General features: G+C 44.7%; 4 protein-coding genes, 1 long non-coding RNA gene, 1 other non-coding gene and 1 pseudogene across 8 annotated transcripts; 3 read left to right on the top strand and 4 right to left on the bottom strand.

Annotated features, from left to right (window-relative positions):
* Window positions 1–632: 632 nt before the first annotated feature.
* Window positions 633–703, bottom strand: Trnag-ccc1 (transfer RNA glycine (anticodon CCC) 1). Its single transcript has one exon. It is a non-coding gene; the product is annotated as a tRNA-Gly (tRNA).
* Window positions 704–8,841: 8,138 nt separating this feature from the next.
* LOC134485655 (mitochondrial import inner membrane translocase subunit TIM14-like) lies at window positions 8,842–17,054 on the top strand (annotated as a pseudogene).
* Window positions 17,055–23,831: 6,777 nt separating this feature from the next.
* On the top strand, window positions 23,832–32,832 carry Fcgr1a (Fc gamma receptor 1A). 3 transcript variants are annotated; one of them, XR_005500264.2, is made up of 6 exons: window positions 23,832–23,961; window positions 24,329–24,349; window positions 25,418–25,672; window positions 28,701–28,949; window positions 31,114–31,253; window positions 32,434–32,572. XR_005500264.2 is itself a non-coding variant. In NM_001100836.1 (6 exons), the coding sequence occupies exons 1-6, from the start codon at window positions 23,931–23,933 to the stop codon at window positions 32,658–32,660; spliced, it is 1,062 nt and encodes a 353-aa protein (NP_001094306.1). In that variant the 5' UTR covers window positions 23,916–23,930; the 3' UTR covers window positions 32,661–32,832. The 3 variants fall into 3 exon arrangements, 2 of the variants coding, with proteins under 2 accessions (NP_001094306.1, XP_038957976.1); NM_001100836.1 differs by having other exon boundaries at window positions 23,916–23,961; window positions 30,975–31,253; window positions 32,434–32,832; XM_039102048.2 differs by lacking the exons at window positions 23,832–23,961; window positions 24,329–24,349 and adding an exon at window positions 24,372–24,485 and having other exon boundaries at window positions 30,975–31,253; window positions 32,434–32,832.
* LOC134485653 (uncharacterized) lies at window positions 30,430–32,475 on the bottom strand. The gene is made up of 2 exons (XR_010063881.1): window positions 32,337–32,475; window positions 30,430–30,896 (listed from the first exon to the last, which is right to left on the bottom strand). It is a non-coding gene; the product is annotated as an uncharacterized LOC134485653 (long non-coding RNA).
* An 8,306-nt stretch (window positions 32,833–41,138) lies between the features above and the next one.
* Window positions 41,139–45,576, bottom strand: H2bc18 (H2B clustered histone 18). Its single transcript, NM_001416314.1, is given in 1 exon segment — window positions 41,139–45,576. A coding segment is annotated over 1 exon segment (381 nt). The 5' UTR covers window positions 45,525–45,576; the 3' UTR covers window positions 41,139–45,143.
* A 609-nt stretch (window positions 45,577–46,185) lies between these two features.
* Hist2h3c2 (histone cluster 2 H3 family member C2) lies at window positions 46,186–46,611 on the bottom strand. Its single transcript, NM_001107698.2, has one exon. It carries the CDS (start codon window positions 46,594–46,596, stop codon window positions 46,186–46,188), a length of 411 nt encoding a protein of 136 aa, NP_001101168.1. The 5' UTR covers window positions 46,597–46,611.
* A 5,298-nt stretch (window positions 46,612–51,909) lies between these two features.
* Window positions 51,910–52,305, top strand: H4c14 (H4 clustered histone 14). Its single transcript, NM_001123469.1, has one exon. The coding sequence runs from the start codon at window positions 51,939–51,941 to the stop codon at window positions 52,248–52,250; it is 312 nt and encodes a 103-aa protein (NP_001116941.1). The 5' UTR covers window positions 51,910–51,938; the 3' UTR covers window positions 52,251–52,305.
* Window positions 52,306–60,948: the final 8,643 nt, after the last annotated feature.

Genomic DNA, 60,948 nt, shown 5'->3' with positions numbered 1-60,948 from the left:
AGTTGGTGGCAAGCTCCTCCTCCCTACTGAGCCGTTTTGCCCATAACCTTATTTCTGTTGTTCACTTTCCTCGAAGCCTCCCCAAATGCTAAGAAATATAAACAAAACTCAAATTCTGTTTTTGTTGTTGTTGCTTTTTTTGTTTTTGTTTGTTTTGCTTATGAAAGGTATAGTTTTTGCGTCGACTCTGTTAGCAAGTATTGCTTGGGATATAGAGTCTTCGAACTCTAAAAGGCTGGTGGAAAATGCAGAGAACACAGAGTGGCTTCATCTGTCCAGGGTACACAGGTCCTTTGGCTCCTGTGCCTCCTAGTCTGGGTTTCTAGGGCTCTGGATCTGCCCAGGACATTCCTCCTGCAGCCGCTTCCTCTTTTCCGTAGGGAATCGCAACCAGTGATCAGCTCAAGGTCCAGCTGGAAGCATGAACCTTCTAGCTTTTGGGATTTCCAAGGTTCTGTTGGAAGAAAACAATCACTTTCGGTGTCTACATTAAGTACCACACAGAGGCCTGCCATTTTAAAGTTGAACTCTTTGGTCTGGTCTGGGAACAGCAGTATTTCAAATCTAACTGTTGCAGACATCATGCCCTCTTTACTAAATAGAAATTTGAGAAAATTTGAAAACAGAGACTCTGCATTGGCCGGGAATCGAACCCGGGTCTCCCGCGTGGGAGGCGAGAATTCTACCACTGAACCACCAATGCTCCCTGTAGAAGCATTCTTGAAGGATAGAAAGATCTAATTTCTTTAACAAGATGTGTGCTTTGCTTTGATCTTATTATTGGCTAAAAGCTCACTCATTCAAAACAAATGCTTTTATACAAGAATTAATGCTAAAGAAAACTGTGAGCGTCTGATTCCCCTGACCCCGTTCTATCCGGAAATCAATTCTTTCAGGCTGCACGCGCCTCTTATTTCTGATCCCCCATTTTCAAATTTTAACTTCAAATGGATGCTTCGGTGTTTGTCTCCGTGTTTATAAGGTGGTCAGTCTGTGGGTGACAGAAGTAAAAGTCTAATCAAAGAAGAAATAAGAGGAATTAAAATTAAAGACAATATAGGGGCAGAATCAAGACAGACATAATCGAATTTTGGTTTGAAGACTTAGTTTTCATATGTTTCCTTAGATAAAAACTCCAATCTCAATACTACAATTTGTGTCTGGTTTAGTTATTTAGATTTATTGGACTCTCTACAGACTCTCTGCCCCATCATCAACGGCACTCCTCCACACATTATTTCTTATATCAGTTCAAAAACTGGCTTCCCTGAATCCTTGCAACATTGTATCTCAAGTGACCATTTTTCACTATAAACCTGGATACTACAGTCAAAAGAAGACAAAACCTGGTCTATTGTTACAGGCATGTGTTACTCTGCTTCAAACCCTATGACAGACACTGAAGGAAAAAAATGAACAGAAAAAAAATTATTTTAACTCATAGAAGTTTTAGAAGTTGTCTTAGGATTCTCTGACTGTGACACACACCCTAACCAAAAGGCAATCCCATCTTTATCACAGACAAAATAAGAATCTCGTATTACTTTTCTCCTAAGTAGTCTCACTCTGCATATATGCTGTTATTATTTAGCATAGGTCTAATTTTTTTTTTTTTTTCCGGAGCTGGGGACCGAACCCAGGGCCTTGAGCTTCCTAGGCAAGCGCTCTACCACTGAGTTAAATCCCCAACCCCGGTCTAAATATTTTTAACCCTTCATAGTTTTTATCTTGAATATCTTCCCAAAGCCCATGTGTTAAGGACTTGATCCCCAGCCTGTGGCATTATTGGTGGGTGGACCCTTTAAGAGGTAGGAAGTTAAACATGGGTGTGCCATTGATGGGGGCACTAGGACCCTGGCCTCTCTGTTTCTTTGCTCCTCTGACACCATGAGGTAGAGAGGCTTCCTCCACCTGCCCACTCAGCATAGCGCACAGGGCCGCTGCAGGACTGAGGCAGCAAGGCCAAGTGACTAAAGAGAAAAGCCTGAGATAAACAACTTGTAAGGAAGAAAATTTGTTTTGGCTCATAGCATTTTGTCACAGTGACGAAAAGCTAACGTACGCAAGAAAATCATCCACATGATTCTATATAGTTAATATGTGCTGGACATTTTGTGTCAAGTTGACACAAGCTAAAGTCGTCTGAGAGGAGGGATCCCCAATTAAGAAAATGCCTCCATAAATTCAGGCTGTCGGCAAGCCTGTAGGATATTTTCTTAATTAGTGACTGATGGTAGAGAGCCCAGCCCATTGTGGGTGGTGCCATCCCTGGGCAGGTAGTTCTGGGGTCTATAAGAAAGTAAGCTGAGCAAGCCAGTAAACAGCGCCCCTCCATGACCTCTGCATCAGCTCCTGCCTCCATGTTCCTGCCATGTTTGAGTTCCTGTCCTGACTTCCTTCGGTGATGAACAGTGCGGTAGAGCGTAAGTCAAATAAACCCTTCCTTCCTCAACTTGCCTTGGTCATGGTGTCTCATCGCAGCAGTGGTGACTCTGAGACACAATAGCAATTTAGGTTTATCCACATGGATTCACTTCTGCCTTGCCCCACACTTCATTTTGTATCTCTCTCTTCATGAGACCATTTTTCCCTTCTGTCAGAAGCAGTATTACGTTTTTTTTTTTTTCTTCATGTTGGTCTGTTGTCTGCCTATGATGAATTGTTTCTGGTCTCCTTCCTCCCTGTAAACATCATTATTTTGCTTTGATTATTTTTTTTTTCCTTTTCTTTTTTTCGGAGCTGGGGACTGAACCCAGGGCCTTGCCCTTGCTAGGCAAGCGCTCTACCTCTGAGCTAAATCCCCAACCCTGCTTTGATTATTGAAAGCTATATATATTCTCTCCTTCAGGGTTCTAGGGATTTACTATACACAGAATTCTAAGAGACAATTACTTTCCACATACTGAAGCACTTGCACTTGCTTTCTGCATCCAGAAGTCAATAGTTCTTTACCTGCTGATTTTGGGGGGTGGGGCAGAGTTCTGAATTTCGATTTACCTCGTTTGATGGGTTAGCCTTATAAAATCTGTTGATTAATATTTTCATTAATTTTAAACTTATTTTTTTAAGATTTATTTTATTTATATGAGGACACTGTAGCTGTCTTCAGACATACCAGAAGAGGGTCCTGGATCCCACCATGAGCCACCACGTGGTTGCTGGGATTTGAACTCAGGACCTCTGGAAGAGCAGTCAGTGCTCTTAATCACTGAGCCATCTCTCAACCCTTAAACTTATTATTATAACATGTGCATATGTATGTGTGTGTGTGTGTGTGTGTGTGTGTGTGTGTGTGTGTGTGTGTGTGTGTAGAGGTGAAAGGGCAGACAATTTTGTGGAGTCAGTCCTCCTTCAACCTTTACATGAGTTCTAAAGATTAAATTCAGATCCTCCTGCTTGCGGCAAGCATCTTGACTCACTGAGCTATCTTGCCAGTCCAACATGTACTTTCATATTGTTTAAGAACTGAGAAACGTCTTCAATGCACCTTCAGTCTCTTGCTTCATTCTTCCCCTATTTGGTCCTTGTTAGGTACTGTCTAGGGTTGTTTTCTGTCTTGGAGTGGTTCCTCTTTTGTTAAACTCTTCCACTTGTTGCTGTAAAATTATATAAAAAAATGCTGTCTTTTATCCCCCTAGGTCTGGCACCGCGGTGCCCCAAGATATCTGGTAGATATCTTCATCTCAATCAGCAAAGCATCTCACCTGCTTTGCTCTATCCCACATCACACTGTTGATGGCTTCTGAGTCTGGCAGCAATCTCCCTGCCCATCTAGTTCCCAAGGCAGGTTGCCACCATGCCAGACATACACGTGTCTCCAGTCACCACACATTCTCTTGAACTTAAATCGCCACATGAAAGAACACACAACACAATAACCTCTGATCCAATTGATAAGATATAATTTGCTCTTCTAGACATACAAAGCCATGTACACATCCATCCCTTAAGAATATCCATAACAACCTGTAAATGTACTGAGAGGAATCTTGAGCCTCCATGTTTTCTCGGCTACTTTTCTCCTCACTCCTTCCAGTCTCTTCCCCTCTCTAAAACTTTTCTCCCACCCTTCCTTCCTTCTCATCCTACACCCACTGAGTTGTTGATTTTGTTACTTTTATTTCATTTAATAGTTTCTATGTACCCTATAAATGTTTTTATAGTTTCCAGTAATTTGTGTGTACAGTGTTAACAAAACCCTTTGACTTTCACAGTGTTAATCCCAAAGATTCAAGAAAGATGACATTGTCTTTCTGCCATCTTCTCTCACTGGTGAGTGAGTGTTTGTAAAGCTCTGTGTTCATCCATCCGATATATGTGCCATCCCTTTACTCTAGTCACCGTGTGAGAATGAATGTTCTGTCAGAAGCTCTCAAAGGCATCACAACACTGAGAAGACAGGCAAACTCCAGGTCCTCATCAGGCCGAGGTCTAGAGTCATCATCGTTTGGTTCTTAACTGTGATGACAAAGCATGGCTACATCGGTGAATTCGAGATCATTGACGATCACAGAGCTGGGAAGACATGGTTGCAAGGTGATTGGAACATGGTAGTCATAGCAACCTTCTGAAACAAAGGAGGGAGCGCAAGATGGTTGTAATAACCTGGTTTGACACACAGGTATAACTGCTGTTTTCTAGTACAAGGTGAGGCAAAGTCCAATCCTTGAGAAACAGACTTAATTATAAACAGTAAGAACCTAGTTTGTCTTTACTATAAGATGGCTTTCAAGCCCGCGATGGAGGCAGCTGGCTCATCTTGTTGGAACCTTACCTCTTGACGATGGATTGCACCTGGCTCAGGGAAAAAGGAGCAGCCTCTGGTGAGAAGACATGATTAGAGTTTCTGAGTCTGAGCTTCAGGTAACCTGTATACACCAGTGTGGACATGGTAAGCTACTTTGCTGTTAAGACCATCAAGAGATTAAGGCTCCCATGAGACCAGAGTGCCCCCTCAACCCCCAGCAGCTCCCGATGCTGCCCCTCCCCCCTTTACAGTAAGCCGTGGTTCTTACCCTGGGTCTTTCTAATAGACTGGTGTCATGTTTGATCCCTAAGACTCATTTAATCCCGAGTGCTTAGTGGACACGTAGGAAAATCTCCTTCATACTAGTGCGGTGGCACACATCTTTGATCCCAGCGCTTGGGAGGCAGAGGCAGGTGGATCTTTAGGAGTTTGAGGCCAATCTGGTCTACAAAGTGAGTCCAGGATAGCCAGAGCTTGTAACACACACACACACAAGGAAACCAACTCAAAAAGCCAAAAAGGAAACAAACCTCTTTCTAGGCAAACTCCCCCAGATCTGTACTGTTTCATTAGCAATTTTAGGTGGTGTATTTTACGGCTTTTCTGAAATTTTCAATATTGCTGACATATTGAGAATTGATTTCTAGTACCTTCTGCTTGCTTTTATCTTTGAGTGTGCACTACAGAAAATACGTAAGTGGAGGCGCAGCTTTTCAGCAGGTACTTGTCTTCCTCAGAGGTTTCAGGAGCTGGGCGAGCACAGGAAATTGCTGTGCTGTCAGATAACTGCAGCTTGTAGAAAAGTACGGGATGGGAGCTTATGGACTCACTTGACTTAGTGAGCTGACAGGTTAATTCTCTGCCATCATATCCTCCAGAGGCTGTGCGGATAGGACTGGGCCATGTCACAATCCTGGAATTATTCCCAACTGTGAGGAATACGTTACACTATGACATCAAGAGGCCTGCGCTTGGGCACCCCAGCCATCATGGCGCTTACACCACAGGTTCAGGCATAATTTACTGTTGGGTCTGGCAATGGTCATTGTGATTGTTTTCTGCCTGTTTTATTGGGTCACTATGTGGTCTGAGATGACCTTGAACTTGCTCTGTAGCCCACACACTTGACCCTTTTGTGCTTCTGTTTTAGCCTGTTGAGCACTGAGATAACACGATTGTACTGCCATGCTCAGTCATTGTTTCCTAGTTTAATGGTTTACACATTTCCTATCTCAAAATGACATTTATGTGACATAAATGTGTTTGTGGACACTGCCATTTTAAAGAATTAATTGTATTTTTAATTCTGTGTTTGTATGTGTGGGCATGTGCACGTGAGTGTAGATGCCCAGAGTGGACAGGCACTGAATCCTTCTGAAGCTACAGGTGGCTGTGAGCTGCCCAGTGTAGGTTCTGGGATCTGAGCCTTGGCCCTCTGCAAGAGCATGAAGCACTGTTAACCCTGAGCCGTCTCTCCAGCCCCCTGCATTCTCATCTTTTAAGAAGCAGGTTGTCTTCAAAGACACCAGATATTAAAGACTACTTGGACACTGTTTTTGTAGAGGCCATAATGTTTTAAGGTGAGCAGAGTCTATGAACTTTTAGGCTAAGGAAGAGGCCTGGGTGGTGAATTGCATCAACTGGAAACCAAATTGGGAAGATGTTTTCTTTGGGCTTAGAAAAATAGAAGTAAAGAGTCCCTGAAATGACTGGACCCACCCCTCACATCCGAAGTGCGAGGACAGTTTTCAATTTATTTAACCAGTAATAACAGAGAGCCCCCTAGCAATGGAGTTCATCAAAACGAAAAAAATGGATTATAGTCTGTCTCAATTCCTTTCTGACCTATAGGCTCTTGAAACTAAAAGCAATTAGCCCTTTTTTTAATTCTAGTGTGGATAATATTTTTGAAATATCAAAATCTAATGGCATTTTCTAGAGAAATGGTTCTTACCTTGTGGGTTGTGACATCAGATATTTAATTATGATCCACAGTAGTAGCAACATTAAAGTTATGAAGCAGCTACAAAGATAGTTTTATGGCTGGGGGTCACCACACCTTGAGGTACTGTGTTAAAGGGTCACGCCATTGGCAAGGTTGAGAACTACTCACCTAGAGGCTAGGCAAAAAGCCCGAGATGAAATGCCAACAGTTTTACGGAGAAGGCAGGGTGAATGTATACTAAACCCTTTTTGGCTCCACACTGGTTTGAGCCAGGGTTTTTGCTGCATCCTGCACAACTACAGCAATTTGGCCTGACTGGACCCACAGGGGAGCAAAGAAAAGGCACACACAGAAGAGCTGGGCTCAGGAGGAAGGGACTCTCTGAACGGGAAACCACAGCAGCCCGGAAGCTCCGTGTGTTTATTACGTAGAGTTGAACATGAGGAAGGGGTTATTACAGGCAGATAAAGGAGGAGGCAGCGTTTGTGGCGTACAGTTGGATCAAGGGGACATTAAGCTAATCTCTGTAGGTGCAGTCTCTGCAGGGAGCAACCTTTAGGGCATGAACATGGGGGCAAAAGCTGTGGGGACATTTCTTCACACATTTTCTGGTCCACATTCAGACCAGAAACAGGCTTCACCAGCCCTCTCTGAGCCTCTGAGCCTCCAGGGAGGTCTTTCACGTCTTATGAGTCTGAGGCTTTGGGGTTCTTTTTATGGTCATGCTTGTATCAACAGGGCATTCAGTCAGGACTCCACACCCTCAAGGCTTCCTCTGTTCCCTGTAGGTCTTACCAAGTAGCTCAGGCTGGCCTCAAACTTATAACAGCCCTGTATCCGTTTCCTGAGTGCTGGGATTACAGGAGTGGGCCACCACACTGGCCTAACTTAAAGAGATGTGTTTTATTTTACATGTATGGGTGTTTTGCCTGCATGACTGTAAGTGTACCGTGTGTGGGCAGTGCCCATAAAGGTCAGAAGAGTCCAGGACCCTCTGAACTGAAGCTACACGGGCTGTGAGCTGTGTGGGTGCTGGGAATTGAAGGAGTGAAAGACCCCAGCTTAGCAGCAGTAACGCCATTTTGCAAGGCTATATTTAAGATGACTGGTTCAGAGAAAGGTTAGAACACTGAGTACACAGCGGCTGCCAAACAAGATGTGTTTGGTTGAAGGCCTGGCAACAGGAGGACTGCCGTTGAGCACCTGACAATGAGAAAAGCCCCGGGAGAGGTCCCACACCCTGGTGGGGGGCCGAGTCAGCCGTTATGTTCCAAGAAGGTAGCTAAGAAACTTGCCCCCGGGCTGAACCCTTGGGGGGCCGAGTCAGTCCTTATGTTTCAGGAAGGTAGCTAGGAAACTTGCCCCCGGGCTAAACCCTTGCCATATTAGAATCCACCAATTATATCCCTGTAACCATGCATCTGCTTCTGTATGCTTGCTTCTGCTCCCCAAAATCCTATAAAAAGCCCATCCTTGGTTCCGTGGGGCGCGCCAGTCCCCCGAGTGACTGAAGCGCCCGCAGGTGCCTGTGCCTGTGTATCCCGACAATAAACCAAATCCTCTTGCTGATTGCATCCTGTGGTGTCTCGGTCTGGTCTTTGGAATTAGAGGGTCTCCATCCCGAGGGAAAGTTCTCCCTGAGAGCTTTTCAGGAGTCCTCTGGAAGAGAAGCCAATACTCTTGACCACTAAGCCATTTCTCCAGTCCTTGCTGCCCTAACCTTTAAGGAGAGATGTTTTTCAAGATCTACACCTTGGCTGACAGAAACTTTATATGTTCCCATCTTTGTCCCATGCCTTTTGCCACATTTGAACCTAAAGTCAAAATATGAAACCATAGTTCACCAAGCAAGCCATATGCTATACTGGCACCTTTTCTGTCTGTTCACAGTCCACATGTCACCAAGAAAGGGCGGTTATAAGGGAGGGTCTTTGGACATGTCATAATCATCTTGACTCTCACCAGCCTTGGCTTGGTAGGAGCCCAGGAAGCTGGCTAGTATTCATTTTCTTCCAAATAATACATCCTTGTTATGGGGACAAGCAGCTGGAGGGAAAGGTGTAGTCAATTTGCACCAACTTGTCAGTTCCATTCTGGTGGGGGAAGGAGGGAGGGAGGGAGGAAGAGAGGGAGAGAGAGAGAGAGAGAGAGAGAGAGAGAGAGAGCGCACACGTGCACATGCTTGCACTCCACTCCCTAAACATGTAAAAATATGAGCCTATGGGGGCCATTCTTATTCAGACCATCACAGTATCTTTAAACTTTATATGTTTACGTGTTTATGTATTAATTATTTTAATGTCCCATTAAAGGCAAATTTCACAAAAGTACAAAGCATAAATCTCATCTGCCTTGTTGGAGGAAGTGTGTCACTGTGGGGGTAGGCTTTAAGACCCTCCTCCTAGCCATATGGGAGTCAGTCTTCTGTCTTTGGATCAAGATGTAGAACTCTTAGCTCCTCCAGCCCCATGTCTGCCTGGACTCTGCCATGCTCCCACCTTGATGATAATGGACTGAACCTCTGAACCTGTAAGCCACCTCCAATTAAATGTCCTTTATAAGAGTTGCCTTGGGAGTGCTGGCTCGGGCCCCATCGTTCTACACAGGCATCGTGTGGCTGTGGGCTCCTCTGGGATGAGCACACGGTGGGAGTCGAGAAGTGGAGTCATGGCCAGTACAGTGGTAGCAGTCAGATTGACCATTGCTGCTGCAGGATTCGCAGGCCATTATGTTTTTTACAAGGCACTGAAGCATGTGGATTCTCAAGTAAAACAAGTTTTCCAGAGTCACCAAAATCTGCCTTCGGTGGTGGGTACTATAGAGGTGGGTTTGAACCCAAAATGACAAAACAGGAAGCAGCATTAATACTAGGTGTAAGCCCTACTTTCCTTTTTCTTTAAAGGAAAGAACCCGGATGCTCATCGACAGATTATGCTCTTAAACCACCCAGACAAGGGATGATCTCCTTACATAGTAGCCAAAATCAATGAAGCTAAAGACTTACTAGAAGGACAAGCTAAAAAAATAATCTGATGAATTTTAAGTCCATTAGTCTACTTATGAGCATGTTTTTTTTTTTAATAAAATGACTCAGAGCTATAAGTCGAAAAAAAGTGAAAAAAAAAAAAAAAGAGTTGCCTTGGTCATGGTGTCTTTTCGCAGCAATGAAAACCCTTAGACAATCAAGGACTTCCTGTGAAATATCTCTAGCATGTTCAAGGCTGACCTTGAACTCCTACTCTTCCTGCCTCCACCTCCCAAGTGCTGGGATTACAGTCCTGAGCTTAGATGAGGTTCTGAACAATGTGCTTTGCATGCATGGGCAAGTAAAGGAATGTCAGAACAACTATGTCTGTGGGCCTCAATCCACCATGCACGAACATCACCTCAGCGTTCTGGAAAGTCTTCTGTGTTTAGTTTTTATTTGAGACAAGTCTTAGGGAAAAGGAAATGTTAATCACATTTAAATGTGATATCAAACACATGTATGACACAGTCCCCCTATCTCTGCCTCATGGTCCGTTGTCTACACAAAAAGTCTTTCTTTCTCCTTGGTAAATATAAAGAATCTTTATAACAGCCATACTTATTTAATTTTTGATTATTGCTTATATGAAGTTAGTCTAGTCTTTATGCTTTATGTGGTTTTGAGTTGTTTTTATTAAAATAACAGAATCAAAAGTACACTTAGTGTAATTGAATCCAGAGGCAGTGTTTTCAATTACAAATCATAATCATGGGTTGGAGAGATGGCTCAGCGGTTAAGAGCACTGCCTGCTCTTCCAGAGGTCCTGAGTTCAAATCCCAGCAACCACATGGTGGCTCACAACCAGCTGTAATGAGATCTGATGCTCTCTTCTGTTGTCTGAAGACAGCTACAGCGTACTCATATATAATAAATACATCTTTAAAAAAACAAATCATAATCATTAGTAAATATTTGTGCACAAGTTACACTAACCAGAAACTGCCAAGAACCCCATATTTCTAATTTTGTCTCCAAAATGTCCTCCTGTGCTAAGGACTGAAGGCTGCACTGCTGACCAGCTCCATGCTCACTCTTGGGGTCATCACCAAGCTTTTTGCTGATACTATCTGAGTGTCTGACCCAAATGACAATGACTCTTCCTCCTCTAATGCTTAGACTCCAGCACAGACGTGAAACATGTTGGGTGTGTATCAGATAGATGCATGGCTCACACACTCATGACTGGGAGGGGCCCAGGCTGTGTGCAAACACAGCAAAGGGGCAAGTGATCTTCATACACTGAAAAAGATGTCTTCTGGAACCACACTGTGAAGAAACCTATGGAAATGAGCTGGCGGGGAGGGAGGTGAGGTGGCGTGGGTAGGGAATCATGGGATTGGATTGAGCAACGGAAGCAAATGCCCTTTTCTGAAGTCTTCACTGTTTGTCTAGAAAACCCCCAGACAGCATTGCTAGGTTTTTTACTCAAATCTGCAGGGGAATAAAGAGGTTCACAATGGTTGGTCTCTCAGGACTCTTCTCAGAAGCCTGGACCAAATGACAATCATTCAGCCACAGAAAGGAGAGGAGAGAAGGGCTGGGGAAAAGGGAGAGAGAAAAATCTCCCTTAAGTCCAGGGGCTTGAAGGATAGGGATGGGGAAAGTCTTACATTAGGAAATAGCTTCTCCAGGGAGGTTTCCGAGCCGAACCATTTGCCATAACCAAGTGGGGAGTGCAAGGATCCAGGCAGCCCTGGCTCTCACAGACCTCCAGTCTGTCTAACGTGGCAGCTGCTGTTGACTCAGAAGAGACAGGACAGATGTCTGGGGTGTGTGACAGCAATGCCTCTAGGGCAGGAAGACTTGGTCTAACAGTGACTAGGGCCATGGGAAAGAGTATGATCACAACCTAGGAACCACATCAGCTCTCCCTATCCCTTCACACACGCTCCTGCTAGGGAGAAAGGGCTCCACACAAGCCTTGTGTCTCAGCAATGGGCGCGGACACAGTTACCCCCTCGCTCCCGGGCCAAGCTTTGCTTTAGTTTGCCTTGTGCTGCTGCAATCAAATGGTGACCAAAAGCAACTTGTGTATATCTCACTTTACAGTTAAAGTCCTTCACCAAGAGAAGCCAGGGCAGGGACGGGGAGGCAGGAACAGAAGCAGAAGCCCTGGAGGAATGCTACGCACTGGCTTGGTCCTCATGGCTTGCTCTGTCTGCTTTCTTATACCACCCAGGACCACATGCCTAGGGGTGGCACTGCCCCCCTCCCCAAGTGAGCTGGGCCTTCCCACATCAGTCAATTCATCAATCAACCAATCAATCAATCAATAAATCAATCAAATGCCTTAAAGGCTTCCTTACAGGCAATCCAATGGAGGTATTTTCTCAACTGAGGTTCCTCTTCTCAGTAACTCTGGCTTGTGTCAAACTGAGAAAACACTAATCAGAGCGTGGTATTTCCCTTCAACATAAGCTTACATTATAATGGTATTACATTGGTATTACATTATACCAATATTATACCATTTTCCTGGAAGCAAGTGAGAGAAAAGCCTGGAACCCTAAATGTATCTCCGTCTCTAATGAGTTTCACCATATTGTCTTAAATTATTACTATGAAGAGGAGAGTCCCTATCGGAGTACAAGAAGGCCTACTCAGTTCCTGAAAGAGCAGAAGACATACATCTACTGTCTTTAAAAGTGCTGAGCCAGGGGTTGGGGATTTAGCTCAGTGGTAGAGCACTTGCCTAGCAAGCGGAAGGCCCTGGGTTCGGTCCCCAGCTCCGGAAAAGAAGAAAAAGTGCTGAGCCAGCAAGAAGATAGAAGTGAGTTATTTCTTGATCCTCTTCCCATCCCTACTGCAGAGTGCCCAGCTCTGACTGAATTCAGCACCCCCCCCAGCCCCCCCAGTAATAAAGCTGCTGGTTGCCTGGCCACCTTGTTGAACCTCTATGTAGAAAGAGGCACCCTCAGGGTTAAGCAGGGATAGCAGGGGTGTCCCTAGCGTCTCCAGCGCATTGACCTTGGACCGTGAGGAAACTGCTTAACTTCTATTAGTTTTATTTATGTCATATGCAACACCAGCACAATGATAGTATGTAGTAAGATGGAAATGTTAGCGTTCCACTTCCTTTCGATGGATTTATTTACTTTCGTTTCTGTAACTCTGACTCCCCGTTGAGATTCACGTTCACTTCCTGCTAAGAACCAGTCCAGATTAGGGGAAGAGAAACTGAGCTGTGGCGGTAAGGAACAACTCAGACCGTGAGGAAGAGTGGATAAAACCCTTACAAAGTAAAGCCACCGTGGGGACCGGACCGCAAGGGCAGTGTCCCGCTGTGTGCATTCCTTTTGGTGCTCCCCGAAAACAACTATTTCGTTGCAATGTTTTGCTGAATTCATTAGCCATGCTAGTTCCGTGAGCTGAGAGCTCTCTGAAGTTCAGAGACTTTGGCCACAGGATGAAGGGTGCTTATTTCTTGGATTGTTTGCTGGAGGAACTGTGACTGGGCTATCAGCCAGCTCACTAAGGGAAGCTTTGAACTAGTAGTGCAGGGGTAAAATGCGCTTCAAACAGTTGATTTCATTTAGGGAAGTTTCCTCGATTCCTCCAGTGTGTCTCCTCCCACAGGTCGCTCTACAGAGAACATCTTCAGCTTTACCCACTCACGAAATCCTACAAACATTATGAAGGACAGAACTCTATTGCCGGCAGAAAATGTCTTAGAGGTTTTGGGTTATGGTGTCTTAAAGCAGGTTGTTTTTCTTGTAAATACCACCCAGTGTTGGACAGTTTACTCATACGCACCAATCCCCACACATACACATAATTAAAATAAAGGATCAAACACCAAGCACTGAATGAGGTGGTGCTCACCTGCGATCCCTGGACTCAGAAGTTTGACACAGGAGGACTAGAAGTTCAGGGCGAGCCTCAGCTACATATGGAGGTTGAAGCCAGATTGGACTTCATGAGACTCTGTTTCAAAAACAACAAAAACCTACACCATACATAATAACACAACCTACCACAGTCAACACTTCACAACTCTGTTTACTTAGCAGCTCAACTTACCCCAACGTCGGCATTTCGCATTTTAAAAAATTCTGGGGCTGGAGAGATGGCTCAGTGGTTAAGAGCACTACCTGTTCTTCCAGAGGTCCTGAGTTCAATTCCCAGCAACCATGTGGTAGCTCACAACCATCTGTAATCTGATCTGATGCCCTCTTCTGGTGTCTGAAGACTGCTACAGTGTGCTCATATACATAAAATAAATACATCTTTAAAAAAAAAGATGGTAGCCCTTATATCATTTACAAAAAATTCTTACGCTAAGCAAAGTGATATTTAATGGGCCTCCTAATTTCATAGAAATTGAATGTGTAATAAAGATGAACTTGCAAGTAGGAAAATAAAACAGAAAAGCCAAGGTATTAAAAAACAGGACCTATTAAGTCTAATGTTGATTCTTTGAAAAGATATCATGAACAACCTAGAGTAAATGTTTTCACTTATCTGATTTTATTTTATTTATTATTGTGCACACACAAATATGTGGGTGGGTGATGATATATCTCGTGCAGAGATTAGAGATAACTTTGTGCCGTTGGTCCCTCCTTACAGCTCAATCTTATCGTCAGGTTTTCTTTATATATATGAGAATCTTGGTACAAAACCATAATTACGTTAGAGTGACCTTTGAACTCCAGTTTTAAGAGTTTTTAATACCCGATGATGGAGAGATGGTTGTATTCCGTTTTCTGGGAAATACATTCTTAGTTTTTCCACCCTGTTGACAGGTCTCCTGTAGCCCAAGTTGTCCTCAAACTTATTGTGTAGCCAAGGATGACCTTGACACTTGATCCTCCTGCCTCTGCCTCCCAAGTGCTAGGATTATAGCCTTGTGCCACCATGACTACTTGTATTTAGTGCAGTGGGTCCCAACTTTCCTAGTGCTGGGACCCTTTAACACCCCCAATCATGAAATTACTTTCATTGGTACTTTATAACTTTTGCTACTGTTATGAATTGTAACATAAATATATGTGTTTTCCAATGGTCTTAGGTGACCCTTGTGAAAGGGTCATTTGATCCCACAAAGAGAAGAGACTCACAGGTTAAGAACCTCAGCTTTGGTGAATTTGGGAGATTAAAAAAAATATGCAGAGGCAGGGGGATCTCTGAGTTTTAGGTTAGTCTGGTCTACAGAAGAAGTTCCAGGATGGTCAGGGCTACACAGAGTAACCCTGTCTTGAACCGCTTGTCTCCAACCTTTCATAGGAAGAAAAAAAGAAAGAAAGAAAGAAGGAAAGAAAGAAAGTGAGGAAGGCAGGAAGAAGGAAAGAAAGACACTGGTCTCTGTAAACACCCCAGACACTCCCAGGGCATGCTATACCGGTTTCCCAGCTCTCAGGGTGACTGAGTAGACAGTCAAGAGAAACCACTGCAAGCCGGTTTGTTGATCCTGATTTTGTCTTCTGAGCTGCCAAAGTCTTAGCCAATATATTGGAGCACAGCCCTGTTTTCTACCAAGCATTTCAAAGTTTCAGGATTTACATTAATTTTTTTTATATCTGGTTGATTATTGTACAAAGTGAGAGACTGGAAGCCCAGTTTAAATACTGTACATGTGACTATCCAGTTTGCTCCACACAAATCACTTCCGTGAGTTGGTTGAAGCTGTGCAGATTTATTTCCTGGATCCATAATTCTTTTCCATTGGTTTATACGTCTGCTTTTGTGCGATGCTGGTTTTGTTACCATGATTTTGAAGCCAAGAACTGTAATACCCCCAGAATTGCCCAGGGTTACCTTCTCAGGGTCTTTCCTTTTTCCATAGACATTTTAGGATTTATTTTTCCTTGTTCTATGAAACCTGCCATTACTTTGGATCTGTAGGTCACTCTGGGTAGCACTTCCATATAAACAAACAGTAAATTATCCATATTATAGTCCATATAAACAAACAGTAAATTATCCTGATGCAGATGATGAGACCTCATTCTACTTGCTGGTGTCCCTAATGCTTTTCTTCTTCTTCTTTAAAAAAAATATTTATGGGGTTGGGGATTTAGCTCAGTGGTAGAGCACTTGCCTAGCAAGCGCAAGGCCCTGGGTTCAGTCCTCAGCTCCGAAAAAAAAATTATTTGTTCTTATTTTACGTGTATTGGTGTTTTGTTTGCATGTGTGTCTGTGCACTGTGTATGGGCTTGATGCCCACAGAAGCTGGAAGAGGGTGTTGGAGCCTCATGAAACTGGAGTTACCCGGTAACCACCATGTGAGTGCCGGGAGCCCAACCCACAGCCTCTGGAAGAGCAGTGAGTGCACTGCCCAGCTGAGCCACCTCTCCAGCCCCTTCTTTCACAGTGGAAACCTTTCACACTTTTACAGGCATCTTTAGCTTTCTGGTGGCTATTATGACTAAGACTGCTTTCCTGATTTCTCTTTATTGGTGTATACAAAAGGTACTGGGTTTTATTCGTTGACTTTTGTTGCATTGAAATTTCCTCTGAGACAAACATTTCATCTTTGAGAGAAGCTTAGGACTCATAATGCTCTAAACTTTGAGCTATCTAGAAGACCCTCAGGTGGGCTAAGCTTTTCCAGAAGACGTTTAGATCCAGCGAGCTGTCTGGAAAGGGTGCATGCTGACCTGTCTGCTGTCTGCAAGTTGGGCAGTGGGCTCCCAGCTTCACAATAGGAAGGCCCTTGGTGAGGCCTTACCCATATTCCTGCTAGTAACCCCAATAAGTTCTCCTGTTCACCAAGGTTAACCACCATCCTTCAACCTGATGGATCTGAAATCAAAGCAAAGGCAAGCTCTGAGGAATGTCCTTGATCAGATTATTCAAAGTGGGGAGGGCCTAAATAGAGAAGATAAGAGAAACATTTTTCTTTCTGTCCTCTTGCCTTCACTCTCACTAGTAAGTTTAGCTACTCTGTTGCTACTCCTGCGTCAGTCTGCGTTTGTATTAGAACCCAGCCTAAGGCTTTCAGCAAGCACTGAAGAGCATCTGCTCTAAAGGAACCCACCCACCTTCCATGCCTGCTTCAGGGGCTGAGCAAGAGCTAATGAGTTCTTGGCCTCTCCAGTATAAGAGAGCCATTGTTGGACTACCCAGACTGCATCGTGGAAGCCAGTCCAATAAATCTTTTTTTTTTTTTTTTTTTTGGTTCTTTTTTTCGGAGCTGGGGACCGAACCCAGGGCCTTGTGCTTCCTAGGCAAGCGCTCTACCACTGAGCTAAATCCCCAACCCCATAAATCTTCTTTTAATAGATATTTTAAAATCTGCTTCTTGAGAGCACTCTTAGTAATACAAGGAGAAACAGGAAGTTTCTCCTGTAAGATCAGAGCAATGAATATGGAACTAGAAATTCAAGCTGAGCAATCAGGCAAAAGAAGAAGAAGAGGAGGAGGAGGGGAGGAGGGGAGGAGGGGAGGAGGGGAGGAGGAAGGGGAGGGGAGGAGGAAGAGGGGAGGAGGAGGAGAAGAAGGAGGAGGAGGAAAAGGAAGGAGGAGGAAGAGGAGGAGAAGGAAGAAGAGGAGGAGGAGGAGGAGGAGGAGGAAGAGGAGGAGGAAGAAGAGGAGGAGGGGGAAGAGGAGGAGGGGGAAGAGGAGGAGGAGGAAGAGGAGGAGGAGGAGGAGGAGGAAGAGGAGGAGGGGGAAGAGGAGGAGGGGGAAGAGGAGGAGGAGGAAGAGGAGGAGGAGGAGGAGGAGGAAGAGGAGGAGGAGGAAGAGGAGGAGGAGGAAGAGGAGGAGGAAACAAGGGGCTCAGTGGTTAAGAGCACTGACTGCTCTTCCAGAGGTCCTGAGTTCAATTCCCAGCAACTACGTGGTGGCTTGCAACCATCTGTAATGAGATCTGCTGCTCACTTCTGGTGTGTCTGAAGATAGCGACATACAATGTACTTAGATACATAAAATAAATTTCTTTTAAAAAGGAAAGAAAGAAGTACCCACATTTTCAAACTCTACAATTCTTCACACAGAAACCTACCCAAACTCAGGCTAGTGTTGACTGCAGGTTTGTCGTGTGTAGCCTTTATTACTTTATTATGGTGAGGTGCTATTTATTCATGGATCCCCCTCCCCCCCCCCCCGAGCTGCTGAGGACCGAACCCAGGGCCTTATGCTTCCTAGGCAAGTGCTCTACCACTGAGCTAAATCCCCAACCCCTATTCATGGATTCTTATCATCAAGGGATATTCAACATGATTTTTTTTAATCAAAAGCCTTTTTCCTGTATTTATTGAGATGGTCTTACGATCCTCATCTTATACTTTAGTGGTCTTCAGTCATCCTAATACTATGACCCTTTAATACAGTTGCTCATGTTGTGCTGCCTCCCAGTTCCTATCGTTACTTTATAACTGTCATTTTGCTGCTGTTCAAATCCTAATGTAAACATCTGATGTGGAGGATATCTGTTATGTGGCCACTGTGAAACGTTGTTTGATGCACCAAAGGGGTCACGACTGACAGGTTGAGAACCACTGCTACACTTTATGCTGTATTAAATTTAAAAATCTCCTTAAAAGATTTATTTATTTTCTTTTCTGTTTTGCCTGATGTATGCATGTGTATCACATATGTGCCTGGTCCAGGAGGCCAGAAGAGGATCTCCTAGAACTGGAGTTACAGGCAGGTGTGAGTTACAGACAGTTTCTAAACAATGGTTCTCAATTTTAAAGCAGTTTTCCTAATGCCTCAACCCTTTAATACAGTTCCTCATGTTGTGGTGACCCCCAGCCACAAACTTATTTTCATTGTTTCTTCATAACTGTAATGTTGCTACTGCTATGAATTGTAATGTGACTATATGATCCGCAGGATATCTGATTATGCGATCCCTGTGAAAGGGCCCTTTGACCTCACAGGGGTCTAGGGTCACAGGTTGAGGAACATTGTTCTAAAGGAAGTAGATATTTTTCTTCCTTTAGGGTGGAACAGATGCAAAGAATGTGGGAAGACTCTGTGGCCAATATATTTTGTCCCTTCTTGGCACCTCTACTTCTGTCTATGATGCCCTCCTGTCCTGTTGCTATGATTTTGAAGGCACCTAGCAGGAATTCCAAACTGTTGCTGGCTTGGAAGGACAGGGAAGATTAGGAACATTTAGCCCTATGATCCATCAACCATCCTTGCACACAGCACTTGGTGACGGTCTTTGAGTAGTGTCTCCGTGTCTGTGCTTTCCTCACACCATCAGAAAGTTAAAAGCTGGAGGAGAGATTTGTGTGACGGTCCCATTTCCTGATGGAGACAACAGGGCACAGTGACGATGTCACTTCAGCAATAATGGAAAATATGTATATAATAGTAAACGGTAAGATGAAGTTGACCATGGAGCAGCTTAGGAAGAGATTTCAGGGCTGCATAGGAATATTGGACAAAGGGTTTGAGGAATGTGTTAGTGGTGAGCAGAGATGGAGAGTCAGAGGATACAAAGGCACATGTAACCTGCCTTTTGCTACTCTGTGGGTTCTTCCTTCCACCCTTTCAACCCCCTAACCAGATAGGAGAGAAAAAGGATAGAGAGGAAGGAAAAGAGACCCTGAATAAAGTCAGGGGTTGGAAAGGGGGCAACATTATCGTTAGACTACTTCCTGCTGATCAGGGGCATGGAGTTTCTTGGGGTAAGTTTGATCTTCACCATCAGGATATCTAATTTCTTCTTTTTCTTGTTTCTTTGCACACTACGACTTAACCTGAGACCAACAATGACCAACAACTCACCCTGACTCTCTCGGGCATTTATGGAACCTCCGATAAATCCCCAGAGTTCCAAACATCACACAATCACAGAAACTATCTGCAGCTGGCAAAATCACACCCCTGCCAGAGCATGAGGCAAATCACAGTCAGCTGCTGTGGACGATCTGAAGCAGCCTCACGCCTACACCTTGGATCAGAGTGAAAACATAGTCTTATAGTCTTTTCGTGTTTTTAAAAGAAGCCAAAATTCCAAAATTGTCACTGCAGGCATAGGTGAAGGTTTATTTCTAAAGTTGCTCTCATTTTGAAGATGCCCAAAACAGAAAAGATTTGGTGGATCCAATTTTAAGAAGAGAGAAATCAGTGGTTTCTGGCAGGGGACTTTTTATTAACACGAATGGTAGTCAAAGGAAAATTACTGCTTCATGCGAATCTTCTGGTAGAGCTTTTCTAACATTACTGAACACGAAGAAGCAGACAATTTCAATTTTCAAATAAGTTAGAAACTTATAGGACCGAGGATACAATTCAGCGGCAGATCACTGAACTTGTTCCAATTCTCAACACTGTTAAAGGAAAAAAAAATACCAGTCTTTAAATATAATTGTGATTTTGATAATTATGTGCAATTCTTTTCTTCTTTGTCCAAGTTTTAATGTGTGCCCACATGCTGTATGCATGGTTTTGCATATCTTTGGTTGGGTGTGCTGTGTGTGCACGTGCGTGTGACTGGGGCTGTGTGTGCACGTGCGTGTGATTACAGTGCAGAAGTTGACCTTCCATTTCTTTCATCACATTAGGTCGGAATTTCCCAATCAAACTCAGTGCTTGCCAATACCGTTGAGGCCCCTGGCTGTGCCTTCCGAGGCTGGATTAAAGACAGTCACACTGTCTGTATGTAGACACATGCCACATATTTCTGTGGATTCTTTCATGACTCCTGTGAGCATCGTGATTTTCATTGGTCATTAAATGCTAGACAGTGCTGCCTGGTTAGTTAGGATATGTGCTCCATGTTCCAAGTTCTTTCTTACATGGACTCACATGTGTGACAGTGGCTACTTTATATGGAAACTACAGATATTTATTAGAGAAAAGAGCATTTTATCCCTTCAGGTCATGGGGGTTTATCTCTCTCCCATACAGGTGAGTTCTTATCCCCCGTGTTATCTTGATCATTGAAACACTGTGACTTTAGAATTTTCAGGGGTAAAGGGGCCAGTGTTATATTCTGTTCATGAGGATGTGAAGGAGATCAAATGGTCTGCTTTTGAACTCTACTTCTTTAATGAATATGTATTATATATAATTCATTCTCTTTTCTATACCCCCCCCACAAGTAATCGAATTGATAAATAATCTGACTTTGTGTGTGTTCTGTAGAAAAAAATCCCACGGGGTTGGGGATTTGGCTCAGTGGTAGAGCGCTTGCCTAGCAAGCACAAGGCCCTAGGTTCGGTCCCCAGCTCCAAAAAAACAAAAAAACAAAAAAGCAAAAACAAAAAAAAAAAAAAAAAAAAAAAGAAAGAAAGAAAGAAAGAAAGAAAGAAAGAAAAGAAAAAAAATTCCACCCAGATTTTCTCATCTGGGTTAAGTCTTGCTGTATAGCACTGGCTAGCTTCAAACTCACAAGCCTCTTGTCTCGACTCCCCATTGTGGGGTTATAAGTAAGCACCACCACTTTCAGCTCTGCTAGCTGAATGTGTCCTATGGAAATAATAATTAAAAAAAATTTTTTTTTCGGAGCTGAGGACCGAACCCAGGGCCTTGAGCTTGCTAGGCAAGGGCTCTACCACTGAGCTAAATCCCCAACTCCAATAATTCAAATCTTAAAGATATTGCAGTTCTGGTCATAATGGTTACAAATTAGAAATAACCTGTGCCTGAAGAGAAGTTGATGAAATAAATTATGTCACATCCACGCAGCAGAAAACCGTGGAAAGAAAACTGTAAGAATTATGAAAACAGTACTTGATGGACTCAGAACTACAGCTTGCCTGTCTGTCTGGGAACACCCTGAGCTCACTCCAGATCTTCTTTCTTGCTTTGATGTGTATCAACCAGCGATCACACTGTAGCCATCTTTAAATCTCAGTGAGATGCAACAACGGGCATTTATTTCTCATGCTAAGCTTGTAGATAACTGGGGCAACTCTGCTTCAGTCTACATGACTAATGCAGATGGCTCTGTGCTACGGTTAGCTAGCAGAGAACTCTCTAGCAGTGATCACAGAAGCAGCTGTGTGAGAGAGACAACTTTATGCTTTTGGATCTAAGTTCTGATTTAATGTAATGTTCCCATCCACGTTTCTTTAGTTAGTGGAAACCAAGTGGGTGAGTCACAGTTGCGAGTCAAGATGGTTTTAGATGCATAGCTCCACTGGGAAAGCTATCCAGCAGTTGGGGCCAAGGAATACCACCAAGTCACATTTTACAACAAACTTCACACAAGAGATTTAACTGAAAAGGAAAAAAACCCAGACCAGTAGCAGCCTGGGAAACTGAGGCCAACACAGGGTTTATATAGTGTTGAAGGGCCGTGGGTGGAGGAGGCTTGGGAGGAGCTTTCTGAGTGGTCTGGGATTGGAGGGATTATGTGGCCCAATCTTGGGCCAAACTCAGGGATTGGTGGTGTTTTTTTTTTTGTTTTGTTTTGTTTTTTTGGTTTTTTTTTTCCTTTAGGGCGGGGCCTGGCCGCCCTTCATCCAGGAAGTCTGGAAGGCAGGACCTGGCTGCTAGATCTCCTTCTCTGGGGAGCCTGGCCATTTGGGAGCCTTGAGTGTTTAGGAAGTTTACAAAGTATACAAAGTTTACAGAGGGAGTATCTGCCTAGGGCAGGGCCAACAGCAATCTTTGAACTCAGTCTACTTTCTTTTTCTCCGCTAACAGAATCCCTAGAATTGTGAGTTAGACCTTTAGAGCTCTCTAAGGGTGACACTGAGGGCACAAAATTTCTCATTTGAACCTTGAAACTCCTTCCCTACGGATATTCTTGTAATGATATTTATATTAAGTGTTGCATTTCTCTGGAGTTAGCCTAAATGCTATAAATCCATAGTAATTTTCTGGAAGATGGCTTATATATTATTGACCTCACTTTTTCCTAAAATGAAAGGCTGATTCTTTCTGTGTGCCCAGAGGAGCAGAGACTTGCTTATGTTTTTTTTTTTTGGTTCTTTTTTTCGGGGCTGGGGACCGAACCCAGGGCCTTGCGCTTCCTAGGTAAGCACTCTACCACTGAGCTAAATTCCCAGCCCCGAGACTTGCTTATGTTAGGGGCACTCTTTTTCCGTGACTCTCATACAGACTGACATAAGAAATCTCTGGACTTAAAGGATAAAACTATCTAAACCTTGAATCAATTTCTAAAGTGCAGTTTTGCCATAACTATTCCCTAAGAAATAGAAATAGTAGTGTAAGACTCTCAGAGAGAATCTTCCCTCAGGAGGGAGATCCTCAAGCCCAATGACCAGTCCGAGTCCACAGGCTGCAATCAGCAAGAGGATTTTTATTGATCAGGATACACAGGTATCTGTGGGCGTCCCAGTCAATTCGGAAGACTGGCGCGCCTAGCAGAGCCAGGGTGGGCTTTTTATAGTATTTTGGGGAGCAGAAGCAGGCTTACAGAAGCAGATGCATGGTTACAGGGATGTGATTGGTGGAGTAAATGAGGCATACGTGTATGTTACTTATTTTGGCTATAATCATAACAATGAGTTAGCAAAAAGTACATGGTGGTCGGGTCTCCCGGGGGGGTCAGGGACTGTTTCTTTTTCCCCGCCAGGTGGCCCATGGAGCAATGCCCATATTTTAGTCTAGTTTCTGCATTTTGTTTTCTTTTCTGGGCTATTTTGTCTAAATGTTGGGTCAGCTTGTCCCACATATCTAAAAACTTACTTTTTACTTCTATAGTTGAGGGCCTTGGGCTTGTACAATTCCCTTTCTGGGAGGGGGTCTTTCAGTAGGAGAAAATAACCAGAATAGAAGTACCAGTAAAAGTTTAGATTTGGATTTTCCATTGGGTTCTGAGCATTCACAACTCAAAACAAAAGAAGCAAACTAAACACAGCATTTGAAAGAGAGATGGGCTGAGGGCGCTGAGAACGAGAAACCATGCTTTATGAAGCAGCGGTGTAAAGCTGGGAACAGTGCTGGACCCTTTTCATCCTACCCTTTGGGAGGCAGAGGCAGGTGGGTCTCTGTGAGTGAGAGGCCAGCCTGGTCTATATATGAGTTTCAGGGTATCAGAGCTGCAGTAAACCACACAAGGCTGTAATCCTAGCATTTGGGAGATAGAGGCAAGAGGATCTGGAGTCAAGGTCATCCTTGGCTACACAGCAAATTTGAGGATAACCTGGACTATAGGAGACCTGTCAACAGAGGGGGAAAAAAACTAAGGATGTATTTCCCAGAAAAAGGAACACGGCCATAATGCAAGTAGGCAGAAATGGCAACTTCCTTCCTCTTTTCTAAACTTGGTCCCTAGCCCCAAGTAGAACCTTTTTATGTCTTGCACGTTACATGATTCTTACCAGCTTGGAGGTGACATGTGGCTTCTAACGACTCTGCTACTTTGGGGTAAGTTTGGCTAAAGGAGGCTTGCTGGGGGATGTGACTTCTCGCCATGATGAGTCAGCACTTTCTGTCACCGTCTGGCATGTTAGCCTAGAACTCTAAAGACTGCTCATCAATGATCAGATAGCTTATTGGTGCTTAACTTCCAAAGGATGGGAAGGGAGCCTCTGGCGGCACTGAGCCTGCAGCCTCCATCAGAATAAAGAGAGCATCAGGAACAACCATTCGTTCTGCTGGTGCTTGACTTTGGAAAACAGGGACAGAAAGGGTTCAGATGGTCCTGGGAGGCGACAGGACCTCTCTTCCCAGTCTGCATTTTGTTGCCACCATTTTCTTTCACCAACTGATCTCTGTCTCTGGTCTCTTGCAGTTCCAGTTGGTGGGCAAGTAGGTGAGTGACCGCTCTCTTATCCTTCCCCCTCTGCTGCTTTCCTGTTTTCAAAAGGTGGCTTCCATCAGCCTGGAGGGAGGAGCACAGGGGAAAGACAGGCAAGAGGAGGATTTCTCAGTTGCAGTCTGCATTTAGAGTGAGTTTTCTGCAATGCCGGTGTTTAAGGTTTTTGTCCAAAGTTTTCTGAGCAAACTCTGGCTGCTCAACGAAATGCCTAGTGCAGTGGTTCTCAACTTCCTAATGCTGTGACCCTTTAATACAGTTCCTCATGCAGTGGTGGCTCCCAACCATACAGTTATTTTCTTTTTTCTTTCTTTTTTTTTTTTTTTTCCGGAGCTGGCTACCGAACCCAGGGCCTTGCGCTTGCTAGGAAAGCGCTCTACCACTGAGCTAAATCCCCAACCCCATACAGTTATTTTTATTGCTGCTTTATAACTGTAATTCTGCTACTGTTATGAATCGTAATGTAAATATCTGTGTATTCAGATGGTCTTAGGTGACACTGTGGAAGGTCATTTGACGACCCCCCCCCCCACACACACACACAAGGGGTTCGAAACTCACAGGCTGAGAAACGCTGGCCTAGTGAGATCAGAAAAGCACAGAAGTTTAGAAAACCAGAAGCAGCCCTACTGGACTGGATTCTTAGTGCCCCAAATCTGTCCTTTTCATAAAACAGCAGAGACAGGTTTTTCTCCTCAGGAGATAGGAAGGCTTCAAGGGCTTGAGCCTCTGTTGCCAATGGAGAAGTGCTTTCCTGCTGCCTCCCCTCCCCCACAGTCTAGAGCTGAGTGTAGGGAAACTGGCTTGAGGCCAGTTGAGCCCAGTTTGAATTAGTGGTCTGAAACCCACTAATTAACATGAGTGCTTTCATCACCGACAACCAAATCCAGATCAAATAACCTAGACAAGCTCCTGCAGTCCGGGAATTTAAAGGCCCGCTGGCTGCCTGGGCTCTTAACTTGCTAATCTTTTTAAACTAAGGCATTTCCCCCTCTGCTCCCAGTAAGACTTCACCAGTTTAACTCACTCAGGGGTCACATTGTTGTCTGTCTCTCTGTTCTACAGTTAATGCCACAAAGGCTGTGGTCACCTTGCAGCCCCCATGGCTCAGCATTTTCCAGGAGGAAAATGTCACTTTGTTGTGTGAGGGACCTCACCTGGGAGACAGTTCCACAAAGTGGTTTATCAACAGCACAGCCATTCAGATCTCCACACCTACCTATAGCATCCTCAAGGCCAGTTTCAAGGACAGTGGTGAATACAAGTGTCAGACAGGTCTCTCAATGCCAAGTGACCCTGTGCAGTTAGAAATCTACAGAGGTAAGCATGGTGTGGGGCAGGAGGGGTGGGGAACTCAAGGTCTTTCTTGGCGTGGGTGCTAGAGTCCTGTCTGTCTGTTTGTCTGTCTCTGCCTCTCTCTTTCTCTGAGCATGTATGTGAGACTTAATCCGAGTGAACATATCAGCATTAAGAACCTACCAGGTCAATGGAGTCAGGGTAGTTAAAGCATTACATCAAGGCCCTGTTCGCCCGCAGCAACACAGCTGGATCAGTTTGAGATACAAGGTCTCAAGAAAAATCTCAGCTTCTAGTATTTTATCTCTGTTCAAAATTTCTGCCCCGGCTTCTCTAACTTCACCCACAGCAGTTCTTGTCTGTAGTTTTCCTTGTGTTATTCTGATTGTGGACACTGGGATGACGTTGTGGTTTTAAATTTATATTTCTTTGCTGATTGTGTATTGACCACTTTTAATGTGTTTATTACATGTCTTTATAAAACCTTTACAAAGTCCTCGAGGAGTCTTTCGTGCCTGGGCGGTGGTGGTGAGGCACATCTTTAATCCCAGCACTAGGGAGGCAGAGGCAGGCAGATTTTGGTGTTCAGGGTGAGGAAAAAAAAAAAAAAAAATATATATATATATATATATAATTCCCCCCCCCAGGACACCCAGGGCTACACAGAAAAACCCTGTCTTAGAAAATAAAACAATAAAAAAGATTTTGTTTCTTACTTTACTTATGTGTGTGTATGTATCTGTACGCCACATGTGCATACATATCCTTGGCGGCCAGAAGAGGGTGTTGGATCTGAAGTCACTGGCGATTGTGAGCTGCCAGGCCTGGGTTCTCGGAACTGAACTGAGGTCCTCCGAGAATGGTGGTTCTCAACCTTCTTAATGCTTTGACTCTTTAATGCAGTTCCTCATGCTGTGGTGATTATCAACCACAAGATTATTCTCATTTCTATTTCATAACTGTAATTTTGCTGCTGATACGAATCGTAAAATAAATATCTGATATGCAGGGTATCTGGTGTGCAACCCCTGCCAAAGTCTTTTGATCCTCAAAGGGGTCCCGACCCATGGGTTGAGAACCCCATGCTCTAGAATGCGATCAAACAAAACTGCTGAGCCATCTCCCTAGCGCCTTGGACAGGATTTCTATTGCCTCCCCTCTCCCCTGTGCCCCATTAGCTCACAGGAATTCTTTATATATTCGGGGCATTCTCAAGTGTTGGGAGTTTCTCTGCTGCTGGCCTTTTCAATGTTACAGGGTCAGGTTTTCCAGCCCCTCCCCCCAGCCAGGGAACGAAAGTTCTTGATTGTCATCTAATACACCAGGTTTCCTGGTCACTCCTCCCCAATCCTATTTATAAAATGTTTGGCCATGGTTAGGCAACAGTGGGAGATTTCACTGTGGTTGCTTTGACACTCGGGAGTTTCAGTCAGTCTGGGATAAGACACTAGGAGTTAGACTGTCCCTGGTAGGCAGACAGAGGAGCCATCTAGACTTTCAAGATGGATGGTTTACTCCTTATCCTCCTGGTCTGAGACAAAAGCTTCACAGGTTTAAAAAAAAGAATCTGAAGGACTTTATTCATTTTTTTTCCCACCAGTTGGGCCCTCTGCTGAATGACCAGCCTAGAAATTCAACGGGATCTGTATATGCTTATATAACAGTTGTGGGGCAATCAGCTGCCAATCGTAAATTAGGAGAGGAAGACTGACTCACCGAAGACTTGAAAAAACAAACAAAAAGCAGCCTTTGAGAAGAGACTGAGAATTTTAGCTCCCTGTGTGTGCACAGGCTCTGGGTGTGCTTGCCATGTGTGCAGAGGCCCTCTCTCTGTGTGCTTGCCATGTGTGCATTTCCTCACCTGTAATAATGCCTCTTCCCCAGCTGATGCTTTCTGCTGCGTTCACAAATTTCCCTGCTGCCATCTATTTGTTGCATTCAGCTTTTCCCCACCCTTTAAGTCTGTAACAGACAGAACCTCTTAGAGACCCCAGGACCAAAAAAGTGAAGCTGGTTGGTGGGTCCAGGTTCTAGTCGTGTGACTCAGAATGAATGTCACTTTCCTACTCAGAGGCAGTAAGAATGAGGGCTGATCTTTGAATAGGAAATTAGCAAGCTATGTCTAGATCATATAGTACAGCTAAAAGCTGTATCTCATGTGTTTTTGATATGAAATACCCTTATTAAAGGTTAAAACCCCCTACATTTTCCCATATATGTAGAATCTAGCCAAAAACATATGGAGATGAATGTACATTTGGGTACAGTATAACATACAGATGAGAAACATTAGGGTTCTGTCGAGGAAGGACAGAACACAAGTAAAGGACACATGACATGAAAGAGGGCAGAAAGCATGTTGTTTTTCTTGTTCTATGTCTGTCATGAAATTTTCACTTTTGTTGATGGATAGGTGCATACAAATAAATTCTGGGGGCTGGGGATTTAGCTCAGTGGTAGAGCGCTTACCTAGGAAGCGCAAGGCCCTGGGTTCGGTCCCCAGCTCCGAAAAAAAGAACCAAAAAAAAAAAATAGATAAATAAATTCTGTAGTGCCAGTATACAACTCAAGTGTCAATCCCCACAGCTGCCATTTGGAATGGCTATTCCAACTGTATAAAAGTTCATTGAGATATTGAGACTTTGAGTCCGGTTAATTTCAGTGTCTATTTTTTACTTGCGTTTTGATAATTTCATAAGGAGATAAATCAAAATCTTCTACTGTGTTTCAGACATAAAGCAAAGACATCCGTGTGTCTGTCTGAACAGTGCAGGGTGGTTTCTTGGTTGGGGACAGGAATTGCAAGAAATTGCGTTTAGGAGGAGTGTGGCAGTGACTGAGAAGATAGGGGGCGCTAGCGCGCACAGCTGCTGGCAAAAGTCAATTTTCTTTCACCAGCACTGAGCGCTTTGAGAGCGAGACAGGCCTGAGCCATAGTGGAGATTGGGGTTGGAATGTTTCAAGTAAAAGATATAAAAATCCTCAGGGTCAGGATTTGGCTTCCTCACATTTCCTCCGTCGCATGCAAACACTGTGGACCCTCACTTTTCAGATTGGCTGCTACTCCAGACCTCCCACAGAGTCCTCACAGAAGGAGAGCCTCTGGCCTTGAGGTGTCACCCGTGGCAGAATAAGAAAGTGTACAATGTGGCTTTCTATCGAAATGGAGAATCCCTTGACTTTTCTCAAGGTTCAGAGGTCACCATTCTGAAAACCAACCTGAGTCACAGCGGCATCTATCACTGCTCAGCCATGGGAAAAAAACTCTTCAAGTCTGCAGGAGTGTCTGTCACCGTGAAAGGTATCCAGTCTAGATAGCAAGAGTTACAGTTGTAAGGACCAGAAGAGCCACTACAAAAGTATCTACAGTCCTCACTTAAACTTACAAAGGAGGGAGCTGAGTCCTCCTACGAGGCAAACAACCTCCCGGAAGGCCACCCAAGATCGCTGGCTGTAGGGTTGTGGGTCCTGCGTCCGCTCCGCCACGGCCGCTCTGGGAGGTGGGACGCCGGAGTTGACTGCGCTTACCCGGTGCTGTCGCCTAGCAGCTGTTGGGTTGTATGGAAGTCCCGGGACAAAGCTTTGGGGTGGAAAAGCTCACGCTGAGGCACGGGACGCCTGGAGCTGGTTCAGGGGTTGCTGGGCCTGCGACAAGGACCGGCCGTCTGGTTCTCGGGCTCTTGGGCATCCAGGCGCTGCTGGGGGCCACTGAAGAGCTGAGAATGGAGTGGGGGTCCGCAGGCTGGATCTAGCCTGGGGCAAGGGAAAAGAGGGGAGCTCCGACTGGTCCTGCGAGGAGATCCTTGGTTTGATCAGGCGGCGGATTTGGGCTTGGTGGAGGTCGTGGCTAGGAGCATAGACCGCGACTCTGAAGGCAAAGGCTTCATGGCTTCATGCTCCATGGCTCCCCATGGCAGATCCTAATGAAAAGAGGCCGTCCATGGTTTTAAGGCATTTATTGTCGTGGTGGAAAGTGGATGAGTAAAACCGTATCCCACTTCTCAGGCTGGGCCTGAGATTAAATACCTTTTGCAAGGAGGAGTGTCTGGGAAGGAAAGCTTATTGGCTAAGACTCCAGGCCTCTAGGTACCTCATTAAAATGGAGATCTGTCTTGAGCCTACATGACCACGGGTCATGTCCTCTACATGGGGGTGGGGGGGCTGGCTTGGGGCATTGCCCTTATGTGACTGATGGCCACAAATCTGGGGGGCGGGGGGCTGCGGTTTGTGACAGGGTCCTGGTTCCTGGAACAGATGAAACTCTTCCATCCCTTCAGGGTCTTCAGGGTTTCTAGCCTTAGCTCAACTGGGAACCAGACTGCCTTTCTTGGTCCCACAACTGGCTGGGCTAGCCCAGAAGTGAAGTCTCAGCATTGCTCTTTTCAGCATCCACAGTGGCCTGATAGTGTCATAGTCAGGGGATAGTGACTGTCCCCTTTATCAACTTATTTTAGCTCTAAAGCCAGAGACTCAAAGTAATCAAGAGTTTTTTAAAAAATTCATTTGGGCTGGAGAGATGGCTTAGTGGTTAAGAGCACTGACTGTTCTTCTGAGTTCAATTCCCAGCAACCACATGGTGGCTCACAGCCATCTGTAATGGGACTAGATGCGCTCTTCTGGTGTGTCTGAAGACAGGGACTGTGTACTCATATACATAAAATAAATAAATCTTTTTAAAAGACCCAGTTAAATCTCACGAAACTTCCATAGAAATAAAAGCCAGAAAGACATTAGGAACCAGTTATGTTTTGTGTTTCTGTGTCAGAGACCCTGTAGCCCCCCTGGGTCCCCTTCTCTTTAAGCATCTTTAAAGTAGTTTTCTCTGTTCAAGCTCCACAGGGTCTTCGTTCCAGTTCTTTCCACAGCTTACCTTCTTTGTGTTCAGGCTCCCCAGCAAGGTGTTCCTGTCCTAAAAATAGTTCATTTCTAGGGGTTGGGGATTTAGCTCAGTGGTAAAGCGCTTGCCTAGCAAGCGTAAGGCCCTGGGTTCGGTCCCCAGCTCCGGAAAAAAAAAAGTTCATTTCTGGGGGGAAGAAATTGTTCCAGCTTCTCTTTTGAATAGCACAAGGATCGAATGACCTAGCTGGCGAGCGGGTCTTAGTGTTGACTCTGGGTGGATGCTGATGTGGGACTCATGGCTCCGATATCCGAGGTGTGCTTGTGTAAATGAGAAGCCCCTTAGCTGGAGGCCACAGTCAGGCTTTTAGAAATTATGCCTCTCTTCTGGCAATAGGGGAAACCCATTCTCCTGAGGATAAAGGGGAGTCTCATGAAAAGAACAGTACACAGAATGGAACACCCTGTCCCCTGTCAACTTTCTCTTTAGAGCTATTTGCCACACCAGTGCTGAGAGTGTCCTTGTCATCTCCCTTCCCGGAGGGGAGTCTGGTCATCCTGAACTGTGAGACAAGATTGTTCCTGCAGAGTCCTGGCTTACGGCTTTACTTCTCCTTCTATGTGGGCAGTAAGATCCTGGAGGACAGGAGCACATCCTCCGAGTACCACATACCAAGGGCTGAAAGGGAAGATGATGGATCATACTGGTGCGAGGTAGCCACGGAGGACGGCCGTGTCCTTAAGCGCAGCACCAAGTTGGAGCTATTTGGTGAGTGAGAGGGAAGTGGGGGCCCCCTTTCCTGCTGTGGGGCTGGGGTTCACTCGGGCTTGTAGTCCAGCCTGGAAGAGGAACACCTCATGTGCAGGGCCTCAGCTTCCCTCAGAACCACAGCCTTCCCTGAATTTCATTCCTTTCCTTTCCTCTCCTCCCCTTCCCTACCCTTTCCTTTATTCCTCTTCTTTCCTTTATCTCATTTTCCCTCCTGTTTACGTCCTTCATTTTGTCTTCCTCCCTGCAGCCCTCTCTCACTTCCCCTTTGCTGCCCCCACTCACTCGCTACAGAAGATATTAGGATTGTCTTAGCGTCCATTACTGTGATGAGACACCATGACCACAAGCAAGTTGGGGAGGGAAGGGTTTATTTGGCTTACACTCTACAGCACTATTCGTCATAGAAGGAAGTCAGGACAGGAACTCAGATGGGGAAGGAACCTGGAGCTGACGCAAAGGTCATGGAGGGCTGTTGTTTACTGGCTTGCTCATCGTGACTCATTCAGCCCGATTTCTTAAAGAACCCAGGGCCACCAGCCCACCCTACCCACATTGAGCTGGGCTCTTCCCTAAAATCACTAATTTAGAAACTAGCTGTTTTTTTTTTTTTTTCCTTTTCTTTTTTTTTTTCGGAGCTGGGGACCGAACCCAGGGCCTTGCGCTTGCTAGGCAAGTGCTCTACCGCTGAGCTAAATCCCCAACCCCAACTAGCTGGGTTTTATGGAGGCATTTTCTCAGTTGAGGTTCCCTCTTTTTAGATGACTCTCGCTTATGTCAAGTTGACATAAAAGTAGCCAGGTCAAGGGTGCACTTTTTGATTCGATGAACTTACATTAAAGCTTTACATTTTGTCCTCAAAGACAACATAGTCCCCTTGCCTGTATCTGACTGGAGTGGAGGGTCATGAGTTTCTAGAACTAAGACTCTGGCAGGAAAGAATCCTCAAACTTGCTTCAAGCAAGCATTAAAGACATAGAAATAGCAATGGTCCCTCAAGTTCAGGTGTGACATTCCCAAGGATCCTGCTCCACCTAGAGGGCTGATATGGAACTGCTGGAAGTTTCTGTCCCTTGAACTTACTCTCTGGGACAGACAGCTTTCATCAATCTGTCTTTTCCTTCCAAACAGAACTTGGCTGGATCGCTCCACTGTCTCAAGGATTTCTTCTCTCTTTCAGGTCCCCAGTCATCAGATCCTGTCTGGTTTCACATCCTATTTTATCTGTCAGTGGGAATAATGTTTTTGGTGAACACAGTTCTCTATGTGAAAATACACAGGCTGCAGAGAGAGAAAAAATACAATTTAGAAGTCCCTTTGGTTTCTGAGAAGGGGAAGAAAGCAACTTCCTTTCAGCAAGTTAGAAGCGATGACGTGTATGAAGAAGTAACAGCCACTGTAAGATAGGCCACCCCAAAAGAAGCTCCTGAAGGACCTCAAAACTCAGGTGACCCTGGACCTTAGCAGCCTGAACCACTTCCTCTCTGTGGCAGTACCGTGGCACAAACTTCCCAAACTTGACCCTGAAACTGTGGGACCAAGGCACACAACTCTTAAATAAAGCAAATATTCAGACTGACTCCGGCTAAGACAAGCTGGGTACTCAGACATTCGAAAGGAGACCCTACACCAAAGGGATCTTAGAACATGTGGAGTCAAGCAGGGGATTGTCGAATGTTTGACCTTATTGAGCAGGGAAACCGGAACAGTAGGAAGTGAATCCCACAGGAACTCCCCCACTCCACCCAGCTGCTCCAGACAGGACCCAGCTTTGGAAGACTCCAGGCTGAGAAATGCGGAACTAGAGCAGGGGTGAGATTCCTGCCCAGAATGGAGAGCTGTGCCTCCCCTCACAGGGTGGATGGTTTCAGGGAAAGGCCTTCCAGGGGACAGCCTGTGTGTTAGGGGACAGATGCTGATACAGACAGCGCCTTAGCCTAGGCTAAAGCTGGACTGACCGGTGGTCACCGTGAGGCACCTGGATTAGTGTCTTCCTTCCCACTGTCTCTCTTCATGCTCCCTCCCCAGGTTTGCCGCCCACATCCCTCAAAGGACATAGTGGCAGCAGCTAAAGAGTGAGGTTTCAAGCAGTGATCCATCCGGCTAACCTCCCTCAGGTCCGGAGACCTACCCCACTCCAGGGGCCTTTCCAGGCAGCCTGCATGTGGTGCCTTAGCAGAGCTATGGTACGAAGGCTTTTAGCTCCATTACAAGCTCTATTTTAGCTCTACTATGACAACCAATCAGGACCCTCAAGTCCCTCACTGGGTTGGTCTCCAGCCTACATGTACCATCTGTGAGACGGAGACTAGAATGGGGCTAGAACACTGGCCAAAAGTTTAGAAGACACTGCTCATATATGTGTGCCACAAATGCCCTGTGATCACACTAGGAAGACCGAATCCTAGAAACAAGGAATAGATCATGTCTCCACTTACTGTCACTGGTAAAGACCTCCTGAAGGTCTTGGTGCTTCACATCCCTGGGACTCTAGGGTGAGCCATGCTAGAGATCCTAGTCCTCAGAGTGGGTGTGATAGCCTGAGTCTCACTTGATAAGAACCATTAGCAGATACCAAGGATATTTTGGCAACTTAACAAAAGAAAGCATTTAACCGGGGGCTCGCTTACAGTGTCAGAGGGTGAGGCCGTGACTGTCCTGGCAGGCAGGCTTGGCACTGTAGCAGTAACTGACAGCCTATATCTTACAGACGAATGGAGGCAGGGTTGGGGGGAGGGAGACAGACTGGGCCTAGCCTGGGCTTTTGAAACCTGAAAGCCTGTCCCGGGTGACAAGAGCACACCTCCCAGTCCTTCATAAACAATCCAAACACTCAGACATATGAGCCTTGGGGCCATTCCCATTAGTGCTGCTTCTCCAGAGGACCTGAATTCCGTTCTCACCGCCTATGTTGGCAGCTCTTTCTTTCTTTCTTTCTTTTTTTTTTTTTTGGTTCTTTTTTTCGGAGCTGGGGACCGAACCCAGGGCCTTGCGCTTCCTAGGTAAGCGCTCTACCACTGAGCTAAATCCCCAGCCCCATGTTGGCAGCTCTTAACAATGACCGCCTGCAGCTCTGGCTCCAGGGGTTCTGACAAGCACAGGTATGTACACATAGACACATGGATAAGAATAAATCTTAATAAAAACAGCCTTACGAAGACGCAGCTCGGGGTTGGGGATTTGGCTCAGTGGTAGAGCGCTTGCCCAGGAAGTGCAAGGTCCTGGGTTCAGTCCTCAGCCCCCCTCCCCCGGGGGGGGGGGGAGCCGCAGCTCTTGTCTCAAAGGGATAAGCGGTAGCCTATCATGGGGTCAATCTGAGTGAGCAGGGCTGTGAATACAATGTTAGGATACTCCAAATCCCCATGATTCAGTGCGGCGACAGTTGGAAGAAGAGGCAGGCAGATCACAGTGAAGTGATCTCTGCTGTAGGTATCAGATGCTGTGTGATGACAGTAGTAGCCTTTGGGTTGGTGGGAACCAAGTCTCTGTACCTTTTGTATTAGGTTCTCTAGAGTTACAGAACGTATGGAATGTCTCTATATATTAAGGGAATTTATTGTGATGACCTGACAGTCTGTAGTCCAACTTACTCAACAATCGGCAGCTGTGAAGTCCAAGAATCTAGGCATTGCTCAGTCCCATGAGGCTAGTTGTTTCAGCTGTCTGCTGTGGACGTAGGTTCCAACAGATGTGCTGGCAAGTCAGTGCAAGCAGGTGAAGAAGAGTGAGTCTTCCTTCTTCCAACGTCCTTATGTAGGCCTCCGGCAGAAGGTGTGGCTCAGATGACCGTGTGGACCACCACGCCTGGATCTGGGACCTGCTTTGTTCCAGGCTGACCTTGAACTCAGAGGTCTTGCCTCTGTCTCCTGGGATTAAAGGCATGCTCTACCTTGCCTGGGCTTATTCTTTTCATGGCCGCTATGCCTCAGATCTCCATGCCAAGATCCAGGTCAGAAACTTGAATCTCCCAGCCTCAAGATCTGGATCACAGGTGAGCCCTCCAATTCTGGATCATAGTTCATTCCAGATAATAGTCACGTTGACAGCCAGGAACAGCCACCACCTTTCTAAAGAATTTATGTATTAGTCACAGAGATGTTCTGTCTTAGAGTTTTATTGCTGTGAACAGATAACCTGACCAAGGCAACACGTATGTGACAGACAACATTTAATTGGGGCTGGCTTACAAGTTCAGAGGTTTGGTCCGTTATCATCAAGGCGGGAGCGTGGCAGCATCCAGGCAGGCATGGTGCAGGAGGAGCTGTTCTACTTCTTCATCTGAAGGCTGCTAGGAGAAGACTGGCTTCCAGGCAGTTAGGAGGAGGGAGTAGGATGGCTCGCCCACTCTAACAAGGCCACACTCTCCAATAAGGCCACATCCCGAAATAATGCCACTCCCTGGACCAGTTATATTCAAACTACCACGTGTTAGGTCACAGGCAATGAATGAATGACAGGCCAAGAGTCCAAGAAGATTTTGGCTCCCACCTAACGTTCTAGTTCTTCACAGCCAGCTAGCTTTGTAGATGGCTAGCATGGGTGGGGCTTTTTCCTAGAAACTTCAGTTAACAAAAGATCACTTCCAAAGCACAGTCTGAAGTTTGAGTTCCCTGCGGTCTTGTCTTTCTTCCTTGTGGTACACCAGTGTTCATCCCAAACACTCATAGTCAGTTTTCAGAAAGTTTTCAGTCTGAGACAATTAAATAGCACACGGACTATTTATAAAGCCTCTGGAGTCTTACAGGACCCCTTTGCTCAAATAATACATTTAATGCAACCATGTACATGCATGTGGGTGCACAGGCGGGCTCATCTGCGTGTGTAGAAGGCCAGAGGTTGCTTTCTGGTGTCATTTCCTATCACTTTCCACCTGATCTTCCCAGACAGCCACCCCCACTAGAGCTAGCCAGCAGCGCCCCCTCCAGGATAACTCCCATCCCTGCACCACTGGGGTTACAGACATGGGTTACAGACAAGCCTTGTCATGCCAGTCTCTTAGGTGGAAGCATGAACTCACTACACCAAGCATTTGACCTACTGACCCTTGTCCCCAGACTGATGATTTATTTCTGTAGTGTGTCCGTACGTTGGATGTGTGCATGCGTGTGTGTGGCATGTGCACACCATCATGCCCATGTGAAGGTCAGAAGGCATGAGCTTTGCTGCACAGCAGGTATTCTGGAGACTCTCTTAGTGTAGGAAGTGGGAAGTGCAGACTCTCACTACTATGTCTGGCTTTCCATTTCTATGTCTGGGGATTCGAACTCAAGCCTTCATGCTTGTGTGATGAGTGCTTTTACCCAGTCATTTATTTTAAAATAATTTATTATTTTTATGCACCTTGGTGTCTTGCCTGCACGTCGGTCTGTGTGAGGGTGTCAGATCCCCTGGGTCTGAGGTTACAGATAGTTGTAAGTTGCCATGCGGGTGCTGGGAATTTAACTGCTGAGCCATCTCTTCAGCACCAAGCCATTTATTTTAATTAATAAAAACAACAAAAAATAAATAAAATAAGTAAAAAAAAAACCCTAAAATCAGCAATAGCAAACAAATAAAAAAACAACAGCAAAACAAAAACAAAAAAAACCAAAACAAAACAAAAAAAAAAAAACACAAAACCAACCAAAACCACTCACATCTGATGCCATTTGGTACCAGAAAGCAAGCTTGATATTTCTGAATGATCTAATTTAATAGCTTGTCATATCAGGGGCTGTACATAGGTTATAAAGCAAAGTATTACCTTTGCTCTAATATGCAAGGGACCGTCTTTCTTTCTGATTGTACTTTTGTGAATTAGTTATTGTTGAGGAGTCTGGATCAAGTTGTTTTTCTGTCAGTTAAAGAATTAAGAGGTAGCTGAAGAGATGGCTCAGTGGTTAAGAGCACTGACTGCTCTTCCAGAGGTTTTGAGTTCAAATCCCAGCAACCACATGGTGGCTCAAGGAGGATCCCAGACACAGCAGCAGAAGCAATGAATGAAAACCACTTTTATTAAAGGGGTTTTCTTTTCTTTTTTTTTTTAAATTTATAGAATACTTTATTAGTTTTTGTAATCAAACCCACGTATATAAGACCTTACATATTTAATACAGTGTGTTACCCCTGTACAAATGGAAAAAACTTAAGTTCAACATTTCTAGACCAATATGGCTGTTAATTTCTGTACAGTGCCAACTCAACACAGTAAACGGGGATACTTTTTTCCAAAGTTGACAGCACAGGTAAAGTTTCAAAAAATTCAAATTATATATCTGTATATATATATTTATATTTATATAAAAAGATTAAAGGGGTTTTCTTAATTAAAACTTTTATTAAAGGGAAGGGAGCTCACACACACACACACACACACACACACACACACACACCCCACGAGCACACATCCTGAATGCTTGTGCACACACGTGTGGCACACCAGCAAGGCAGCCGCTCACTGGAGTCGTTTGTGGGGTAGAATTTGACGGGGATCCCCTTTCCCTGTTTAGGGCTGCTCAGTTTAGACAAAGAAATAAAACTGGATTCTGGAGGTACAGGTAGGAGGATCAGAAGTTCAGGTTGTCCTTGGCTACGTGGTGAGACCCGGCACCCTTGGCTAGATGCTGATAAGCCCGGAGTTTTAGATAAAGTCAAGGTCAGGCCTCAAGCTTACTTGAGCAGCATGGGGAGTGTGTGTGAGTAGCTAGTGGGGGAGAAGTCTGCCAGTCTTTTGTTTCAAGTTGCCAGGCCTTTGCCTCTGGTCAGAGGATGAAAAATAGGCTAGAAGTTTCCCTGTTTGTTGTTGTTGTTATCATTGTCTTTTTGTTTTCGTTTTTAACTCTGTCTGTGGCTCCTATCCATCTGTCCATCAGAGATCTGTCTTAACTCCTCCTAGTCCTTCGTAAAGACTTATATCTTAAGGTCAGGACTTAGAATTTCTCTGGTTATCATTAGAAATAAAAGCACGTTGGCAAATGACAGGTGGCTTCACAACTTCCGGGCATTTCTCAGTAGAGAGAGCTGGTAGTTACCCCATTTGCCCATTACTCCACACATTTCCCTATTGCATGCAGGTGTGCTCAGCCTTTTGGACATCGTGACACCTCCCAATCAAGTTACAAAACACAAAGGAAGGAAATGAGGGAGGATTTAGAGCATTAGTAGGCAGGCACGTAGTGGGAGGTAACAGACAATGGCAAACCACTTGCTTTTTATTTTATTTTATTTTATTTTTTTTAAAAGATTTATTCATTTATTATATATGAGTACACTGTAGCTGTCTTCAGACACACCAGAAGAGGGGATCGGATCTCTTTACAGATGGTTGTGAGCCACCATGTGGTTGCTGGGAATTGAACTCAGGACCTCTGGAAGAGTAGTCGGGTGCTCTTAACCACTGAGCCATCTCTCCAGCCCCTTACTTTATTTTTTATTAAATGCTCCTGACCTGAGACAAAGACCTGAAGACCAGGTGGGCTTTTTCTCCTGCTAGCAGAGGCAGGCAGCTCAGCCCAATTTCAGGGCCCGACTAGTAACATGTTTATCTAGAAATGTGGGCCTATCAGTTTCTCTGTCTTTATTCAAACTGACGAACCCTAAATTAGGGGATCCCTTTAAAGATTCTAAAGCCTCCCACCGCTCCAGGAAAGGCCGACTTCCTGTGATCACCCCCAATCTGTCTGTGTGCTGTGCTCTATGTGCGCGTGCTTTTCCTTACCCTAATAAAAACCTTTCTTCACCGGTTGATTCTGACTGCTGTGTCTGAGATTTACCCCTTTTCTACCTGCTCCACATTTTTCCTGCCTTTAATTTTTTTAACTAGCAGAAAAAGCAAACTCTAATCAAGACCCCCTACCTAGACAGATAATATAGTAAAAGAAGGAAAATAGAACTTAGGGGCTAAGTGACTCTCTGGCGCCATCGCGTGGTCACCTGCGCACAATGCAAGCAGCACGCGGTCGTGTCATCCTTGCCAATGCTCGGGGACCCACGTGACACGAATCCTTCTCGGCGGATTCCTTCAGTCTCCCACAAACCTTGCGATTAATTGCTTTCCCCTAGCCGACAAGAGTGGATTGATATCGGCTGGGTCTGCGAAAGCATAAAGCGTGTAGAAAAGGGTGGTGCGTGTCCGATTTCCTCTGGTATAGGGAAGGGCCCCATTCAAAGCGCACCGTAATAGTGGTTTATTTCGCATCTGCTGGAGAGCAGCATCACGAGAGGCTCTCAGTCTTCGCGAGTGCGCAGCTGCAGAACTACCCAGCTCAGCAGGCCAGTCTGATCAGTGCGCTCGAGCGCCCACGTGCCGACCTCTGGTGGCCGCCTTTGGGGATCGCAGCTGCTGCTGCGGCTGCCGGGGAGCAGATTCAAAGTCCCGCCTAACCCGAGGCTCTGGCGGCAGACGCCAAGGAGCAAGTAGGAGAAGACTTGCGATCTCTGTCTCCTCCGAGTCCAGCATGGCAAGTTCCAACATTGTCGGAGCTAGTTAGGAAGGAAGCCTGGGTCAGCCGAGCCAGAGAGCGGGCAGGAAAGCAGCCCAGTGGATCTTTAGTGCGAAGTTTCCAGAGCTGAGAACAAGGCATCCGAAGGGATCTGATGTAGCTGGTGGGGAGGAGAGTGGGTTCACATGCCTTTTTGGGGTAGGAGTGGTGTGGTCGTGGGAAGTCTTCCTTCCTAGAGCAGTGCAAGAAGTTTCTTGGACCGTCAGGGTCTTGTAGTTAATTACTAGGCCGCCCATGCCTCAGTACAAAGCAGGCTTAGGAGGCTGGATCGGTCAGGGGTTGTCATTTTCCAGGCTTGCTAATAGAGAACCGCAAATTCATTCTCAGGGGAGAATCTAGGCCCATTTTACAAGGCGCAGCGATTTCTAGCCCGCTTTGGGGATAAAACCAGAGTAGCCAAATCCATTTGGGGACCTTCCATGACTCTTTTGAATTTACAGATTGTCCCTAGGAGGGGCCTATGATGTACCCTGTGGTTCCAAGTCAGAAGAATGGAGATATTGTGGGTAGCTGGCCCTCAGAGGTATTACAGGCTTAACTGCCAACTCAGAGATTAAATCAGGGAGCTGTAGGAAACTAATTGGGGAGCCGGAGTGGGAGGAGGAGCAGCTTGTGGAGTTGGGACTTCTGAGAAATGGTCACATTTACAATATTTTGGAGGAAGGATCAACAAACTTTTCTAAATTCACTAACAGGAAATGTGAGAAGGGTAATGGTGGAGGTCAGAGTTTTGACTCAGAACATTAAACCTTCTAGTTACCGCGCTGAGGAGCAAGTTGGAAGAAGAGGGCAGGAAAGTGGAAAGAATTCTGGATTAGTATATTACTTGAGATTCTTTTTAGACAGTCTTGTGTATCCCTGGCTGGTCTGGAACGCGCTCTATCTAGAGACTATTCAGTTAGTGCTGGGCCTACGGGGGCGCACTGCCATGAGACAGTTTGTGGGGTGATTGAGCCCAGGACTTCCTGCAGGCTAGGGAGGCGCATCCCACACTGAACTGAAACCCCATCTCCCTTAAGACTCATATTAAACCTAAGTATTACCGTTAAAGCAGTAGTTTGAGTCTAGAATGCTGGACCCCAGAATAGGTGACAACCATCAGTTGAACGGACAAGTGCACATAGAAAGTTGAAGAATCTAATCTTTTTTGGTCAGTAAATTTTAGAGGTTGGGCAGAATCACAGTGAAGAATTTGATAAGCCACTATGGTGGGCACATACATACCTTTATTTCCAGTACTTGGGAATGATCTCAGTGAGTTTGAGGCCAACCTGGAGTACAGGGAAGCCAGAGCTATATAATAGAGACCCTGTTTTTAAAAAAAACGCAAAAATATGAACAAGATAGAAAATATTTGATAAGGAATTGCCAGGGAGGGAGGAGAAAAAAGTCTCAACGATGCTGGTTTTGATTATTTAATATTTAATATGGAGAAGGACTTCAGTAAACCTACAGATCTGTGTTTGGGGGAGGGGCAGTCAAGGGAGGACGGACAGACATGATGCCGACTTTCCTACCCATGCTAAGGTAGCTCTGCTTACTTACGTCATTGTTCATATTTTACAGTAGTGCTAGAACGTTCCTTCTAAAGAGACTTGTTAGGACCATTCCTACATCTCCCATTTGTGTGAAGTGGCACTGGCAGAATCTTTAGAGGTCATGTCTCATAAACTAACTCCCAGAAAATTGTATATTAAGGTTGGCAATGAGAAGTCTAGTCTCTTTCTCCTTCCCCATTGGCCCCAACACTAGTACGAATGTAGACAACTTGGGACTCCATAAGGCTTGGGGTTTGGGGAGTAGTTCCACCGGCCCAGTGCTTGCTCAGTGTTAGTCCTCAGCTCTGCTTAATCCTCTGAACGGCAGAAAACCAAGCATAGAGCCACACCAGCATTAGGGAGGCGGAGGTACGAGGATCGGCAATTCAAGGTCATCCTCAATACTTAAGGAGTCTCAGGCCAGCCTGGGTAGCAGGAGACATGAGAGTATAATAGGACTGGTTAGTACACAGTTGCTCCAAAGCTCATAGCCAATAAAATAGTTTGCCCTTCTTCGTCTTGCCCACCAGGAAGGCACAGAGTCAAAACCAAACCAACAATGAACCAGGCAAAGGGCTCATTGATTAAGAACAGTTGCTGCTCTTAGAGAGGACCCGAGTTCAGTTCCCAGCAATCACATGATGGATCGCAACCATCTGTAACTCCACTCCCAGAGTGTCTGACATCCTTTTCTAAACTCCGTGGTACCAGGTATTCATGCAGATACAGACAAGACACTCGTGCACAGAATTCAAAACAAAAGCCCAAGCCCCAAGCTCACAGCATTTACAAGTATCTTCTGCATCTAACCTCATTGGCTATGCACTTCATCTCCTTCAGTGTTGAACTCACAGGGGATTTGTCAGAGAAGTCTTTGTTTTTATTGGTTAATTCAGTCTTGGTAGACTGGGGAAGTCTGCTATCCTGCTGATTCTCAGATTTGCCCTTTCTACTTCCCTTTGTTTTTTATTGTTCTTTTTTCGTTAAAAGTTTAACCCATTCTAGGGTTGGGGATTTAGCTCAGAGGTAGAGCGCTTGCCTAGCAAGCGCAAGGCCCTGGGTTCGATCCCCAGCTCCGAAAAAAAGAAAAGAAAAAAAAAAGTTTAACCCATTCTAACTTTCTCTTAAATCCTTTTTTTTTTTTTTTTTTTTTTTTTTTGCCAGCCTGTGCCTCCTCCCCGTTCAGTGACTAAAGGTGTGCGCCACACCGGCCTTTAAGTTCATTCCAAACCTATGAACCAACCAGACTCCTCGAACACCACCCCTGCTCCCCTTATTCCTGAAGAACAAGCAGGTCTTGTTCTGAAATCAACTTTAACCTGTGTACTTTTTGGTAAATAAAAAAAATTGTAGAGTATGTGTTTGTTATTTTGTAATCAGTGAGTGGGCCCTTTAAAAAGTGGTGGTCAGTTTTGACCAATGTTTAATGTAAACTTTTCATTTTGAACACAATATAGTGTAGGTATGAGTTATTAGTCTTGTGAGGTATGCTTTCCAAAATCCTTATAACAACGTGGTCACTTCCTGAAGATTGTGTGACCATTGCTAGTATTCCCGATTTTAAGATGAGGAAGTGCATTATTAAGAAGCACAGCAAATGAAACCTCCGAGAAAGTCACAGGACGGCTGGTTTGTCGCAGTAGTGTATGCACGGTACCCTGGCCCACACAGAGGCCTTAGGAGTTATCCTCTCATATGTACAGTATCTCTCTGTAGTGTCAGGGATGGTCTGTGATGTAGCTTTCTTGATAACTGCAACTCGTATGGGGGTCCTTAGCCCTGTGGACTCAGTCAACGCTTAGAATCCCAAATACAACTTCTGGGTTGTTTTGAGGTAGAGTGTCACTATATAGCCTTGTCTGACTTAGAGCTCCAAATGTAGACCAGGCTGGCCTTAAACTCATGGAGATCCACTTACCTTTGTCCCCCAAGTGCTTGGACTAAAGGCTTGTGCCACCAGACTCAGCCAAATACCATTTCTCCCTGCTAGGAAGTTTCTTTGTTTTGCTTTGTGTTTATAATCTACCCAACCTGGCTCTTCTCAGAACTGAACCAGAACCCTCAGTAATGCTCCTTTTCTTTAAATACACATCCGACCATTACAAATAAGATAGACTTGGCCAGACAGGGGGTGGGTGCTTTTTCCTGTAAGCAAATAATTAGGATTCAAATTTTACTGTGAACTCTCCTAATCCTAAAAAAAAAAAAAAAAAAAAAAATCATATTTACTTATTGTGTTTGTGTTTGTCCCCAGGACCAAACTCAGGTCATTGGGCAAAGATACCTTTACATACTGGGGCATCTTGCCAGTCCTAAAATTCTATCAACATCTTTTTATTTTTCATCGGAAGTATGGGGGTAAGGAATGGTCATTTAGAACGATTTCTACCACCTAATGTCTGGAAATCAATATGAAAATATAAGTCGCTGTTTAGATTCTTAAAATGACTTGGGGGGAGGGGGAGTCCCCAACAAAGGAATTGACAGGCAAACCCTTTGGATTTGTCTCATAGAGTAGACACCTTAGGAGAAGAGGTGCCCCTGGATGATGTAACCCCAAGGCGCCTATGTATTAGCCCGTTATTCACCGCACCCTTTCCTGTTTATTATTCTCCAGGAGTCCTGAACAGGCCAAATCAGATAAAATACAGTATCACAAATAGCAGAGATAAATTATAGGTAGTTTCTTTTTGCTTGGTTCCCTTTTGTGTTAAATCATCAAAATTCAGAAATGTCAATTAGAAGCTGAGGAGAGTTTACTAGTACTTTTTGATGAGAATTGTTTGAGACAAGATTTCTTGTGTTGTCTTGGTTAGGACATAGCCCTGGTTATCCTGGAACTATCTCTGTGGATCAGGCTTATCTTGAACTCAGAAGTCCAATTGCCTGCCTCCCCAGAGTGCTGGGCTATCTTTGGCTGTAAACTATTACCAAGTGTGGCAAATATCAAGAATCTGCTTCCTAGAGTGCTGGGATTAAAAACACCAGTCATCAAGTATTAAAGCCCACTATCTCCTTAGGGGATCAGAAGATACTTAGTTTCTACATAATGACAACCCACAGATCTCAAGGTCTCTCCAGAAACATGCCTTATGCAGTAAGGAGGTAAACGCAAGACACTTAAGAGAATTAAATCTGTACGCACACTTGTTGGAAGTGTGCAGGAGGCACAGTGGTGGCTGCACTGCTTCCTACCCCACTATGCCCTGGCAACTGCTTGTTACAGCTGGTACCATTATCTCATCTAACCCTAACCAACCTAGAAACAGCTCCACTATTTTCTTACTGGAAGAGAATCAGAAAAGTTAAGAGCCCTCAGCCCTTGGTGAAAGGTGCAAGATAAGTCTTATTCCCGCTGTGTATACCATCTTTAGTACTCAGTGTTTAAAAAAAAGAGTCTGTGTTATGAACACTCAAAGCGGTTGAAGCTGGGCAGCGAGCGGGAGTTTCTGAAGATGACCCTATTGAGTATCACTTGGGATACTTCTGTCTGATGACAATAGTTGGCCCATATGATCTAGGTAGAGTACAATCCTGGGTGCCTAGGGCAGTGAGACACTAGCCCCTGCTTGGAATCAATCACAGGAGATGCCGGGATTAACTTGGAGTAGGCTTGAACAGTCTAATGGGAAGATAGTTCCCCGGCCATAAATTTACATCTCACCTCAATCTGATACGTGATGAGACAACCTCCACCTCACCTTACACTTGGAAACACTCGATATTGCAGTGTTGCAGGGTTAGACTCACGACCAGACCTTACCTGCTAGACCATACAGGCCCTTAGTGATTACAGCCCTTTCTTCGAGAACTAAAGTGGCTCTGAAAAGAGCCTTTTGGGTAAAGCCGATCAATCACGTCTTTGCTGCACCTCACTTGGAGCTGGTGTACTTGGTCACAGCCTTGGTGCCCTCCGACACAGCATGTTTAGCCAACTCCCCGGGAAGCAGCAGACGCACGGCCGTCTGTATCTCCCGGGAAGTGATGGTCGAGCGCTTGTTGTAATGCGCCAGACGGGAGGCCTCACCTGCGATGCGCTCGAAGATGTCGTTCACGAAGGAATTCATGATACCCATGGCCTTAGATGAGATGCCGGTGTCCGGGTGCACTTGCTTCAGCACCTTGTACACGTAGACAGAGTAGCTTTCCTTACGGCTGCGCTTGCGCTTCTTGCCATCTTTCTTCTGGACTTTCGTGACAGCTTTCTTCGAGCCCTTCTTTGGAGCAGGAGCAGACTTGGCTGGATCCGGCATTTTCCTCCGCGTTTAGAGACTCACCGTAAGATGGACGAGGCAACTACGGACTGTTACATCGCGGCTGGTTATGCGGTACTTATAGAGCTTGTATGCAAATGAAGGTTCTCACAGCACTCCATTTTTATTGGTTAATTTACAGCAGTGTCAGCGTCAAGGAGGCGGAGCCTACTCAAATTGACTCTAGTTGCGAGCCTTGGTGGTGCTTAGAGGAAAGTCTTCCTAGCCAATCGTAGCGTTCTATTTCATGTTAGCCAGTTAATGAGAGTCGCAGTTTTACCTCAGCTGTTCTTTATGTCCTTTTCACTCACGAATCCTTAAGACACCAGGTTGAAACAAATTAATTTTTCCTTTCCTTAGGTATCACGCTTGGAATTTTTAAGTTGAATTATTTCCTGGTTCATGGTTCTGAGAACCTAATTATAACCCCTTTTCCGGATTGGCTCATCCTTACATAACAATGAGCTCAAAACCAGCCTAAGCTGAACGAACATGGGAGGTTTCCTGAGACTACTGGAAATTGTTAGGCCTGACACACTGGAGGGCGTGTATTTATGTCTGACATTGAAAAAAAAAAAAATCAAGTGCAACACACAGCTACTCTTATTGATAACGTAGGTGGCTCTGAAAAGAGCCTTTGTTGGGATGAACCAGAGATAGCTTAGGCGCGCTCCCCGCGGATGCGACGGGCCAACTGGATGTCCTTGGGCATGATGGTGACGCGTTTGGCGTGGATGGCGCACAGGTTGGTGTCCTCGAACAGACCCACCAGGTAGGCCTCGCTCGCCTCCTGCAGCGCCATGACGGCCGAGCTCTGGAAGCGCAGGTCCGTCTTGAAGTCCTGCGCGATCTCGCGCACCAGGCGCTGGAACGGCAGCTTGCGGATCAGCAGCTCGGTCGACTTCTGGTAGCGCCGGATCTCCCGCAGCGCCACGGTGCCGGGCCGGTAGCGGTGCGGCTTCTTCACGCCGCCCGTGGCCGGGGCGCTCTTGCGGGCGGCCTTGGTGGCCAGCTGCTTGCGCGGGGCCTTGCCGCCGGTGGACTTGCGGGCGGTCTGCTTTGTACGGGCCATGTTTTTTGCGACTTCGGCTTGCAGCCGCCTAGTGGCCTTACTTATAGACTTATCTTCGTCTTGATTGGGCCAGAAAACAAGAGTTTCTGGATTTGCAGTCTGATTGGATAGAATACGATCCTATTTGCTGGGTTTCAAGATGGTTACACTATCCCTTCTCTCTTGCGTTTCCTTCTTCCTGTATTTGTGAACCACGGAGGGTTTTGAAAAGATGGTGCCTTTCACTTGATGTAACTTTCCTAAAAGCGGTGTCTAAAGTGTTTCTCTCCCTGTGTGCTCTTCTACTCCGTCTCTTTGGAAACAAGTTTGCCCCTTTCATGTACTGCGATTCACTTTGTAGCAAATCACCAGATACTGCAACTCTTGGCATTCATTTAAGGTCAGGCATTGTACCCAGAGGTTTGAACGCTTTGTACCACGGCTGAGGAATGACAAAGCAATGTATAGTGAAAGAAAACAAAAGTAAATTTATGTTTTACCTGTATCGGAACCCTACCAAAGCCGGGCGACATTTACTGCACACTGACCATTGTTATGTATGGGTGCTCCCGCCTTCGGTCTAGAGTGCAGTTCCTTCCATCACCACCCACTCCCACACAATAAATAAAGGCCAATTTAGTCCTGTAGATGAAATGTTTATATATCAAAGAAGGATAAGACTAGAAGTATTAATGCCGCCTTTCCAGTGGAGAACAGTTACTAAATAGTTTTAAACCTGTCATCTAGATGACAAGTCAAAATAACTTTCAAAGCAAAAGAGTATTTCATTATTCAAGACAGGATTTCTGGATGCAGCCTTGGGTTCCTGGAACTCCATCTGAAGACCAGGCTGGCCTTGAACTCACAAAAAACCGCCTGTTTCTGCCTCCTGAGTGCTGGGACTAAAGGTGTGTGCCACTACTGCCTGGTTTAATATATAGCTTTTAATAGCATGCCTGATTTTTTTTTTAAGCGTTCTATATCAACCTTTTAACAACTCAAACCCAAAAGTAAAAATAGGCCCAAGATATTTAACACTTTCCATGATGGTGACAGAATGTATTATCTTTATGCTGAAATCCAAGTAAAATGAAATTGATTTTAAGGAGATTCCAAAATACTAAACACACTTAGAAGTTCAGTAGTTTAGTTAATTTCTTTAAGAATCCTTCAGGAGGAGCAGAAGCAACCTCCAAAATATGGCACAGAAGCATCACTGACGTGAATGGTTGCTTCTTCCTGTGGTCATTTCCTAACAACGTTTTAAGCATAGCCAGCAATGCTCCCTATAAAAGTAGTTCTAGGGTGAGATGCATCAGTCTGTAAATCCTTGAAACAGAAACATCTTTATATTGTACAATCAAACCATCCGGTGCCTCTCAAACTTTCCTGCTGAACTTTTCCATCAGAAGGGGACCTGCCCTGTGAGAGCGGGATGGTGCCCACCCAAGTGTTCTGTTTCCTGGTAAGGTTTTCTTTGTAATGTAGACATTGGAGCATGATGCATGGGGTGCTGATCTAAATCAGAAAGAGATTCTCAAACCGCAGACTCTAATCCCTGATCTGAGATTCTGATTTCTGCCCTCATCAGTGTTTAGGTAATAGTAAGTGAAAGATTCCAGAAAAGAAGAGGCAGGAGTTTTATTTTACTTTGTATGGCCTATCTTCTCATGCCTTTCACCCAGGACATAAGCCATCCCCTTGTCCAGCATATCCTTGCTACACACCAATTGTTTACTTTGTATCAGCCTCCATTATCAGAACATCTGTCAGGGCAGCCAGGGCTTATGTTCAGGTAATCTTGATCTTATGCAATGAGGGCTCCAAAGTGCAAACAAATTTCACTAAGATGATCATCATTGCTCGGTTTTACTGTCATTGTTTTGATCTTTTTTACTGAGACAAATTTATAAGTTAAATATCTACACATATACTAAAGGAAACATAGTGCTGTATATGAATATGTAATGTGCAGTATTATCTGTGTGCTTAGCCATTGGCTGGGGGTCAGCCATCCCCTGAGAGTAAGAGAAAGCTGTTGTATTCAAATATAGAGTCCAAGAGTTGTGGGGTTTATTTTCACAGACAATAAGAAAGTTGGGAGTCTTCTTGTCTAGCTTCTAAAACTATGCCTGTAAGAGATTTGTACTTTTCAGAAATGAGGGTGCCTTTGTAAACATGAATTCTAAGGCATAAAATTAGAAATCGAGAAGTAAACTTTCAAGGTTATCAGTGTCCCTTCCAAAAGAGATAATCCTTGCTGCCCAGGCAAACTTAATCTGTACTCCTTCCCTGGCACATTGATTTAAATGGCAATTCAGTCACTTAGTTCAGCTGTGCTTGGTCTCCACATCTGACAGGAGAGGGATATTTATGTGAAATTCTGGATCTAAACTTTGACCAGAACAGGGGTTATGATACAGAAGAAACTGTTTCTCTGCAGAGAACTATTTCTCAGAAAAGTCCTGAAGTTTTTCATTAAAAATTACCCCCCAAAAAGGCCAAGCAGAGTGTATTAGCACAGAGGCAAGTAGATGCAGGTAAGTTCCAGGGCAGCCTGGTCTATACAGAGAGTTCCAGGACAGCCAGGGCTACACAGTGAGACCCTCCCTGTCTCAAAGAAAACAAACCAAATTGCAAGGTCCTAAAGTTTAGAGACGGAGAATTGGGATCTTAATTGGGGGTGGATTTAAGAAGCTCAACTTTTTCTGTACAGTAAAAAGCAAACAAAAAATTTAAACAAACTATTGGGCATGCAATATTTTATATGTACTTATATAAACAAATATATGTATTTGTTTTTAATATAAAAGTATGGACTAAGTTTTGTGTTTAATACAAAAGTATGGACTAAGTTTTGAGTTTGGGCTCAAGTACCCCCCAGGGTTATATTCAAACACCAACTTGGACCAGGTAAAGTTTTGTCTGTTGGCTGCTCAGGCTGTATACCTGATTTGCTTTTATTTTGAATGGTCTGCAACCTAGGACCAAAATAATAAACCACAGGTATTTGGGATTCTTTTCTGACTTCATCTTGAGATGGATCAGTAGCTCCAGTATCCTGCCATTGGATGGAAATCAGTACAACTATCTTCCTACTGGTCAGTCACTGTTCCTGCCTATACATGACAACTTAGTATAATTAATATAAAATTTTACTGGAATATTCTTTAATATAAAAGTATATTACAATATTTCAGAGCTACATAAAATGTTTAACTCTCATGAGGTCTGCAGAAATGTTATCAGTTATATATTTTAAGGGGCTTTTAAAAATTGAAGGTTTTTTTGTTTTGTTTTGTTTTGTTTTGTTCTGTTTTTTTTTTTTTTTTGCTTTAACTTACATGTTTCTTAGTTGGAGCTGAGTCGTACAAGACAAGATAGGTCAGAACAGTTGTTTCCTTCTAATATGTGTGTTGAACACAGACATGGGAACTCTCAAAAAGTGAGTAATTCAAAGTGGGTGGTTAGAATTTGGGGTCCATATACCTAAAGTACATGGGAAAGAGAAAGGAAGAAGGGACACTTTTGGAAAAGTCAAATGACTTTTTGGGAGAATAAATAGCCCTTAGAACAGATGAGGACAGGACAGTCCTAAGACACTGTCTGCCTAGGAATGAATGGTCTCAGGTCTCATCTCTGAAAAGGGAACAATGTTACTGTTTCCCACCCCCACCTCTGAGATTTTCTGCAAACAGAATAAAATGTTGCTTTCTTTTGTAGGTTCCACTCTTAGACAAAGAAGGGATTTCAGGATCTCAACCCTTCAGCTCAAAATGATTCTCATGTCCAAAGTGGGTGCATGTTCTTGATTCCCTTCAACTGAAAAGATGGGAGACGCTGAGTCTGCCTAGGGCCCTGGTACCAAAACCCGTTCAGCAGCCTGGACATGCGGTTGTTTTATTTAGCAATGAAAGAGTCAAGCGCAGGAACTGAACGCAGAAACTGTCTACCCATAAACAATTATTAAGCTTCTATTGCACTTCACCTTACAAAGAAAGACACAGAAATCACATCCCATAAGGGACATACATAGTTGAGTGTGGAGAAGTCCAAAAGAAAAAAAAAACCAAAACAACAACAACAACAACAACAACAACAACAACAACAACAAAACAGAGATGTGAAGCAACACAACTTCCAGGAGTTGCCTCGGAAATCAGAAAACAGCAGATGGAGGGGCTCTGTGAATTCTAGGGGCTTAGTTATGCATGTAGACATGTCTATGCAGTGGTCCACAAAAGGATCTGTCCGTCAAGAGACTTGCCGAGCTGCCCAGGTCATTGGAGTTGGGGGTGGGGGGCGGGGGCAGAGGGTCTGAGCCCCTAACCTAACGTGACTTAAAACCTCATACTTCTATCTACAAGTCTGGAGCCAGAAAATCTGAGTAGAAAAAAAAAAATCAAGGATTCATAAGCACATATAGATGTTAGGACAAAGGAACAGGCCAAACAAGGCATGTAGGATCACTTTAAATACAAACCCCAACCAACCCACCACAGTTCTTTCTGATGCAGAATGTTTTCTCAAGATTCTTCCATGGATGGCCCTGGGAACGACGGCCATACTAGTAGAACTGACTCTAGTTCATTTGCCAGGGCGTCACTGTATGAAACAGACACGCATTTGAAAAAGCGAATTTTAGCCTAGTAGGGACAGTTTGGGATTGCTGAAAACAAAGGGTGGACCTCAAAGGACTCATCGAAACGAGCGTAGCAGCTCCCCCGGGCTCCTCGGCTAGTCAGTGGACCTTTGGGTAGAGGTGCGTGGAAACCGACTGACCTCGGTGAGAAAGCTCGGCGGCATCCTCGCATGAGTTTTCCTAGGATCTAATTTCTGCTTGATCTGGATACTGTGTCTCTATCAACGAAACAAGTGACTGTACTCAGAAACTTTCCCTTCCACGCACATTCCTGGGTCCGCTGCTTTCGATTATGTCACGCTGGTTACTGGAACTTCTTTTGCTGCGGTTTTTTCCTAACAGGAGCTCGGGGCCCTTCGGCGCAGCGTTCTCCCCTCTCATCTCTAAATTTCTTTCTCCACTCTTTTGTCCTTTTAGCGTCAGGGCTTTCCAAAGACTGGCACCTCTAAGTTTTACTTGGGAATCTGAATTCTCTGAGGGACTACGGCGCCATAATTTAAGAAAATTAAAAATAAAAAATAAAGGCATGAAACTAAGGAACCGGTAGAGGGCAGAGAAGAGAAAAGAAAGACAGGAAGATGACGCAACATCCAGGACAAAAAAAATTTAGAAAAGTTCCCGCCCGCGCGCTTTCGGTTTTCACTCAGGTCCGATCCTCTCCTATATCTGTGGCAGGTCACCTTCACTGCTTCATACGGTGGTGCTTCAGGCTGAGCTAACCATGTCTGGCAGAGGAAAGGGTGGTAAGGGCTTAGGCAAGGGTGGCGCCAAGCGTCACCGCAAGGTCTTGCGGGATAACATCCAGGGGATCACCAAGCCCGCCATCCGTCGCCTAGCTCGGCGTGGCGGTGTCAAGCGCATCTCCGGCCTCATCTATGAGGAGACCCGTGGTGTACTGAAGGTGTTCCTGGAGAACGTGATCCGCGACGCAGTCACCTACACTGAGCACGCCAAGCGCAAGACCGTCACCGCCATGGATGTGGTGTACGCTCTCAAGCGCCAGGGCCGAACCCTGTACGGCTTCGGAGGCTAGGCAGCGCCGCCGCTGTGTCACCCCCCCATCCATAACGGCCCTTTTTAGGGCCAACCACAGTCTCTGCAGGAGAGCTGACACTCTTGACTGGGGTCATACAAGCTTAATCATTGGTCTAGATTCTGTAAGGTAAAGGAGCAAATTCAGAATGGGAATTGCTGTGTCTCGCGAACCACCTCTACCAGAGGTTCGCTTTAGAGCCATCCATTTAGCTGCTTTGCCCAAAGCGGATAACATCCAGGTAGGATTTGTTCGCATTTGGGAATTTTAGTTCCTACTTACAGAGCTGGTTGTCAGTATAAGAGACCGGCTAAGGTTTTTTTTTTTTTTTTTTTTTTTTTTTTTTTTTTGGAGGTTCTTCAGTTGGGATGACCTAGGTTCACACATCAAATGGCTATGTGGGTGTGGTCCGGTCTTTTCACTTATTAATTGCAGGGCTTGGCCGGGTATTTTGGTAGTGTTTCTATGGGCCACTCCCTGCTTTCTATCCATCCTCACCTGCACAAAAGATTTTCTTGAGGCCATGTTTTAGAAAGCAAGCTGCCGAGGTGTGGAGGTCACATAGTCCTCAATGCCAAAAGGCAACAGAGATAGATAGGCCGGGCGTTGTCACCCTGCTGATTGGCTCAGACTGGAATAGTTAGGTGTGTGACCTCTTGTAGAATAAAGAGCTGGCAGCTGGAGCTGGGGCAGAAGGACAGGCAGGAGACAAGCAGGGACAAGAACGGAGCAGGGAGGTAGAGACTCATGGTAGGGACACAGTGGCAAGAACTCGGTCGGCTTAAGTAGATGGGCCAGCTGAGGGACTGCCCCAGCAAACAGGCAGGCCAACAGCCATATATTTATCTAGATGTCTCCGGTGTCTGTACAATTAAACCCGGAGCAGGACCCCCCAAAAGTCCTCAAATTATTCCTCAGTTTAGGCAAGGATCTAGGAAATAGTGGACTGGAATTGAAGCTCTGCAGGAATACAGTTGCAACGACATCTTAATGTCCTGAAACAGAAACAAGCTAGGTGGTGGTAGTATAATCCCAGCAAGTTAGGGAGGAAACAAGGGGTAGGGGGCTCAAGGGCCGCTTCTGCATGAATTTGGGGAAAGCCTGAACCACAAGACCTTGTCACAAAAACAGAACACTTAAACCCAAAAACAAAACAAAACAAATCATGTGGGTTGGAATGGTGGTTGAGCGTTTAAGAACACTGCTTTTGCAGAGGTCCTGAGTTCAATTCCCAGCAACCACATAGTGGCTCACAACCATCTCTAATAGGATTCAATGCCCTCTTGTGGTGTGTCTGAAGAGAGGGACAGTGTACTCATATACATAAAATAAATAAAATCTTAAAAAAAATGTATAGTTAAAACATGACCAAAGAAGTGAGTGGAGGGAAACATAATTTAGTGGAAGAAAATCTTGAGAAGCCACTCAGGTATGTGCTACGTTGGGACCTGTTTAGAAAGAGACTTGCCAAAACACATATGCCATCGATCGGATGGTACAGTTTAATTTTGATAAGGCAAAAGCAAAGTCTCAATGTGGCCAAGAACTCGGTAAGCCATTCTCTGTGCACCAATATTCCCTGGCACGCTGATGTGGGTTGAGCACGTTTTTGGCTGTGGGCTTGTTTTTATTTTATTTTTGCCATTACACATTAACCTTTTTACTCCGATGAAATAGCATGTATTCTCCACATTCAGTTACCTCCAGTTCAAGAAGTTGGACTTTAGCGTATATCACCTCACGTATACTGTAAGGAACATTGCAGGAATATAGCTGTGTTGATCCACCTGTAATTGTTGTGTTTAAGAAAATACATTTTAGAAGCTATGTTGCACGGAGCCATATTGGATTTGGGCCTAGCCGCTTTTTGACTGCATGGTTCAAAGTGACTCTGGGCTGTTTGGCCACAGAGACTCACCCCGAAGATGACTACCATAAATCTTAAGATTGTTGGATAAAGCCTCTCCCATGAATTTACGGCACAGGAGTATAACATTCAAGGGATGCCTCAGCTCCCTTCAGCAGATACCTTCCCTCAGCAGATACCAGTTATCTCCTCAGTCAACACCCAGTGTCTCCACCACCTGACCTCATCGCCTGACTTCTTTGCCTCCAGCTATCACTGCCTATACCCTCATCTCCCCCTCCTTCATATTTCACAAAGGTCACTCCCCCTACCTGAAAGCCTTAAAAGCTGCAATGTTCATCCCAATAAACGAGACCTTGACAACAGAACTTTTGCTTGGTCTCCTTCTTCTCTTCACCCCCATTTTGGCCCACAGGTAGAAAGCCTCTTCGGGACCCTGAATAACTGGGTCCCCGCTGGCGGGGACAAGTGGCGCCCGAACACAGGGACCCCGAAGCAAGGCCGACTACAGGACGATGGAGATAAGAGAGCTGCAGCGGGAATCAAGGACTCTTCAGGCCGCATCGCTCGTGCGTTGCTGGAGAAGGAGGTAAGGACCGGTCGAATAATTGTCGTCTAATTGCCATGGGGAAGGTATGGATTTAGGAGGCTTGTTTCATAGGAGAGATCAAGCGCTCACTCAGGGAGAGAGGATTAAGAGTTAAGAAAAAGGATTTAATCAAGTTTTTTTGTTTTATTGATGAAAGGTGTCCCTGGTTAATTTTAAGCAGTGTGGGGCTAGCTTAAGTAAAACTTGTAATAAATAAGGGACAAGGTAATGGTAAAGTGTTTTTGCATATGCGTTCTTTTAGAGTTATATTTTAGTCTTTGGATCCTGACTAGAGATAGTTTACACCCTAGACATGAGAGAGAATGGGTTTGGGAAAAACAGTCCTCCCGGACTCTCCACGGATGCTTTGGAGAAAGAGAAAAACTTTTCAGGGCTCTCCTGGGAACAGAAGAAAGGCAGGAGACGTCCTGCCTCTCTGCTGGCTCCTATTGGAGAAATGCTTATTTCTAGTTCTGGGTTCCATAGGTAGGATATGTGGGTCCCTATCGTGGGACACCATCTAGTTTTTTCCCTCTATGTCTATTGTGTGTCCTTGGTGCACCAAGCTATCCATGTCTGTCAGTTTATGTCTGTGGTCTTTGTTTCTCGTTGTTTAAATGTTTTATGTTTCGTGTTCAAAAGAAAAAAATGATAAAAACTTTATCTGCCAGTCGTTCACACCTTGACTTGGTTTTAACTCGTTTCAAGAAGGGAACAATGCATAAAAAACAGTTTCAATTGGCTTTTGGAGCCTACATCTGTAGCTAGAAGCCTAAGTCTGCTGGACAAGCTCCCCAGGGGCTGGCTAAATGTTTATACTAGCTGATCCTAAAGACACCAGGAGCTTTCACAGCTTAAAAGGTGTAACATTGGTAACAGAAAGTTGGCTTAAAACTGTAATTTGGATATGAGCCAACCTAGGGAAACAGGTCCAAATTGAGGTAATATTTTTATGGAATTCTTATTCTAAAAACCAGGCTTCTAAAAGATTTTAGGGCAATGTCTCTTTGTTGAGGTATTGGAGACCGCACCATCGTGCGTTCGTATGTAGGAATTGGCAGTCATAGCCAAAGTTGTGGGTTGCCCTAAAGTTACTGTATTTTGATGCTAATTCCACTGCCCCAAGAACAGCTGCCTAGTCACATACTCAGAACTCAGGTGACTTTCCAAAGTTGTGGCTGTGCTCTGGTGTTACAAAGAGATCTTAAAGATTGTGATTAAAGATTGTCAGTGTTACATTGACTAACTCAAACTTATTTATAATTAAGAAAAAAATCAAACAGGTAGAGATTGTTACAGGATTTAAAAAGGATTGATGAGGTTTTAGAAGTTGTGAGAACATTACAGCCAGTTTGCTTACTCCAACTGCCATTTCAAGATAGATTTAGAGGATTATTTTTATACAATTTGTTTACGTCCTGGCGATTGTGAGTTTTCATTTCGTGAGCTTGCTTATAATTTTAGAGAGCCCATAAAGTGATATCATTAAAATTTTTACTAAAGAATGGCTAATAGCCTTATATTATGTAATTTTGTCGCTTCTTCAATGTAAGAAGTTAGAACTTTAAATCTTTAAGTGTATATAGAAATTTTTACTACAAACTTTTGCTCTCTAAATGAGCTTTAATATTTGGGGAGTAGCTGTTAGACTACTCCAGAAAAGAGTATTTAAAACTAATTTTAAGCTACTAAGGATATGTTAGTTGGCTAAGTACCTCACCTTACCAGAGGACTTAGGTCTTTGTTTGTTATCCTCATTGGAGATAAAGCTTCAGTTGTGTTAATACAGAATTGTAGGCTAGAGTCATGGAAGTATTTTAAAAAGCCAAACAACAGTTAATTGGTTATTACAAAATACTGATATTTGGCCTATTACATATACAAATTTTTCAGGCAAAATTGATAATTTTACTCTTTACATGTTTTTGTATTTCCTGTATATTTGTGCATACAACGCATAGGAAATGCGCTTACTGTATTTATAGGTGGTTCATCTAATGAAAAGGCTACATGTATGATTGGATCACTTGTTTATTCTCTTGAGTTTCTGCTGCTTCAGCACAGATTATTAAATTCCTGGCTTTAGCCACTGTTTTTATAATGTTAAAAAATCAAGCTTTCAATTCACATACTGATAGCCAATGTGTGGCTTGTGGTTTACGATTGATTTCAATTACTTAATGCTTTATTAGAGACAAGTTTTCTACATGAAATCAGTGAGTGATTTCAGTGTAAATTGTCTGACAACTCACTGTCCTTTCAGTGCTCTGGCTCAGACAACTAAACAAAACCATAGACCCAGCTCTTTGAAAATGGTAATGGAGTTGATAACACACCCTCTTGAAAAGAGGAAGACTCCATTTGCTTACTTTCAACTCCCAGCCTCACCCTACCGGCTCAGGGATTTCTAGTGCGACTAAATCTGGACAATATTTATAGGATTTGGCATCTCTAATTAATGCTTATGTTTAGGTAAATAAAGCTGGTGAGGGGCTGGAGAGATGGCTCAGTGGTTAAGAGCACTAAGTACTGTTCCTTTATAGGCCATTTAAGAACTCAAACTGGATTGCCTAGACCCCTTAGCAAGGGAGGACAATGATACCAGGCAGATTATAGGCCTTATATAGAAACAGTTAGTCAAAAAATCTCATTCTTTATATATCCAAAACAGTAATGCTGGAGACAATAATTTGGTATAAAAGTCAATTTATAAATACAAGTGCTCAGTGTCCTCAATTTAATCCTTAAGGACTTATCTTAATAAATAATATTTTAACAATATTTTAATAAATAAAAAGGGGAGTTATCCCTGTATGCTAAAATATGCTCCTTTTATTTCAATTTTAAAATTTGGATGCCAAGGAACACTCTGAGTTTATGGCACCCTACAGCTAGGCATACTTCTGCCTAGGTGAAATAGAAAGATCCACATATTGGCATGATCCTGTTCAGATATTTTATATGGGGAAGAGGGAATCTTTGTGTTTTTTCTACAGGATGCTACAGGGTGTGCCAGCTGCCTGAGTGTCTGGTGAGACATGCTGATCCTGGGAGCATGAAGATTCAGCTCTCCTGGTTCGGGTCCCTGGAGTCATTCCTGTGTCCTTGGAGGAATATGGAGGATTCCCACTCATCTTTTGTCATCACAGAAATTCTGGCGTTGCTGCAGTCATTGTGTCCTGTCCCACCACGGCCTGCGCTCCGACCCTCTGTGCACTGTTGCTTGGTGGAAGCTGCTGTGGACTGGGGAACTCTGCCCTGGTTTTGCAGATCTCAGACATGGTTCCATTGCCTGCTGGTTGTTCCAGAGAAGAATGACCGATCCTGAACTGTCCTGGGAAAGACCTTGGCATTTTCGCTGCTATTGTAGCAGCCATTACTGCTGCAGCCATTGTGTCTGCAGTGTCTGGAGCTACCCTCCCCCAATCTATTGTTAGGCAAGCACAGTGGGTGAACTTTCTGGAGTAGTTGCTAACAATTGGGAATTCTAAATTTTATTACAGGAGAGGCTTGACTAGGTCCTTGGTGGTATGGCCATAGCAGCTGAGGAGAACCAGATGAGGTGCCCACTACTTATTGGGAGAGGCTCAATTTCCACAATCTCTTATATTAATGCCATCTGGCTCCTGCTCCTTCGCCCCTGGGCTCAAGTAAGAGGAATGAGAAGATGATCCAATGTAGCTTTCCTCAGTGACGGGCAACTTCCTCTGACCCTTGACCAATCTAGACATGGAGCCTTGAGGGCGACAAGGTGGTCCTATGACAGAGAGGCTGGGGTTTGAGAGGTCGATCCTAAGACAGAGGTGGCTACACCCCGTTTAAACGTGCGGGCCGGTCAAATGCTCCTCTGCCCAGTTTCTCCCCCAATAACACACACGTATAGCCCAGAACGGTGTGTTACAGCATAAGTTCATTCCTAGCCATTGGGGTGCAGTCCTAACTGCAAGAGTGGCTTGCCATGGCCGAGCTGGGCACTCTGTGAGGCATGTCTGATCTTTCTCAGACCACTACTTCCACCTAATTTTTTTTTTTTTTTTTTTTAAAGAAAAATGGGGGAGATGCACGGAGCCATATTGGATTTGGGCCTAGCCGCTTTTTGACTGCATGGTTCAAAGTGACTCTGGGCTGTTTGGCCACAGAGACTCACCCCGAAGATGACTACCATAAATCTTAAGATTGTTGGATAAAGCCTCTCCCATGAATTTACGGCACAGGAGTATAACATTCAAGGGATGCCTCAGCTCCCTTCAGCAGATACCTTCCCTCAGCAGATACCAGTTATCTCCTCAGTCAACACCCAGTGTCTCCACCACCTGACCTCATCGCCTGACTTCTTTGCCTCCAGCTATCACTGCCTATACCCTCATCTCCCCCTCCTTCATATTTCACAAAGGTCACTCCCCCTACCTGAAAGCCTTAAAAGCTGCAATGTTCATCCCAATAAACGAGACCTTGACAACAGAACTTTTGCTTGGTCTCCTTCTTCTCTTCACCCCCATTTTGGCCCACAGGTAGAAAGCCTCTTCGGGACCCTGAATAACTGGGTCCCCGCTGGCGGGGACACTATGTGCAATTGTAAGAAGCATAACAGAGGCCATGTTTAATGTGCTCTCCCCCAGTGGTTTTACAAGATCATATGAGCCAATGAGACCACTGGAAATTGTCTCTGGTAAAAGTCAAGCCTCAGAAGCTGGCGTCAGCCTTTGCCTATGAAGAAAGAGGGAGAACTGACTTAATAGAGAATAGTACAGTCCCTGTCGAGCCAAGCAACAACATCCCAATTGGCTCTTGCAGCCAATGGGACCTTAATGGGGAAACTGGTGAAATGCAATGAGTTTCTCATATTGTACCAATGTTCATTTATTTCTGTTAAAGGCAATGTGTTACATTAGGAGAATCGAAGGGAATGGGAAAGAGGAACTCTTTCATTATCTTGATTACTTTTGGTAGGCAAAAATTTTTTTTGCAACCTAATTTTAATAAGGATTCAATCTCTCCTCTAGCCCACCACCCAGCAGAAAAACAGTGGAAGAAAAAAGTTATTAGGATAAGGAAGAAATGGACCTATAGGACCACATAGGATTAGAACAGCTGCAGAGCAGTCCTCCATGCAGGCAGACACCAGGCACAAACCAGGAGCTACAGTCTTTGCAGCAGGCAGATACCAGGCAGCTGTCGTTCACTCCTGAAGAAATTGCCAGGCTCCACAACCAGCCTGAGGCGAGGCTGCAGAAGCAGCAAGCTGTTGCAGGAACCTCACGAGCAGTTCTTGGGCGAGTTTCTCTCAGTGCCGGAGTCATCACACGTTGAGCGCTATGTAAGGCGAACCAAGGCACGTGTGTCTTTAGTGAAGAACAGTGAGACGGAGCAGAGCAAACCAAGGCTCAGTGCTTGTCTCTCACCGTCTGTGGGGTCACATTTATACTCCTTCATCCAGCATCCTTTCATGTGTCTGCTATATCCAAACATCCTTTCAACTGTGTCTGCCTCATGAAAACAGTCTTTCATGTGTTTGCGTTAGCAAGATGTCCTTTCACCTTTGTGCTCCAGCAAACCATTGTTTAGCATAACTAGCAAAAGAACTAGAAGTCTCCACTTCAACTGTTTTTCATTTTTTTATTCTTTGAAAATTTCAACACACACACACACACACACACACACACACACACACACAATGTATCTTGACCACTTCCCCTCAGACTGCCCCCCAATCTCCTCTGTCTCCCAACTTGATATCTTTTAGTCATTATTTCTTTTTTAGGTGTGGGGTGGGCAGTAGAAACCTCGAGTTAGCTCTGGTTAACCAATGGTTTGGGGCAGATGATCAAGGGGCACTGGGTGTCTAGGCAGGTGGCTTATCTGGGCAGCTGGAACTTATGCCAGATGCCTGAGGGATGGCATAAGAAACAACCTTGTCTGGGTTTGGAGATGGAAGATTGCAGAGGAGCTTGGCGGAAAGTGAAAATGAGATCCCCGGAGAAGCCATGGGACTTTTGGGGTGATGTAAAAGTAACTTTTATTCTCCCGATTTAGTTGTAGTCTCAGAGGCTTACTGCCTCTGCTGACCTAGACCTAGTCCTGGAAGCTTCTAGCCTCCATACAATCTAATCTAGGCCTAGAATGTTTTCAGCCTCTGAGACTTGCTGCTGAATAAGCTCCCCCCTTCCTAGTTCTTTCTTTCTGGCTGGTCAATCAGCTATTCTGGCTCCAACTCCTCTCCAAGTTGACTGATTCAATCTGGC

This window comes from Rattus norvegicus, chromosome 2, assembly GCF_036323735.1.
Source record: "Rattus norvegicus strain BN/NHsdMcwi chromosome 2, GRCr8, whole genome shotgun sequence".
Lineage (NCBI taxonomy): Eukaryota > Metazoa > Chordata > Mammalia > Rodentia > Muridae > Rattus > Rattus norvegicus.
The sequence above is the reverse complement of the archived record's forward strand: the minus strand, read 5'-3'. Positions and strand labels throughout refer to the sequence as shown.

Coding starts and splice junctions, on each gene's coding strand:
- Fcgr1a (NM_001100836.1), top strand. CDS start 23,931: ATGTGGCTTCTAACGACTCTGCTACTTTGGG. Junction 23,962..24,328: donor AACGACTCTGCTACTTTGGG/GTAAGTTTGGCT, acceptor GGTCTCTTGCAG/TTCCAGTTGGTGGGCAAGTA. Junction 31,254..32,433: donor CACCAAGTTGGAGCTATTTG/GTGAGTGAGAGG, acceptor TCTCTCTTTCAG/GTCCCCAGTCATCAGATCCT.
- Hist2h3c2 (NM_001107698.2), bottom strand. CDS start 46,596: ATGGCCCGTACAAAGCAGACCGCCCGCAAGTCCACCGGCGGCAAGGCC.
- H4c14 (NM_001123469.1), top strand. CDS start 51,939: ATGTCTGGCAGAGGAAAGGGTGGTAAGGGCTTAGGCAAGGGTGGCGCC.